The sequence below is a fragment of the Lampetra fluviatilis genome, chromosome 32 (assembly GCF_964198595.1).
Source record: "Lampetra fluviatilis chromosome 32, kcLamFluv1.1, whole genome shotgun sequence".
Taxonomy (NCBI): domain Eukaryota; kingdom Metazoa; phylum Chordata; class Hyperoartia; order Petromyzontiformes; family Petromyzontidae; genus Lampetra; species Lampetra fluviatilis.
In genome coordinates this window covers 354,892-425,728 of record NC_136306.1, presented here as the reverse complement: position 1 = coordinate 425,728, position 70,837 = coordinate 354,892, and the positions used below count along the sequence as shown (strand labels likewise).

The 70,837-nt window shown below is 49.0% G+C and overlaps 4 protein-coding genes across 6 annotated transcripts in view; all 4 read right to left on the bottom strand.

Annotated features, from left to right (window-relative positions):
- Positions 1–15,869: 15,869 nt before the first annotated feature.
- On the bottom strand, positions 15,870–41,218 carry LOC144943799 (uncharacterized). Of its 3 annotated transcripts, none has more exons than XM_078871643.1 (14): positions 41,187–41,218; positions 36,744–36,854; positions 35,804–35,927; positions 32,638–32,837; positions 29,420–29,676; positions 28,463–28,574; positions 23,614–23,883; positions 22,491–22,790; positions 20,736–20,847; positions 19,897–19,976; positions 19,661–19,690; positions 18,158–18,322; positions 17,595–17,717; positions 15,870–17,179 (listed from the first exon to the last, which is right to left on the bottom strand). In XM_078871643.1, the coding sequence occupies exons 2-14, from the start codon at positions 36,850–36,852 to the stop codon at positions 17,064–17,066; spliced, it is 1,998 nt and encodes a 665-aa protein (XP_078727769.1). In that variant the 5' UTR covers positions 36,853–36,854; positions 41,187–41,218; the 3' UTR covers positions 15,870–17,063. The 3 variants fall into 3 exon arrangements, with proteins under 3 accessions (XP_078727769.1, XP_078727767.1, XP_078727768.1); XM_078871641.1 differs by having other exon boundaries at positions 41,090–41,209; XM_078871642.1 differs by having other exon boundaries at positions 35,804–35,924; positions 41,090–41,209.
- Positions 41,219–50,632: 9,414 nt separating this feature from the next.
- Positions 50,633–54,678, bottom strand: LOC144943798 (uncharacterized). Its single transcript, XM_078871640.1, has 5 exons — positions 54,423–54,678; positions 53,977–54,123; positions 52,690–52,785; positions 52,336–52,401; positions 50,633–51,752 (listed from the first exon to the last, which is right to left on the bottom strand). The coding sequence occupies exons 2-5, from the start codon at positions 54,115–54,117 to the stop codon at positions 51,738–51,740; spliced, it is 318 nt and encodes a 105-aa protein (XP_078727766.1). The 5' UTR covers positions 54,118–54,123; positions 54,423–54,678; the 3' UTR covers positions 50,633–51,737.
- A 477-nt stretch (positions 54,679–55,155) lies between these two features.
- Positions 55,156–59,954, bottom strand: LOC144943790 (uncharacterized). The gene is made up of 4 exons (XM_078871632.1): positions 57,892–59,954; positions 57,402–57,663; positions 55,920–56,123; positions 55,156–55,362 (listed from the first exon to the last, which is right to left on the bottom strand). Exons 1-4 carry the CDS (start codon positions 59,952–59,954, stop codon positions 55,156–55,158), a joined length of 2,736 nt encoding a protein of 911 aa, XP_078727758.1.
- A 1,884-nt stretch (positions 59,955–61,838) lies between these two features.
- The window catches only part of LOC144943797 (nuclear mitotic apparatus protein 1-like), an 11,147-nt gene continuing 2,148 nt past the window's right edge, over positions 61,839–70,837 (bottom strand). Inside the window, exons 3-8 of the mRNA XM_078871639.1 lie at positions 70,834–70,837; positions 70,044–70,207; positions 68,306–68,420; positions 66,167–66,272; positions 63,507–63,647; positions 61,839–62,004 (exon numbers count right to left, since the gene is read on the bottom strand). The exon at positions 70,834–70,837 is cut by the window's right edge and continues 141 nt beyond it. Coding sequence (XP_078727765.1) covers positions 61,846–62,004; positions 63,507–63,647; positions 66,167–66,272; positions 68,306–68,420; positions 70,044–70,207; positions 70,834–70,837 — 689 coding nt within the window. The 3' untranslated portion in view covers positions 61,839–61,845. The remainder of the gene's footprint in view (positions 62,005–63,506; positions 63,648–66,166; positions 66,273–68,305; positions 68,421–70,043; positions 70,208–70,833) is intronic.

The following is a 70,837-nucleotide window of genomic DNA, read 5'->3' as shown; positions in this document are numbered from 1 at the left end:
TCATCCTCAGAGTCCTCACAGTCGATCATCCCCTCGGCGCAGGCCCCCCCTGCCACCTCTGCCGACCCCTCTGGAGCCAGGGTCCCGCTGGGCTCAATCCCAAGCCCGGGCAGCCCACTCCCCTCGGGTTTTTCGGTCCCCTCCTCGCCACCGCTCGGGGCGGCCGAAGGGGTGCTCCTCGGAGCCACAGCACCGCTCAGCACGTCAGCGGCGCCGGTGGCGCTCAGCGGCTTCTCCCCTTCTTCTTGCGTCGGGTGGTCGAGGCCGGGTCCGGCAGTCGCGCTGCCTCGGTTGCCTCCGCCAGGTGCGCGTCACCGCTGGCCTCCATGACCTCCTCCTCCGTATCCGCCGGGCAGCTGGTTTGCTCGGCTATGTTTTCTGTCCCGGCCGCCTCGGACTCCGCGCTCCCCTCCCCGCCACCCCTCAGGGCAGGCGAAGGGGGGCTCCCCGGAGCTGCAGCACCGCCCGGCACACCACTGGCGCCGGCGGTGGTCGGCGGCCCTTCTCCTCCCGTCGTCGGGGTGGGTGAGGCCGGGCTCGGCGATCGCGTTCCCGGCTTGGTCGCATCCGCCGGGGGCACGTCGCCAGTGGCCTCCATGGCCTCCCCCCCCCCCCCGTCTCCACTGGGCAGCTGGCTGGTTCGACGGTGTCGCCAGCTGTAGCTGCCCTCTTGAGCTGGCCGTTCTCACGCCTGCTCATCTTCCTCTTTTTCCTTGCGTTTCTAACGACGGTGAACCTTCCACCGTCGTCGTCGGTTTTCTTCTCAGGTGCCTACTCTCCGCACTCTGGCACAGAGTCGGCACCACCTTGCTGCTGCTACTGCTGTTGTTGCCGCTGCTCCTGCTGCGGCGGCGGCGGATGCTCCCGCTGCTGCTGCTGCTGCTGCTGCAATTGCGGCACCAGCGTTTTCTCCTCCTCCGTCGCTGCTCCGCCAGACCTCACCACTCCCTCTCTGGTCTTGGTGGAACAGTTTTTTCTTACATGCCCAACGCTGCCACACCCGTAGCAGCGCGGCACAGCTGTGGCCAGTTAGATCGTGTGGACGCGGCCACCAGCGGTACGCTTGATGGCCACGTCCAGCTCGGTGCGCCCACTCTTTAGCACGAGAAAAACCTGTCGTTGGCCCGACAGGACGTGCCTCATCTCCCTGTTCCGCGTCCTCATGAGCAGCAGCACGATGGGCGACACCACCACGCCGTAGCACTGCAGGTCAGCCCTCAGCTCCGCGTTCGTGAAGTACGGCGACGCGCCGGAGATAGTCACTCTCACTGCCGGCGTGGAGAGAGGGCTGCATTGGACGAGCAGCCCCCCCTCCCCCCCGACGTCGAGTCCCCTCTCCACAACGCGCGCCGCCACATCCACCGTGGCCACGTACACCACGTAGCCACGGTTCTCCTTTTGTATTACACGGATGGCTGCCGCCCCGATGTGTGCCGCCACCACACCAGCAACACTGTCGGGCGACGTCCCCGGCGGAGGGAAGCAGCGGAAGCCGTGCTCGTCCGTGAGTGCCTCGGTGCTGTCGTGCTGCGCCATGACGCTCGTATGGCAGCAGCACAACAGCAACAAAAATACAAACAAAAAATAAACCCGACACCAGTAATAGTAATGCTAATGTAATAATGGTCGTTGAAGCAACTTCTGGAATCCGGTCTTTAGTCATCTTTTATTACAACACTCATTCACGCTGCTGACAGACAGCGTGAGAGGGATAGAAAGAGAGAGACGCGCGCAGCCACGTGGCAGCCTGGACCCCCGCTCTCGCGTGGCCTCTTCCCTTCGTTCGTTCCAGTTCTGACCACGTGTTGTTCGTCTCCACCCCTATTTAATACCCGGGTCACGTGGTACATTTCCACCAATCCTGGTTAGCCTCTATGGAATCTTCCAGACTCCACCGTAGGCTCCCGGGACCATGCCCCTGACTCGTCTCCCCATTGGCTGTGGCTAAAGTCAACAGAACCAATCCTCTACTTACAGCTGTCACCTTTCCATTACGTCAGGGCCACGCCCCTAGGCTTCCCCCCATTGGCTATGGACCAGGACCGGCAGAGCCAATCATCGTGACGAGTTGTGATCCGTCAATGACCTGGATATATCCTCGCATTACATCACCCCCCCCCCCCCCCCCCGGTGTAAACAGTCAGCCGTCTCGGCTGGGAAAAGGGGTGACAGGCCGAATCCCTTTGAATAAATCTTAGGGCGTCTAAGACGCATTAACAAGGTAAGGGGGAGTAGGCGTCAACGCGCCGAGGAATTTAAAACATTAAAACAACAGACATACATTAGGGCGCCCCTGTAGCGCAGTAACGCCAGGGTGACAGACCGCAAGGCAAGCAGTATTAGCGAAATGGGAGAGACTTCGACCGCGTACGCGACGCCGGACCCTCTCCTCCCTTCGTTTGTGGTTGCCTCGCCGACTGTTCAGCAGGAGGTGGTTGCCGTGGAGAAAAAGAAGAATTTTCGGTTTCCGTTGTATCTGGGACAGGCCCGTTGGAGGTGGAATGTCCGGGGTCTCGTCGTCCTTCAAAACCTGTTCATCTGCGGGGGGTATAACACAGCCCCGCTGGGGATCAATCGGCGAGGCAAGTGGCACATTCGGCACGCCAGACCCCAGCAGGTCAACAAGTGGAGATGAAGGACCAGCACGCGGGTCAATGTAGGGCTTGAGCCGCGACGAATGGACATACCAACGACGTTGGCCGTACTGGATGCGAACACTCTGGGGATTCCGAATGTTCACCAGCCTCACAGGCCCCCGCCAAGGCTTGTGCAGTTTAGGGGACGTACCCACTGGCACCTGAGGGCAATGGAGCCATGCCATATCGCCCACCGACCAAGGCATGTCAGTTCGCGATCGACGCGCATACCTCTCGTTCTTTGCCTGTGTACGGGCCATCGCACATCTGGCAGCCTCTCGCGCCTCCGTAACCCGTTTAAGCGAGTCCCACACGTGGTCAGGCAAGGAAGGGGACAGTTGTTTCCCCGCTGCACCAAGTTGCACATCAATCGGGGGTACATTCTCACGGCCATACATCAGGAAAAATGGTGAATATCCTGTGGACGCGTGCGGAACCATGCGGTATGCCACCAGGACGCCCGGTATGTGCAAGTCCCAATCGGTTTGTTTTTCACTCACCATGTGACAAAGCATGGCCGAAAGGGTGCGGTTAAATCGTTCCACCATGCCATCCGTTTGCGGATGGTAAGGGGAAGTGCGGATTTTCTTTGTACCCAAAGCAGAGCACACGTCTTTGAGCAATTTGGAGGAGAAGTTACGTCCTTGATCTGTGAGCAGCCCTTCGGGTGCTCCTTTATCCATGACGTATCCATTCAAGAAAGCATCGGTGATGGATGAGGCCGTTTGGTCAGGCAAAGGCCAGGCCATAGGCCAGCGAGAAAAATATTCGACCCCGACCAAAAGGTATTTATTTTCCTAGCCGATGGAGGGAACAGGCCTAGGATATCCAGAGCAACCAGCTCATTAATACGAGATACCTCGATCGAATGTAGGGGCGGGATATAATTTTGACGAGGCGGTTTCCGCTTTGCACAATCAATGCATGACCGGATAAAGTTAGTGACATCTGCTGTCATGCCGGGCCAAAAGAAATCCTGCTGCATCGCAGCCAATGTTTTCTGCACGCCGAGGTGCATCAGCTTGTCGGCGTGCAGAGCGCGGACCAGATCGTGGCGAAGGGATGTCGGCACAACCAGGCATGAACAGTCAGACAATCCATCCGTACACATCAGTAATCCCGCCTGGCCCCAAAACAACTGCCATTTCCATCCCGCCAAATTAGATCTCGGATTCCCGATCAGCTCCCGCAGCGGAGCCAGAGAGGCATCAGCCTCCTGCTCGCGTAGCCACACCGAGTGCGGCAAATGCAGCGTATCGTCGGCGCCAACGTGTACATCCTGGCCTTCATCGTTCGACATCGCCCCCATGACCGGACAGGGCGAGGTAGGCAGCGCCGCACAGCGGTGCGTACCCGTCAGACAGGCGCAGGGAGGAGTCAGGGGCAACCTAGAGAGAGCGTCCGCGTTGCCATGGCGAGTACCCTTGCGGTACGTGATATTGAAGGAAAACTCCTGTAATGATTCCAACCACCGAGCCAATTGACCGGACGGTTGTTCCAATTTCAAAGAATATTGCAAGGCAGCGTGGTCAGTGCGCAAGAGGAATTTCCTTCCATACAGATACGGCCGGTACTAGCGAACAAAATGTACGATTGCTAGCAGTTCCCGTTGCTCACGCAATATCGCGTCTCGGCAGGGGACAGAACCCTGCTGCCATATGCCACCACTCGCTCGACCCCGTCTTTCCGTTGCGACAAAACGGCTCCTATGCCAATATGGCTAGCATCCGTGTCAAGGATGAACGGCTGGGCAAAGTCTGGGTAGTCGAGCGTCGGAGCGGTGGCCAGGTGATCCCGGAGAGATTGAAAAGAGCGCTCCTCTTCCGGGCCCCATTTAAATCTCTGATTTTCCCCGTCAGAACATGCAGCGGCTTAGCCAGCATCGGGAAATTCTTAACAAATCGGCGATAGTAGGATGCGAACCCTATAAACCGCCGTACGTCGCCCACTGAAGTGGGCGTGGGCCACTCTCGGACACACGCCGTTTTCTGAGGGTCCGTGGACACACCGTCAGAGCTGACGATGTGTCCCAAGTAGCGGACGGATCGTTGCAAAAGGTGGCTCTTTTTTGGTTTAAATTTTAGGTCAGCCGAGCACATCCTCTGAAAGACAGTCTCCAGTCATTGGAGGTGTTCTTCGAAGGTGCGGCTGAATACGATGATATTGTCCAAATATATGAGGCACGTTTCCCACTGCAGCCCCGCTAGCACCAGTTCCATCAGGCGTTGGAACATCGCCGGTGCTGCATTCAAGCCCATAGGTAGGCGGTTAAATATTCTTAGGTTTTTTCGGAAAAGTCACGTAGATAAAACAATAAAATTAATAAAAGTTAAATAAAATTTAATCACGACGTTTCGGAGGCAACACAAGCTTCCGTCATCAGGTGGAACCGTCACAGCACGATAGCTGTATCAAGTAAGAGAAATTCCAAGAAAACAGTCCTTGTGTAATGCGGGCATAAATGGGCGGGTCGGATGTGACGATCCGAGAGGGAGGAGTCAGGGTCACGTGGGGGGAGATGTTATAGCGGGGAGACAGGAAGACATCTGGGTCAGTCGGGGGAGTGAAGAGTGGAGACCACATTGGGTGGTCGCCGTGCCTCAGCCTGGTGGCTGAGTGGCTCATGACGGCGCCAGCCAGCGGGGTGGAAGAGAGAGTTGGGGATAGAGACAGAGAGTGGCGAGATCGCCACAGAGGCCACGCAGGGCAGAGGTTGGAGAGTGGCGAGATCGCCACAGAGGCCACGCAGGGCTGAGGTTGGGGAGTGGCGAGATCGCCACACACGCTAAGACTCGGCACCGCCAGCCAGCGGTGACCGAGCACGGAGGAACGGGGAGCAGCGGTGGAGCTGCTGTGAGAGCAGCCGGAGGGCTGCACCAGGGACCTGCAGCGGAGCTGCAGGAACGCGAGAGGCTACGGGAGCGAAGGCAGCTGTGGAGCTGCCAAGCGGGGGAGACTCTGAGCGAGGGCCGTGTGGGACAAGTGTAAGAACCCAAATAAAGGACAACGGAGACAGACCCAGGATCGAGTCCTTTATTACACTTGTATATATACTTTTTGAGGGTGGGAGGAGCCAAGGTAGGCCCTGGATATTATTAATGTGAGGTTCGGTGCGGCTGAAGCATCACGGATTTTATTTACTGTACTGAATCGGACTTGGATCCTACTTTAAGTTTTACCACACATATTTGGCAAATCTAGAATTAATCCCAGCAACGTAACAAAAGTGCTGTTTCATCTACATAACAAAGGCTCAGTCCCATTTACAGCAGCCGCCCTTTACATCAGCCGCACCTTAACAACTCTTAGAACCTCCCAGTTCAACCATTCTACACAACAAAGACTCATTTCTTGGCAGCGTTTTCAGCCGCACCACCTCTACATAACAAAAGGCTCAGTCCCATTTACACGCACCTTTACATCAGCCGCACCTAGTTTACACAACAAAGGCTCATTCCTAACAGCGTGCTTCAGCCTCACCGAACCTCACATTAATAATATCCAGGGCCTACCTTGGCTCCTCCCATCCTCAACCAGTACATATATATATACAAGGACTGTTTTCTTGGAATTTCTCTTACTTGATACAGCTATCGTGCTGTGACGGTTCCACCTGAAGACAGAAGCTTGTGTTGCCTCCGAAACGTCGTGATTTTATTTTATTTTTATTTTACTTTTATTAATTTACATTTTTTTATCTACGTGACTTTACCGAAAAAACCAAAAAATATGAATCATTGCAGTCACGAAAGCCTCAAATCTAGAATTAGGCGGTTAAACTCAAAGAGCCCATGTGGCGTGCGGAACGCCGTTTTCGGTCTGGACGCGTCATCGAGGGGAAGCTGCCAAAACCCAGATGACAGGTCGAGGGTAGAGAAAAAATTTGCCCCTGACAAAGCGTCCAACGAGTCGTCCATCCGTGGCAAGGGGTATGCGTCCGCCACGGATATGTTATTCAATCGGCGGAAGTCTACACAAAATGTCGTCCCACCATCCTTTTTCTTATCCAGCACCACCGGCACGCCCCAAGGACTGTTGGACGGCGAAATTATATCGGCCGCCAACATGTCGTCCACCGCGCCACGCACGTGTTCCCTTTCTGCAGGGCTCATGCGATGCGGGTGCATATAAATCGGTCCCGCCGCACCGGTGTGTTGATATGGTGCGACAAGAGCGAGGTATGGCCCAAATCCAAATCTTTTTTACTGAAAACGTCAGCGTACTCCGACAATAATGAATGCAAGGCGCTCCGCTGCATGGCCGACAAAGACGTATTATCCCTGCACAAATCTGCGATCCATCGATCGTCCGAACAATCAGATCGTGGCCCGCCAGCGGCCATTTTTGTGGGTTGTTCACCCTCAAAGCTGGTGAAATCGGTAGTGGCATGAGCCAACACCGAGCCAGCCGGGACGACGACCCGGTCCGGGCCCCCATTTAATACTTGTATAAACGGGGCCTGACCAGGCCGAACGATAGTTTGAGCCTCCACTCGGGAAAAGGATTTTGCCACAGAATTCGACGGGGACAACAGCACACCCGTTGCACCGTCCGCAGCTTCCAATCGCTTCCGGTAACGCAGCGGAATAAGCATTTGTGAGCCTGATGGTACTTCTACCGTGACAGCAACAATTGCATTAACAGCATTTCCTGGGGGCGAACGGCCCAGCAGGGACGGCAGGAACGACATTCTACGGCCCCCTGGCATTTCCAAGCAATTTTGGTCGACGAGTATTTTAACGGGCATGCGGCGAAGGAAATCGGTGCCCAATAGGCATGGGACGGCCAATGAACGTGAGATCAAAACTGGTTCCTCCGCGGTGATATTCCCTATAGCAATGCGCACATCTACTCGCCCCAAAATACCCATGCTACCCCCATTTGCAGCAACGCACCCGTCATTAGCCGGTCGGATCCACGACGTAGGAATGGACAGGAGATGAAAAATAACATCGGAAATGAGCAGACGCGCCTGTGTCCACCAAAATACGGACATCGATCCCATCGATGGTACCCCGTACCATCGAGGACCCCGACGCGGCTGCCACCACTCTACGGGCCAATTTCTTCCATTGTAACCGAGTGCAGCATCGACACAGGTGACCCACAATTCCCTTCCGGAGTGCAAACATGCGTGCAAGTGGATGGGTGATGTGTCAAGACCTGTCCGAAATGTGCCGACTTGCCCGAGGGTGCCGTGGATCCGCATCCGGTGGAGGAGATGGAAGTCGGCCCTACGGGAGCTGAGGAGATTGAAGTCGGCAGCGGCAATCCCGGGCGAAATGGCCTCGTCGGCCACACTTAAAACACGTGGCCGCCGCCGCCCGGCGGTCGTTTGCCCCGGTCCCCGCTCGTGGTCGTCCGGCTCCATCACGCTGCTCGCGTGGCCGGCGTTTCGGGACCCAGTGAGGAACAACAGCCATCACCTCGTCGTCGCTGGAGTCGTTGGAGCCGTGGACGACCTGACGTGGAGACCACCCCAACGGTGGCCCGTCTATCTCAGGATCCCCCGTCCATGCAGCCATCTGATCCCAGCTGAGGTTGAACTTGGCGTCCAAGCAGCGCGCCGCCCATCGAGACGTAAGCGGTTCCTGGCCGCACACCGGTAATGAGATGTTAAGTTCCTGGGCTAACTCAATCATTCTGGAAAGGATGAGAGGATCCAGGAGATTGGCTGACGAATCGGGGTAGGCGGCCATGGCAAGCGCTAACAGCGCCCCTCGGTAAGCCAAGGGCGATTCTTCCGCTCCTCGACGACGCTGCATAAATTTCCTGGTAGCCGCCATCGGCGGCTCGTAGAACTCCGCCATTTCCGTGAAAGCGTCACGCAGTGTCTTCTTCTTACTCGCCAGAATGGATCGGAAAACTGCCAAGGAGACATGATCCAACAGCGTGGGCAGAGCCTCCAGCGCCTCTGCCTCCGTCCATCGCACCGACCGAAAGGCTGACTCGAACCGCCATGTGAACACGCTACAGTCGCCCCCGGCGACAAATTCTTTCATTTGAGGAAGGCGATGGCCGCGGTGAATGTCCGAGGCCTCGAGCGTCTCCAATCCCGCTCCCCACGCAGTACGCGGCTCCGTCAAGATGGCGTCCGGCGGCCGCGTGGCAGCAGCCCCGCCCAAGATGGCGTCCGGCGGCCGCGTGGCAGCAGCCCCGCCCAAGATGGCGTCCGGCGGCTACGTTGCAGCAGCCCCGCCCAAGATGGAGGCCTCTCACTCCGTGGCAGGAGTAATGGCGGACGTCGTTTCCCGCTGAAAATCTTGATAATCGGCCCTTGGGTGAATTCCACACGGCCGACCGAGGGCCGCTGATGACGCGACCGCCGTTACAAGATTTAGCAGGATCGCATGGAGCGATTTTATCTGTTCCGCCAGCCGACGCCACCCCTCGTCCGCAGCCGGAGACGTTATTTTGCCGGCCTGTCGGCGATGAGCGGCGTCGGGGAGAGCAGCAGACGGAGGTAGAGGACCCGCAGCTCCCACCAGCTCGTCCTCGTCCGCCTCAACCTCTTCCTCCGACGGAGGGTCCGGTGGGTTTCTCTTCTTGAGGTGCTTGGACATTTTGTAAGAATCGTCCAAACGGTCTCAAGAGACACTTCTGTCACCAATGTAATAAAGGTCGTTGAAGCGACTTCTGAAATCCAGTCTTTATTCGTCTTTCATTACAACACTCCTTCACACTTATCTCGGCCTCGCTGTGCGCTGCGTTGCACCGCTAGTCGAGTAGATAACCTTGTGTTCAATAAACCCTCAGAGCCAGGATGAACGTCCAACTCCAATCGTCATTTATTGATTGTAACAAGGTAAAACTGGTGAGAAACACAGATACAGCACAATGAACAACACAGCATCAGAACATTGTCTTAGATAACAATAGATCCTGGACGGACCAGGCCCCTACATTACCACTGAACAACTAGACAAAGCACAAGCCGGTGTGTTGCATACAGGCACATCGTGTATTCATCCCACTGCACCCCAAATGTACAGCATTACACATAACACTAAACTGTGGATGAGATACTTCGTCATCTTTACTCTCAGGATCGCAACATAGGCACAAGTCTGACTCGACCTACTAAATCACAAGTAACATCCACAATAAGGAAAGTCGCAGGCTTCGTTACTAACTAGGCCTCGTATTTACTACAACAACTTAACGGCACCATAAAGGCATTTACATCACTATAACGGTCATTCCAACATTACAACAGCATTGCCAATATTATAGGAATATAAACAACTTACAGACAATGCTTCTTAAGCTCCCACAATGGACAAGTGCGGCTGTGGTCTCACTGAGATGCGATGCGAGCCGCCATCTTGACTTATCTGTGTAATGGCCGACGCCCGCGTGGTACAGTGGAAATCTAAAATCGTAACTTCCTGGTCACGTGACCAAAATTATCATCAAAAAACAGGAACTTCCTGTGAACGTACGCTCCACATCTGCCGTGAGGCAAGACAACACTGCTGACAGACAGCGTGAGAGGGATAGAAGGAGAGAGACGCGCACAGCCACGTGGCAGCCTGGACCCCCGCTCTCACGTGGCCTCTTCCCTTCGTTAGTTCCAGTTCTGACCACATGTTGTTCGTCTCCACCCCTATTTAATACTCGGGTCACGTGGTACATTTCCACCAATCCTGGTTAGCCTCTATGGAATCTTCCAGACTCCACCGTAGGCTCCCGGGACTACGTCCGTGACTCGTCTCCCCATTGGCTGTGGCTAAAGCCAGCATAACCAATCCTCTACTTACAGCTGTCACCTTTCCATTACGTCAGGCCCACGACCCTAGGCTTCCCCCCATTGGCTATGGACCAGGACCGGCAGAGCCAATCATCGTGACGAGTTGTGATCTGTCAACGACCCGGATATATCCTCACATTACACACACGTAACACAACATACACACACGATTATACACACGCAACTTAACATACACCCACGATTATACACACGCAACTCAACATACACACACGATTATACACACGCAACTCAACATACACACATGATTATACACACGCAACTCAACATACACAGACGGTTATACACACGCAATACAACATACACACGCGCGCTCACAACAAACGGCGTACTCAATATTCTTAATGTCAATGCGAATTTTATTGTCAGTAATAATTATGATTATACAATACGGAAACGTATACAAACACATTTCACTGCGTACTGCGTTCTTAATCCACTTGTGTGTGTGTGAATGCTTCAAATCTGTAACATTTTCCACAAATGCGTATACATGCACGTGTGTAAGAGACGTTTATCGAACATCATCATCACCCTGAAGTTACGTCAGATGACGCACGCGGAAGAGTGGCCATACGTGTGTAACGAGTGCAGAAAGGGCTTCTCGTAGAACTCCCACCTCATGACGCATCGGATGACGTACACTAGGGCGAGAAGCCGTGCCGGTGCGAGGTGTGCATGAAGAGCTTCGCTCAGATTTCCCACCTCAAGAGGCATCGCCTGACGCACACCGGGGAGAGGCCGCTCGTCTGCGAGGAGTGCAGCAGAAGTTTCTGCGGTGCCCTCAATCTGAAGAGGCATCGGGGCACGCACTACGGAGAGAGGCCGCACGCGTGCGAGGAGTGCGCGAGGGGATTTCCACGGATGTCGCATCTAAAGGTGCAACTTTCGGGCGCACACGGGCGACAGGCCGCACATGTGCAAAGAGTGTGGAGACGGCTTCTCTCGCCTCTCCCACTTGAAAACGCAATCCAGGAATATACAACAGAAGAACGACCGCACGAGTGTGGCGAGTGCAAGAAAGACTTCTCGCGAATTTGCACTCTGAAGAGGCACAAGATGACACACACTGGTGAGAGGCCCCTGGTGTGCGTAGAATTCAGAAAGGGCTTTTCTCAGATTTCCCACTTGAAGACTCACCTCAAAACACACCAGCGGCAAAATACTTGAGCGCGTGCACGCAGGCGAGCTCTTCGTGCACCGTCCTTGTTTGAAGACAAATCTTTCGTTTTCGAAAGGCGACTTGAAGCTTGCTCACAATGCGGAGGAGCCGTCACAATCACGCGCAGTGTGCGCCCGGTGTGCGCCTCGCGACTCCTGGGAGTGCCTTGCACCCAGTGCCGGATTAAGCTAGTGCGGGGCCTGTAGCATATGTATTAGAGGGGCCCTAAATGAAAAAAAACGTAAATATTCAAACACAATTTTTTTACTTGCATAGTAAAGTAATTGTATTTTTTAATTTGCTAATCTTAAACACCCAATTGATCATAAAAGTTGAAGGCAGTATAGTACTATAGTAATAGCGCAAGTGCAGAATCACTGAACCGGAATTGATAGCTTTAAATAATTTAGCGCGGGACCCTTGAAAGTGCAGGGCCCGTAGCATAAGCTGCTTGTGCTACTAGGATGATCCGACACTGCTTGCACCCGGCGCCGTCAGTGCCAGCTTTAAAGGGGGGGTCTCAGTTGGCTCACCGGGACGTTCAGAGCAAGGGCCAACGAAGTGAAGTGGTCCAGCCAGGGACGCATTGTGGCGCGCCCACTGGGCGAGGCCGAGGTTGTGGAAGAGGTCGCACGCTGCTCAGCGGAAAGCTCGCGCGTTGGTCGCTCCAATTGGTACCCGTCATCTTATCTCACACAGACTATTGTAATGTTAAGAAGGTGCTAATCAATTTGCAGCATGGTCCAAATGCGGCTGCTAGGGTGTTAACCAGAACACATTTGTCACATCGTATCATGCCCGCTTTGGCGTCCCTACACTGGCTTCCAGTTTCACATAGAATACAGTTTAACATCCTATTGTTAACTTACAAAGCAGTGAACCATCTTGCCCCAGCCTCCATCACTGACATGCTGCGCCCATATGTTCCCTCAAGGTCCCTAAGATCTGGGGGTGCAGATCTTCTCTGTATTCCCAGGTCGAGGTTTCGGTCTATGGGTGACCGAGATTTTTGCCGTGTAGCCCCCAAGCTATGGAACGCTCTTCCACGAAGTATCAGGATTTCTGAGTCTGTGGACATTTTATAAATGCGCCTTAAAACCGATGTATATACGCTTACGCTTCCATAACGTTTAGCTAATTTAGTTAATTATTCTTAAATCGTATTATTTTATGCTGAGTGTCTGCTGCTGCTGTGTCCTGTACAGCGCTTTGAGATCCTTGAGGAAAAGCACGATGTAGATGTAATTATTATTATTACTACTACTTGGATGTTTCGTCGTCGAGTGTGGAATTGAATAATGACAGTACGGTAGGCCAATAAAAGCGGACTCGTTTCATATCGTCGCATGCAACGGAATGATTGAACACGCTGGTGAACCACACACACGGGAACAGGGCTGTAATGCAAGCAAAGTCTTTTCATTAATAAAAGCCAGAATACCAGTCATTAATAAGCAACCGCGAACCGTGCAGTGCCCTAGCCACAGCCACCTTGCCCACAGCTCAGTTAGCGGCCATGCGTGGATACACTGACACCGCGAACTGGGTAACACATTATTTATTTCATTTATTGTCCGATTTTTTTTTTCCCATAAGAGAAGTGCTCTTTTGTGGAGTAATGGAGACGTCGCCAATTAACAACACAGTTGGCCTCGTGTTCCACGCAGTGCCGGATTAAGCTAGTGCGGGGCCTATGTTATAAAGGGGCCCTAAATAAAAAAACACTAATTTTAAAATACAAACTTTTAACTTGCATATTAAAGTAAATGTATTTTTCATTTGCTATATCGCCAGCAAATACGACAAATCGCTAACCTTAAACACCCAGTTGTTCATAAAAGTTGGTTCTTTCGGTAACATCACGTAGGTATAAAATTAAATAAATCACGACGTTTCGGGAGCAACACAAGCGTCCGTCATCAGGTGGGAAAACATGGTCTGCTGCAGAGGCAGATTGTTTTAAAAGGTTTGAAATGGTTTTAGCCCAAGGGTCATAAAGAAGTGGTCGGGGCTAGTGATGGTAATGTGAGAAATTAGCATGTAAATGTAAGATCGGAGAGCGGCCTCCTCGACGAGGGCACGGAAGTGGCTATGTTAATGTCAGAGATCTGTTCATAAGTCGAGTTGTTCGTAAGTCCAACTTTACTCCCGTCAATTCCAAACACGTTGTACGGCATGTACACTTAACACGGGGAATTGCTTTAAAAGTTGAATAATCTCCTGCAGATGTAGATTCCACTGGTTCTTCATGTTCTGTAGATGTCGATACCACCACCGCCATCTATTGCGCGGCGTTTGAACTTAGGACTCCCGGACAGGCAACTGGAATACGGACAGGTTGTTCGTATCTCTGAAAGTTAGTAATTCGAATGTTCGTAAGTCGAGGAGCCCCTCTATTTATCATTGCACTGCGAGGATCGAATGTCGCTGACGTCTCCTCGCGGCTGTTGCTCACCATTTCAGCACAGCAGCCCCCCAGGCAAAGGGAGACACAGAGGGACATGTCGAACGTACGTAGAGAGAACGGACTGAGACAGAAACACAGGTAGGCAGGCAGGGAGAGAAAGGGAAACAAAGAGACTTGTCATTTTGTTGATAAAAATATACAGTAAAACCTTGGATTGCGAGTAACTTGGTCTGCGAGTGTTTTGCAAGATGAGCAAATTTTTTCAATAAATATTAATTTGATAAATGAGCGAGGTCTTGCAATACGAGCAGTACGTATACGCTTTGTCTGCCTAGCGTCACGTGATCACAACTGATATACGAGTGCTTTGATATACGAGTGCTTTGGATTACAAACACGTGTCCGGAACAAATTATGCTCGCAATCCAAGGTTTTACTGTATTAAGAAATAACTAACCAGCCTAAAAAAAAATTCAGATGAATACCTGATTAAGAGGAGTTTAAGTACCTCGGGGCCTCTTTTGCGAGTGATGGTAAGCGGGAGCAGGCGATCGACCGGTGGATCGGTGTGGCATCCGCAGTGTTGTGGGCGCTGTACCGTTCCGTGGTAGTGAAGCCGGAGCATAGTTCACAAAAAAAGCTCGCGGTTTACAGGTCGATCTACATCCCCACCCTCACCTATGGTCATGAGGTTTCTCCGCAGAGTTGCCGGGCTTCCTCTCCGCAATCGGGTGAGGAGCTCGGTAATCCGGAAGAGCCTCAGAGTTGAGCCGCTGCTCCTCCGAATCGAGAGGAGCCAGTTGAGGTGGTTCGGGCACCTGGTAAGGATGCCCCCTGGTAGGCTCCCCCTGGAACTCTACCGGGCAGCACGTTCCACTGAGCGAAGACCCCGGAGCCGACCCAGGACACGCTGGTGGGACTATGTCGCTCGGCTGGCCTGGGAACGCTGGAGTCTGTCGCCAAGGGAAAGGGAGGTCTGGACCGCCCTACTCAATATGCTGCCACCGCGATCCTCACCAGGACAAGCGGACTGAGAAACGAACCTGATTAGGATTCATAATTAGTTTCTGATCATGTAATGCCAATGTTTTGATATACCCCTCCTGCAAATTAAGTTGTACACTCTGTTCTCCTATAACGCCACGTGTTGTTTTCATAATGCGAATCTGTTCTAACGCGATGAATGTATTAGGGATATTTATGTATATAACGCGGATGTGAATTGGATATCACGCGATTGAGTAAACAGAACTACGTCGCGCGAATAGGAATAAACGGTCGAACGGCTGCCTCGGCGTAGCATCACACAAGGCGGGATGCTGCTGGATGCTTCTAGATGCTACCCACGTGCCTCAGTCTTTGTTCAGCCTGTGTACACATCTCAAGTGTTATCGCTGTGCTTTACCCGTATTATTTATTTATTATAACGCGATTTTCCCATAACGCAGTGTTCTTCAGGAACGCAACACCTGCCGCGTTATCGGAGAGCAATGTTGAACTTCTTTCGCACTGAACGTAGCCAACTGTGCTCATCGGAGGTACGGGAAAAGTTGTCACGTGGGGGCAAATGATTAGGTTTATGAACAAAACCAGAGGAGAGTTGAAGAGCCCAAGCAAAAATGTGACAACAAATCATCAGCTGTGAGCTCTCCGCCAACGTAGATTGTGTTTCATAAAATTGACCGAATTGAATATTTGATTTTGGAGTAGTGAAGGTGCTGCTATTTTTGGAATCCATCACGCAAATTATACAGCTGATTAAATACATTTCCTAAATAACCAAATAAAACTGCTATCTCTTCAATCATAACACAAACACCGTGTATGCTGCATAAACATTTTTATTTTATGCAATGATAATATACGTACTGCAACTGTACGGTACAACAACAAAGAATGCACACTGTTGGAATTAGCTGCAAAAAACTTCACCTTCTGATCATTATTAGAAGGGAGCAACATCATAGGCAAAACAAACAGCTGTGTGTAGATCAAGAGGAATGCAACTAATTTGCATATCTATGCATATTTCATGCACAACGTTGCAATTGTATAATACAAAGGAAGCTAATTAAACTGGACACACAAAAGACACAGAGAACCAAACTATTGATTCCGGGATTGAAATGCGATGGCACCACGTCAGATGTGTTTGCAGTTGAAGCCATAACAAACAACGGCCATGCAACAACAATGTGCCTGCCCCTACGTGCAGCTGGAGTCTCGGCCACTCCACTCTCCGACTGGCTGGGCTCTGCTATTACCGGAAGATCCAGCAGGTGGCAGCACTTCCACGTGGCTTGGGCACAGATAGACGATTACTAATAAGTGTTTTTATTAATTTTACCAGGTAAAGGCCCACTGAACTATGTAGCTCTTTTACACAAGCGAACTGCCCACGGATCACAGCTCAACGAAGTGGCTGATCATGTGGAAATGTATAGCAGCCAAATACTCTAAACGCGTGTTTCTCAATGAAAATTAACCCGACCACGGGGAGAAAATTCAAACTCCAAATATACATGCGTCAGAATCGGGATCAAACCTACGACCTCCTGCATACCAGGCGAGGTAGTTAACATTTCGTCACAACATGCAGGCGTGTTCAGACTCCCATTGGCACAGAGAGAACGTGTAGGTGGCGGAGCATTGGCCTGCAGAGGATTAGGCTCTCCACTGCGGCACTGCCTACAGCTTATTACAAAGTAGCTCATGTCATATGACACATCACCGTGGTACGGCCATGCGGGAATGGAGGTGGGACAATAATGTGGCTGTACCGCTGCTTAGTAAAGGGGCCACGCAATGCCATTTGCGGTTTTGGAAAAATAAACAGATGCGCAAGTGAAACATATATTATAATTTTTTTAGAATGAGACAAAGCAGAATAACAATGGAATGAGAATGCAGGAAAGGTCCTCGATAGATTGATACACGGTTCGAAATTCATTACGCTGGACTGCAAATGAGTACGTGCGTACCGTTAAAATATATCTTAAGTCAAAGTCGCTGTAGATCAGACGGCACACAGACACGATGTGTACAGACCGTGCCGCGCGTGAAGCTCTCTCGCCCGCTCTCCCACCATCGTCACCAGGAGCCTGGGATGGCGACCCCACACTCGTACCAGTCCGCGTGGTATAGCCCGGACTCAGGCCCCAACACGCCTCGTGTCAGCCTCTGCTGCCTCTTGCTGCGATGGTACCCTGACAGAGCACAATGACGACGATGCGGGGACACCACACACACGCGCGCGTATACGTCACGTTACCGTCGTGTCGCAGGAATGTGAAGGGTGGCGAATGAGTCCGTGGAGTATGGAGGGATACATCATGACAGTGTGAGGTAGGTGAGTCGTGCCCAAGTAAGGCTACCCTGGGCCGAGTTATTGAACAGGAAATCGATAGAAATAATAGCGATTTCAATTCCATGATCAAGCTCGATCCCAAGCTTGACCACAACGATTCACACGCAACCGTTCATGGAATCGACGCTGTCCATTGGCTGATCATTGCTCCCCATTTGGCTGCGTTGGGCTCACGCGCGAACAATCCCTCCAGATTTAACGGGGCCCACTCTATTGCGCTCCGGCGCCTTGGCGAGGCCTCCCCATGCACTCACCGTCTATGCTTGCGAGGTTATCCAGTGGCTGCAATGGTCCCGTTTTCCCATCCCACGGGGAGTCCACAAACTCGCAGTGGTCCTCACCACGTCCGTCAGCATCTCCCAAGGCATAAAACGTGCCTGGGTCACGAAACACAGCACACGGGGGTTCATCATCATTATTATTATTGCCCTTAATGTGGCTGTCTAGCCCTGTGGTCAGATTGCATTCCTCCTAAGGTGGAAAAAAAAGTTTGCGTTCCGAGAGCTGTGTTCAGCGGGGAGGGTCTTGGCAACACTTGCAGTTCCTACGATCATGATTTGGGTTTGATCGAATGCCCTTACCATTCGGGCATCCCCAGTGGCAGCTGTCCCTGTGCAGCAAAAGGTGACTCAGCACCTGGACTGTAAGCGAGCTTTAGTCTGTCAGTCGGGGGGCAGCGGTAGCCGTGTATAATCCCGATTGAGTAATTGAATACAGACGGCAGCTGTGGTTGCAGTGCATAGGTCACTGCGATGGGGACTGCCTGATGGGACTGGGACTGCTATGGGGGCTGAGTGACCGAGTGATCCGTGGTTACCCCGGAGGTCTTCCCCCAGGTAGATCTTGTAGCGGAGGGAGTTGCACAGCGACACGCCCACGAGCTTGTTCTGCAGTGTGCGCTTCACGTAGCGCTTCCCGACGCAGGCGCTGGGTGCGCCGGGATCCGCATGGAATGCAAATGGGGTCCACACGGATGACACTCCTGCACGCGTACACAACGGATATAGCAAACAGGGGCCAGCATGTTTCATGCACAGTGATACACACAGCAGCAGCTGCAAAAGCAGCAGAAGCAAAGCCACGCTCTGCCTTGTTAAAACTCATTCGCCCCCCCCCCCCAACCACGGCAGAGTGGTTATATCTCACTCTGTAGTCGGTGATCTCAAGAGTGAAAATATCTCCACGTTCAAGCGAGTGTGTTGGAGGGGGGGGGGGGCGTCTTCCCTGGCCACGCCGAGGCTGCGGAGGGAATTGCACAATGCCACGGTGGCAATCGCGGCGTGTCGACATTTCAAATTATGGGCCAACAGGCAGCCAACCCCCAGCCTGTTTGGGATTTTAAGTCTTCTCACAGCTGTTCCTGTGTGAGCCCGTCGACACTGCCAAGTAGGCAACCTTTCTCAATCACAGCGGGCGGCTACCGACAAGCACGAGGCACAGGCTGCCTTCTGAACTGGAGACTGTCCAGCCAAAACTTAGACAATGCACACACACAAACTTGTTGAAGGATAATGACCTCACCAGCTTTCATTTCATTACGGCTAAAAACAATGTTTTGGGCCTTAAAATACAAAAAATGTCCAATGGCGCGCACACTGGCGTAACTATGCACATCCCAATAATATGTTTTGGTGAAATAACACAGGCCAAGCTGGGACGTGCCGAGCAGAGCAACCAACACGACCCCAACACAAAGATCAATAAAGGCCAGAGCCGTCCATAGGGGGGTGCGGAGCCAGGGGCAAACCACGCTGTGTGGGCTACCCCCCCCCCCCGCCCAAATCCCGCTGCCCCCTCACGCCTTCAAACTAAATGGGAACTATCACATTTGACACCGTGATGAGGCCCCCCAACGCGTGGGGCCCGGTGCGGTCGCCCCGAACCTCCGTACCCTAGGGACAGCTCTGCCGAATGCGCTCGTGATACGCACACAAACATGAAGCCCGTTAACTGTTATTTACATCAGAAGGTGATGTATGCTGAACTTCTTTCACACCATGCGTAGCCAACCGTGCTCATCGGAGGTCCACGATAACTCGACATAATCTACGTACAAATTGAACAACACGACGGAGAAGGCAGCGTCCACTCATGGCTTCTCCCGCCCCCATAGCGGAGGCACCAATTTGCGAGTCTGTTACCATCTCACTGGTATTTTTCCAGCAAAAAGTAATATGGACTAAAATAACTAATACCAAGACAGAGCCTGCACGGTGGAGTGCTCCGTGCTGCGAAGGTAAAGTGCAGTAGCAGCAGCACCGCTTCGTAACTAGATTAACGCAAATTTACACGAATGCTATTTTAAAAAACATCACCTTACCTGCAGATTTGTCAGTAACTTCCTTGCTCTCTGCAAATAAAAAATATATCACTTTGGTGGTATAGAGTTTAGCAAACGTGGGTTTAAGCGACAGAATATATTGATTGGCAAGGCTTTGCAATGTAGAGACTTGGCAGTCCACTCTGAGGCAAATAAACATCACGCTTTGTTAAATGATCCCTAAGGCTAAAGTCATTGAAGTGTGATGCAGTCAATTTTCCCGTCATGTTAATTACCTGATCCGGTGACAAACGTCACAATATTCGAGGAGGCCTCAGGCTTTGATTGGCTGTCGATTTTAACTTTGAAGAAGTATCTGAAATAAAATGCAGCGTTAAGAGTGAATTGAACGTTACCAACGTGCGGCATGCCATTGACCCAACACATCTGTTTTTCAAGGGAAAGCCGAGGAAAATGTACACCTGAAAGGACGTACGCAGTATACATTGAGCGAAATTGGATAAATATCACGTCTGCTTCACTGCCGTAAGTTTGCCGTTGTAATATCTGAACGGATTGTAACACCGCAGGATCGTGAGAGGTGGCGGCAGCTTGCGGAGGCCTTCGTCCAGCAGTGGATTGACCATAGCCGATGATGAGGATGTGATACACTTTCAGTAATGTGAAAGCGTGATTTTTTTTTTATTAAAGGCGTTGGTACTCGTAGAGTTTTGTTCCCTCGAATGGAGGCAGTTCCCGTGCACCTTGGCTCGAGTCCTCGTCGGGGTCCCTCGTGTTTGTCGCGGTACACGTCAATGTGAAGCGGCCAAATTCCAAACGTACCCGAGGAGGAAATTACTCCGTGTGTAATTTCAGAATCACAAAACGAGAAAGAAATGCGAGCATCTTGCGAGCTCATTCTAATCTGCGTGCACAGACGTCTTTTTTCCATTCAATGTGAAAACGTGAGGGAAATATATCTGCACGGTTCTATCCACCCTCGGTTGGCTGTGAATCATTACGACCAGTTGCGATGATGATAATGACTATACCAGCTGCAGTGGTAAACAGCGGAGTAAAGTTCCCTCTATATGTTCTAGAGTGCGCTGCTGCCATGTGGGCGTGGATTTTCTACTTCTCGTTGGGTTGGAGGTTCTCCACTGGGAGGAAACTGCTGTTGGTGAATCCCGCTGTCAGCCATCTGTGCTGGTTCATCCCTGATGAATTCGCTACTTGGACCACGTAACCTGTTCACACACACATACGGAGAAAACAAACCCCACCGTTAAACTCCGGTAACAAGTGGCCGATACTCGTTGTCGCATCCAAGCCTGGCGATGCCAGGTGAGTGCTTGGGTTTTTGTTTTTGCCGCGAGAAACACGAGGGACCCCAACCGAGGAGGACTCGAGCCAAGGAGCATGGGAATTGCCTCCATCCGAGGGAACAACACGTACCAATGTCTTAAAAAACACACATTTTTACGCTTACCCATTTCTGAAAGCCTATCACACCCTCATCATCGGCTATGGTCAAGCCACTGCTGGATGAAGGCCTCTCCAAGCTGCAGCCACCTCTCATGATCCTGCGATGTAACAATCTGTCCAGCACCTGACTTCATCATTCCGTCTCCACGGTGGGTGGCCTCTCGGATGAGTTGGCCACCACTCCGTTATTATTTTGGACTATCAGCCATCATCCCTGCTAATGGCGTGTACTGCCCAAACCCTCTAATCCACGTGTGGTGAGATGTCGTGGGTTCGATCCCGACCCTGACACCTGTATATTTGGAGTTTGCATTCTCTCTACCAGTGGTCGTGTGGATTTTTCTCCGGGTCCTCCGGTTTTTCCCTCCAAATCTAGAAACATGCATTTAGAGTATTTGGCTGCTATACATTTACACATGATAAGCCACTTCGTTGAGCTATCATTTGTGACCAGGCCCACTTCTGAAAAAAGAGCGACATAGCTCAGTGGGCCTTACCTGGTAAAATAAAATAAAAAGTTTAGTTTGGTTTATAGTAATTCCAAGCATACATCTCTCCATGCCTCTTAGCACACTCTCAGCTTTTGTTCCATAATTTTCATTCGTGATCGTGTTTCTGAACCACTTGTCGTGGCAGGCAGTACGCACTGAATACAAACTCTGCTCTCAAGGCACACCGCTGCGTTCCTTCTCATGCCGGAGTTCAGATTTCCAGAAGCACTCCAACTCTGCTTTCGGCCTGCTCTTTATTTCATCGTTATAATTCCGGCTCTGCTTTCAAACTGCCCTAGGGCTCACACACCCTGCTGTCTGTGTTCCTGCGGTGTCTCTCTGACAGGCGTCTAAAGTCGTCGAGTGAACATGTTACACGTGGCCGTTGTTTTGATAATATTTTTCCTGAAGCACTGTCACGAGATAGGAACCGTAGAGGCCCCATTTCGTGCATCCATGACCCAAAGTTGTGAGTGGAAGCCAGAAAGTGAGCAGGGTTTTGGAGCGAGGCCAACTCACGCCCGCTCGATCATAGGGCCATTCCTACCGCATGCCCCCCATCGTTCAATACAACATTTTTGACCAAACGTTCAGGTGGTGGTTTTCCATTGTATTCGGTACTATGAGCCAGACTTTACACCTTGGTCACAAAAACTCTCCCGCAGACACCAAAAGTATCCAGGCAGATGCGAAGGCAGCTCCACTGCGTTTCTCTGCCGTGCACGAGAGTGCCGCACGGCTGTGTGTGTGCAACGCTACAGCGGTTCCACACGTGCCCCACATTAATTCCTCAGACCTGGGTCTAACCACAGAGTTGTTTTGACTGTTCGTGATGGAGGTTGGCCGCGATGATGCCAGTGATGGCACAAAGATGCAGTTGCTGATAGTGAGGTGTGCAGCGGAGCGATTCTTACCGGTAGCACTGCCAGTGTCCGTCTCCCCAGGAGGCATCTCCTCGGGGCTCCATTCCAAGACCACGAAGGAGGGGCAGCCTTCAACAGCCACGACTATAGGCTCGATTGGCTGTGCTCCCATCGTGCCAGCAATCGTTACTTTTCCAGAGCTCTCTTCTATTTTTGTGTCCCTTAAATACCTAAAGGTTCTTGAAAGCTGAATGTTTTTCTTGGTTTCCAAATGGTTCTGGATCTGCTCGAGAGCATCGGAGATGGAACAGAGTGACCCCGCTTCCTTCTTCAGCAACTTCACACGTGGCTCTGCAATGAGAGCCACACGCAACGCTTTCATTGTCACGCACCGTCATGGCTACAGGCCAAGACACACCTGCACACCGTGAACATAGTATGCCTACCACAAAAGAGTGCTGATACCATCATTAGGGCTTGCACCCTCTCTTCAGCAGGGAATCGCATGGTATACGAGAGTAAAAGGTGCGTATTCGCACAAACAAAACGAGCAAGTAAATAATGAAACCTGGCTTCTATCAATCATCTGGATGAAGATGGTTCAATCAGCCAATCGGAAGGGGTGACCAGGTTTTAACTTAACATAAAAAAATTGTATCAGATCTGATCAGATTCTGAAGAGAATAATAATGAGTACCACACAGGAATGAATGCGGGGTGATGAGATGGACAAGACACAAGGACGATTTGCTCTCGGTCACTTGAACGTCAAGCCAACGTCACCACTGAGGTGGCCTCCTTGTATGGCGTTTGGCAGCCGCTCTCCCCCGACTCCCTCACCCAGTGGGAGTGAGTTGGTGACTTAAAAATGTCGATTTTCATTTATTAAGACTATGCAGCCAATATAACATATCAAACAGTGACATACATTGAAAAGCCCCTGAAAGTCGACTCAATATACCCTCCTGAAAAAGAGTCAAACCCAGGTCCTTCTTGCTGTGGAGCAAAAGTGTCACCACTGCACCACCCTGCCTCCTGCTACACCGCTTACAAGAGGAGAAGCAAATACGATCGCCTACGTGTTAAACTGACGATCACGTTTCAACATAACGGGCTCCCGTAATGCGCGACGTCGGACATGAGCGAATCGCGACAACGGCGATCGCAGCTCCACCTGAGGGGCGAGAGCGGTCCGCAGCGCCCTCCTCCGTCGCCCGTGGAGCCGTTCCGTAGCCCACCGCCACACCGTCTGATACACTGCCTTCGTCTCCGTCGATGAACTCCGACCCTGGCGCTAGCGCCACGGCCGGTGCCGTGCGCCGGATGAGGCCTCCCTCCGACTCCGAGTGGCTCGGCACGGTTTTATTTTCGCCGCCGACCGCTCGGCCGTCGAATCCGGCGACGAGCGTGCCTGCGCGCGTCAGCACGGGCTGCCGGGCTTCCGCTGCACACGGGACGCACGCGTGGATGATGAACATGAGCTCGCTGGGACGTGCACGAAGCGCACGCGAGAACAAACACAACGAGTGTTTACCGTGACGCAGGTGGCGAAAGCACGCAAAGTTGTTATATCGTTGGGGAACGATTCAAACAGGAAAATGCAGTTGCGATTATTTACCGTTGGGCTTAATTTGTAAAACCAACAAAATACTGTTTAAGTTTAAAGGTTGATTCCTAAAAATTTTCTTTCCACGTTGAAATTTTTTTTTTATCTCTTACCGCTCTCTAAATTTTACTAGATTTGTAAACTTCCAATTTCTCTCCTCCTACCGCTCTCATTGACATGATAATTTCTCTGCCCCCCCCCTCTCTTTATGGAAATGCCTCGTCACAGAGGCATTGTTTATCTGTGTGTCTGTGTGTGTTTCTCTCTGCGTGTGTGTGTCTCTGTGTGTCTCTCTGTCTCTCTCTCTCTCTGTATGTCTTTCTCCATGTCTGTGTTTGTCTCTCTCTCTCTGTATATGTGTCTCTCTCCGAGCTTGCATTCATTCACACCTGATGACGGTTGCATGTGTTGCAATCGAAACGTCGTATTCTATTATTTATTTTATTTCTACGTGACTTTACCGAAAGAACCAAAGAGTAATTCACACTAACATCTATTTTTTACAGAAGCTTCATAAATGTAAACCATTCATCGCATCATCATTTAAAGGATGGATTTGTCAATAATATGCAGACTCATATCTACTCAGCTGTCCGTTTAACATGTAGGCTTTTGCTACCAATATTATCCATAATAGAGGTTTTTGGGTTAGATCACATAAATATAAATGCGTCATTAAATCCGCCACCAGCGATACAATCAATTAGTAAGGTTTGTGATGTAAAAAAATCATGCCAATTAGTTACCAGTTAGAGAGTAAACTCACAACATTTACAATTCGAGTAACGTGACGTTTCGTCGGTAATTACAACCATCAGGTGACAGCCAAAATTGTGGCGCAATCCACCTCCTGTTTTGGTCTTAAATAGAGGGGGTGAATTTCATAAATATGACTCTCCAACTGTGTTGTTGAAATGTTATTAATCAAGTCAGTGGCGTGGGTGGCATTGGGTGGGGGGGGGCATGCTCAAGGAATGGAATGGGGCCTCCTGTTCAACCCCCAGCACCTGGGACCCTCTCACACCCCGTGGGCCCTGCTGCAGTTGCAAGGTACTGGTCAACGTTTCTCTTAAACGCTACCGTGAACAATGTTGGGTAGCAGCCGATAGTCATCTTTTGCAGGGATAACAACAATTACACGGCGTTTAGGCCCACTTTGTCGAAACCGTCCGTAGCCGCGATGCGTTAGAAAACGCGGAAATTCATCTGTTTCCATACTTTCATTGCATATGTTTGGGATCATGGCTCACATGTTGTGGCGTTGTTTTTTTTTCTACTGGGAGTCAAGGTCTGGAATGCAGTGAACCGATTCATCCCCGCAAGCAGCAGCAGTGTTCTCATTCATTTATTACCGTTACTCAGACACTTACCGGAGCTTCACGATTGGGAAAACATGTGGAAAAATACTTTGCTCAAATTGTTTTTTTTGCCCATAACCGAATTTGGCCTCATAAACTATTCGGTCAGCTCGAAGTGGTTCAAAGAGCTCTGGAAACTCCAGATGCAGCACGATGGGACAAAATATCCTCACACGCACTTATGACACCAATACGCTGGCAATATTTATCGACGCTGTAATGATTGACTATTGTCGCTGGTTTTGTATCCTTGGTGTCAGTTTACTGTCACTCTTTTCTATTTACAGATCGTTGTTAGGCATCCAGTCAGAGTTGTACATATTTTTAAACTTCTTTCGCAATGTATGTCGCCACACGAGCTAATCGGAGGTGCGATTCATTGATTGGTTTCATACTTTAAAGATATTGTTTTTATCCCCTCACATTTAACTTTGATTCTTGCAACTATTTTAATTTAAAAAAATACTCACTAGAAATGAACGCGCGTGGCAAGCGCTCAGTTAAACGGTGTGTTTGTCGTGCGAGAGGAAATTGAAAGTGAACCGAGGGACAAGAAAGCTTAGCAAGGGGCTTTGCGCGGCACAAAGTTCACCTCCCAAAGTTCACCGCCCCACAGCCCCTCCTTCATATTCCCTCCAACACGGCCCCTCCCCTCGGTCCCTATAGCCCCCGCGTTTAGCGCAGAACAGACACCACGAGTGCAATGATTTTACTGCGTGTCTGTCTGTCTCTGTGCGTGGCAGAGTGGGGAGCGGTAGTGTAGAGGTTAGCGCTACGCTACGCTATGAACCCGGTGACCCGAGTTCGATTCCCGCTCGTGGCCAACACCAGTGGTGATTATCTGAACCAGTCTTGGGCTTCCCCTAGGAAGACTCAGCCTCAAATGAGTACCTGGTACAGTGTGTTAAAACACTGGCATTGGGGAGACAAAGGCGGCCTGGCGTGGTGTTAGTCACCCACACCCTCGTGTACCATGTCGGCCTTCATAGGTGCTTGCTAACAACACTTGCCCTAACAGTCTGTTAAGGCTATACGGGGGATCTTTTCTCTTTGTGGAGAAGAGAAAATAGCATTATAAGAATTAGTTTCCTAAACCATCACCCAGTGGAAACTGCTGAACTCATGCCATTCGCTTTACTGGCACACGTAAGTATGTACAGATGCTGTTCAGAGAACCAGATTGAGGAGGACAGGACACCATACATGATTACGTAACATGTACGATTATGTAACATGATTACGTAACATACATGTGAGGAAGAATGATAAAGCCTTCATGCTGACATACCAACAAGGCTGGCATGTCTACACGCTGACACATGTTGATATACTGCGCTGACATGTCAACATGTTTACATACTTGATTACAAGTCAATGTATCATACCAAAATGCTTTCATACATGATCACATGTTAATGTGATGCCTCACCAACATGCCTCCATACATGGAAACATGTACTCATTTGAGGTTGAGCTCAAGACCACAGTCACTCTACCCAGGAGTGGTCGTCCTACCAAAATCTCTTCAAAAACAAACTGTAAAATCATCAAGGAAGTCGCAAAAAATCCCAGAGAAATCCAAGTACCTGCAGGCCACTCTGGCCTTGGCTCGTGTGAGTGTTCATGATGCATCCATCAGAAAAAGACTGAAGAAGGGTCTTCATGTAAGAATACGAAGGAGGAAACCACTGCTCTCCAAAAATAACATTGCTGCTCGTCTGATGTTCGCCAAAGAGCACATAGATTGACCGTGAGCTGAAGCTGAACCAAAAGTGGGTCTTGCAGCAAGACAATGATCCTAAACATACAAGAAGCTCTGCAAAAGAATGGCTGCAGAAGAAGAAATTCTGCGTTTTACAATGGGCCAGGTCAAAGTCCGGACCTAAACCCCATCGAAATGTTGTGGCAGGACCTGAAGCGAGCTGTCCATGCAAGGCAACCCTCAAATGTCACCGAGTTAAAGGAATTCTGTAAGCAGGAATGGGCCAACATTCCTCGAATCCGATGTGAGAGAAGACACTGACCAACGGTTACAGGTAAAGCTTAGTGGCAGTCATTGCTGCTCAACGGGGTGTCACCAGTTACTGAATCTAAAGGTTCACATACTTTTTTTCATAGGCGGTTATTGAATGTAGAATAATTTGAAGATAAATAAATGTTGAAAGAGTATCTTGTTTCTGTGTTATTTAATCAGAGCGAGGTGGCTCTCTGTGCGCGGCTCCAGTGGGGCCCCCAAACGAGGCCGCGCGGACAGAGCAGCGCGTCGGCTAAACGCAGAGGGGCAGCGGGAAACTCGTCGTTGATGCCGCCAGATTTAAACCAGGGCGAGAGGAGAGCACGTGGCTGGAGACGACCGTGCGAGGACATGAACGTGGTCGGGTTTCATGCACAATCGATGACCACATTTCGCGCAGCGTCCCACGGTTGACTCGCGCAACGCATCCTCGAAGTTCCGATTACGAGCTGCTTCGTCGCTGTACTTAGTCGTGATGTTATTGACTTTAGTCGTTTTGTGACCCAGGTCACTCTAGCAAATGAGACCATCTTTGCCTAAAACTTGAAACGTGATGCTCGATTTCTCTCGACATCGTTCCTTCACGGATCACCCACTGTGAGTTGCCCTCCCGGACGCGATGCCAGCAGCGCGATGTGGTGTCGTTTTAACCCTTCTTGCCCCTGATCACTGAACCACACTCGTGCATTTCACAACTGTACTGGATTTAAAAATAATAAAAATAAAAATTTTGCAACTATTACACTACTCTTATATACGTGATGTTATGTCGTAATCGGTGCTTAGTGTTGTTTGTTGCAAAGTGGATGTTACAGTGTTTGTTACATTTAGATGGTGAACTTGGCATGCCTGAACCATCCTCCACTAAGTGAAGGGTGCCTCTGTGTTGTGTGCACTGTGAAACCGTTTCATAGTGTCACAGTGATTCACACAAACAGTGTGAATCTCTGCGACAGTCTGTTTGTGTGCACTGTGACATTGTGAACCACAGTGGCAGTGTGACAATATGCATCAATGTGATAGTGTGACAGTGTGAATCACTCACAGATGATTGTGTGTCCATCCTCAGCCACACACAGCCTAATGGGAAGGCCTTTGTCGTCATAAACCACATTTCCGTCTTTTGTAAACAGGAGGTTTTGTTCCGTGTCAATCAGCTAATGCGTACATGTGAAGACACACATACACACACACACGCAGAGACTGTGTTAATACTATATATACAGGTCAAATGTCAACTCTTTGTAACAAAGACTGTATGGGAAAGTATGTTTTAATAGATATTTCAATTGACTTAACTTTTAGCAACCAAAAACATGCTAATCGCTTAATATATTTACATCTAACTCATACTGACTTCGACTGAAAACCAAGAAAAGCTTAAAAGAGCTATAAAATCACACAACACTAACTGGCTGCGGCCCAAACATCCAAAAGCTGCAACATTACCTGCTAATTACTCTATTGGGGTTACACACAGCAGCAGCAGCGGCAGCAACATCCTGTGGAAGAAAAAACTTGGCAGGAACCTCCTTAAAAAGACTTGAGCCTGATTAAGGCTTTACTGGGTAAATAGGCGCAAGTAATAAATAATAAGACAGTATCCATCCCAGGTACTCTCACATGATTCACACACAAGCTGGTGATATTTTCTCCACGCGCAGTGGTGCACGGAGCCTCGCTCGATGCTTTAATGGAAAGTTGGCGGCATGGGAAAACCCTTACAGCAGAAAGCAAAACCAGATGTGGAGGGAATGCAGAGTGAAACTAAGAGGCAGGGAGCCAAGGGCTCGGGCCAAGGAACTCGTGTGTGCCTTTTTAATTGCACGCAGAATGCCATGGCACACATCTCAGGCTCCTGGCACAAAGGTTTAAAAGCAGGAGCCCCCCCAAACCTTCTTAAAACACATCGACGTCGCATTTTCTCAAGGAGCATATTCGAGGTTGAAAGTCGAACAGACTAAACTTCCCGCTCGACGACAGATTTAAAGTGACGGCATACCCACAGGTGACCCGTCGAGCCGTCGGGCTGCGCGGGATTTGGACCGATGGTGGGAGCGGGAAATTCCATGAGCGGCGGTGGCCCAGGGTTGGCCCCGTGCGCCTCCGTGCGCCGTTGCGTTGGCGTCACTTTCTCATTCCTGCGACGCTGCTGGAGCCTTTCGCCGCGTCCGGGCAGCGCCTTTTTGTGAGTCCACTCCGAGGGACGCAGCCCACGTCTCTCGGTCTGCTGGTTTGCCGAGCTCATGGAATGGTCCTCTGAAATATATGCAGATCATATTACGTGCTCAGGGTGAGGGCTCATTTCCAACGAAATCGTAATCGTGACGGTTGAAGGCTCTAGAAGGGTCACGCTATATAAAGTAAATATATACACACGTAAATTCAAGGTATGATTAAGTATGACGTATTTATTTCATTAGTTGTTTTGTAATCGAGATGTACAATTTATATATAGATTAGAAAACAGTTTTTCCAACCTTTACATATTTACACGAACAATGAGCTATAGTTACTATAACAATGAACACTTGTGACGATAAACATTTACAATATATAACCACAATATTACTGTTTAACACGTAGACGTTCGCGACCAATATCATCCATAACAGAGGTTTTTGGGTTAGATCGCGTAAATATATAAATGTGTCGTTAAAACCCACCACCACCCGACACAGCCAACTAGTAAGGGTTGTCACGTAAACAGAACATTCCAATTCGTCACTAGTACAGCACACCGGTGTGTTGGAGAGCCAAGCCACATTTACAAACTGAGTACGACGTTTCGCCAGTCATTACAAATAGCTTCATCAGGCGACAGCCAGATTTGTGGAGAAGTCTTACTTTTTCGTTCCTTATATAGAGGCGTAGATGCCTACAAATGGCAGCATGCTTCAATAAGGATTACCGTTGGTAGGGCTATTATAATAATCACAATAGACTGGAAGGACAAGTTCAGAAGGGCTCGCATAATGCACATGCATAATGCACATGCCTAATGTAAGTTGACTCACTAATCCCCCCCCCCCCATATTGTGTAAGAGCGCAGAAGGGTGGTCAACACATCTACGCCTCTATATAAGTGTAATAACGGACTTCCCCACGCACTGCTTGGTCTCCGTCACTCTTTATTCGGGTTGACACCCACACCCCGCTGGTCCCGACAGCGGACCAGCTGCTCCTCGCGCGCGCCCCGCATGCGCGCTCTCGTCAGTCCTTCCGCACCCCCGCTCCGCACACCGCTGGCCGACGGTGTGCCGAAGCTCCTGCAGCCACGTGGCTGATGGTGCGGATTCCCTCCCGCCACCCAACGTGGTCCAGCTTCGTGACTCTACCAACTGACCTGGAGCCCTTCCGGGCTCCCAGCTATATCCCCTTCACCACGTGATCCTGTCTCCTCCCTCTCACCACGCCCTTCCGAACCTTCCAGATCCGGCCTCCCCATAGCGCCCTGCTGGCTCCGCCCCTAGGTTCCGCCCCCACTCACCTCGCTTCCGATTGGACCCGAGGTGAGCAGCGGACCTTCACATACGCCCCCATACTGGCTCCGCCCCCCAATACCCCGGGCCGTATGATTGGCCCAGAGCCCAGCAGCGAACCCCGCTTATGCTCACATTACATAAGGAACGAAACAGTAAGACTTCTCCACAAATCTGTCTGTCGCCTGATGAAGCTAGTTGTAATGACTGGCGAAACGTCGTACTCAGATTGTAAATGTTGTGGCTTGGCTCTCCAACACACCGGTGTGCTGTACTAGTGACGAATTGGCATATTCTGTTTACGTGACAACCCTTACTAGTTGGCTGTGTCAGGTGGTGGCGGGTTTTAACGACACAATTATATAATCTTGATTTGAAGCTTTCGTGACTGCAGGAATCAATACTCTTTGGTTCTTTCGGTAAAGTCACGTAGGTAGTAAAAATAATAGATCACGACGTTTCGATCGGCACGCAAGCAATCGTCTTCAGGTGGGAGAGGACTTATTTATTTATATACATTAATATATATTTACGCGATCTAACCCAAAAACCTATATTATGCACAATATTACTGTAACAGTAAATCACCACCAGCACCAGCAGTGCCGCCGCGGAACGCGCCGTGACACGTGGCCAACGATGGATGCCGCGCGGCCGGCAGTCGCCGGGCAGCTTAGGTCAGCACTCGCAGGGCTCGACCGATCTCGACCGAGTTCAATTGAACCAAGAAAACAAATGCAATGCTAACACTATCGTTTTATAGTAACTCTCGTTACTTTATAAAACGTAAACTTCACAAGATTTACGTTCGCTTCAAAACCAGGAATAGCAACTATTCATTTAAATTCAATAATAGTTTATTCTTTTTTTGGCTTCACAACTACACGTGTGCTCTCGACTGATATTATTTTCCTATATTCGCTTGTTACTTAACAACGGCTCGCAACAATTTACGATATATTTCCTTACTTGTGCCTTGCATATGTAGTGACTGTGAATGTCACTGTGTGGTGCCGGGCTTACGAAGCCACGGTGGATAATGTGTTGGCATTATGTGTAGCCCACTTACCAGCCCTAGCGGGGCTTGGGTGAGCGCTGGTCAGCACGGAGGCACCGCGTACAATGTGCGGTGTGGGCTCCCGGTGAGGAAGCGAGAAGGAGTGTCAGCCAGCCAGGGTTACGTTGGGGCATGATACGCTGGTTGACCTGCCGACACGTGGCCGGATGATATTGGAGGGGGGCCACCGGTGGACAGGGGCCGCTGGGCGGTCACGTGGTATAAAAGAGCTCTCGGGAGCATTCAGGAAAGAGCTCGAGAGATCTAGAAGGTGGGCGGGGCGAGGGGCGGAGTCAGCCCCAGCCCAGGCCGAAAAACGGGGACCCCGTGAGGGGCTCGGGGTTCTTCAGGTTGCTGGTGAAGAAGATCCACGTCGGGTTAAAGAAGCCTCTAACCACGCGGTCCGGGACCCAGCTTGTGGTCCAGGCTGGGATAGTGAACCGTGTCTAGTTCTGCCGTAGCGTGGCTAGATGTACATTCAACACCCAAGTGTAGGTTGTGTTATGTTATGTTGAGTTGGTGAAATAAATAGTGTTGCTCCCAAGACAACATATGCGACTCAGTTGGACTCACTACACATATTCCCCAGGTCTCTGGTAACAGATAAAGGGACTCTCAACCTGCACAATCGCATTAATACAGCAGTTATGATTTCTAGTCGTCACGTCCGTGTTCTCTTACCCTCGAGATGTGCTCGTGCGTACGTGCGTGTCATCACAGGCGTACACCACGGCCCGTCCTTCTCTCCTTCGGAAACACGTGCCGATATCTCGTAGTGCGTCCCTGGTGTCACATGGGTGATGATCACGCGCGGCGCCATCGCCGTTTGGTAGTACCATGGTGCAGCAGGCGTCATTTGCCGGTAGCGAACGGTGTAGAAGCTGTGAGAGTGGAAGAGGAAGGCAAACTTAACCGTCACAAAAATGTAATGTTGAGGTAATCATTCAACACACGTACAACAACACATTTGGTGGAACAACAAAAAAGATGTCAGCTATGATGCAGCCTTCACAATGAATGTGCCCTATTCCTCATATCCCTAAACCAGTGGTGAAAGCGTTTGGTTGTGAGGCGTAAACGTGCACCGGTGGAGACAAATAAACATTTCTCTCGTGAGGCGCTCACCCCGACACGGGCAGTGCCAAACTGTAATTGATCAGATAATTATTACATTTCTAACGTAAATACTTTTACCTAACGCTGTGAAAATTCCCAGCACAAACCGAATTGAGTTATCCTATTACAGTAAACCCTCGCTCTGCGCGCGTTCTGGATTCGCAAGTTTCACATATTCGCGAGCTACTAAATGTGTATTCATTCCCGATGCGCAATGCACCAGACGCCAGCATTCACGAGCGTGCGTAGTGCCAAACCACCCACACCGGGGAGGTGCGCGCAGAATGTGGTTACATTTGAAGCTGTCTGCGAAGATCAGGCACGTCCCCTCGGCTGCGCAATGTGCTCTCAGTCTCGCAGTAATCCCGCTTTGAACTGGCTATTGTGCATTTTTTACTTTATACAAACTTACAGTCGTCTCGTTTATACATTTTGGTATAAATTAGTAGTCGACTGTGAGGTCCATTAAAAAAACGCTAATCCAACCGGGGAAAGTGCTGCGGCTCGCGCTCCCCAGAGTGCTAAAATGATAACTGTGCGTTGCTATCAAACAACAGCATGTACTGATGAGTCATCCTTCTGAATTCATCACCATCACCACCACCACCTCCATCGTTGTCAAATCATCATCATCAAAGGCCAAAGCCGGTAACATCACCGCCACTCAACATCACTTCAGCAACTGCTGCACAGACAACACCTAGCCTCAAAGGTTTAGTGTCCTCTATAACAGAGGTTTTTGGGTTAAACATTTACCATTTCCCCCCATGTTCACTCATACCAGGAACGTAACCCGGTTCTTTTCCAATTGGAGCAACGTTTCTGCATTCGCGAGCGCTTTCAAGAACGTAACCCTTGCGGATAGAGAGAGAGTTTACTGTACTCATTCGAATGGTTTCTCAGGAAACCAAAAAAGGGTACAGCTGCAAAAAGGGGCTGGGGGCTGAAGATATGATAAATGTCCAGGGCTAAGGAAAGGGCGAAACACCCAGGTTGATCCATGAGCAGTATCTCTGCCAAGAGGAGATGAAGGTTTCTGCCTGTAAGTAATATCACTGCAGAAAACTGTTATGTGAGGATGGAAATAGGAACATTCCTTAACTGTTACAATTTTAAATTAAACACGTTAATTTGAATTGAGTATTTTAAAAAAATGTCCCCTTCACGCTAGCCTTATACACTTTGGAATATTAACAGATAATTAACAACTCACGAGACAATTTCAACCGAGAAGATGGGTATAAGCTGAGAAATCATTGGAAGGACGTTATTAACCAAGCAAAGTCGTAACTTGCTGTGGTGCTTCCATTCTTCCCTGCCGTTTGGCTGTTATTTCCGACTCTCTGAGTTGCATTGCCCCGTTAGGTACCTTTGCATTCACGAGCTGGGGTCTCACTAACATGGCCACCTCTGTTTTCTTAGCCTGGATGTATCGATGGTTCTGGCTGTGTGATGGACTGTGTGTCTCACTGGCGCGACCACCGTTGCGGTGGTTCTCTTGCGTGGACGCATTTGCCTCACAGCGCAGTTGGCAGCGCCGCAGCTTGTGTTACACATAGAAATGACATTAACTTACCAATCCTCCTAATCTCCCTGCCTAATCTCTCCCATCAACATAGTGCTAATCTCCCATTAATACTGCTGTTGTGCGCATATGCGGGGATGATACTCGTATGCAGCGACGGAAGCTCATTTCATGCTAATCTCTCTTTCCCTAATCTCCCTCATTAACACAGCTGACGTGCTTGCGTCCGGGGATGGAATTCTTTCCAGCTCAGACCCCGCTTGCGTTCCCATCGCCACATATATAACCTCTTGTTGTAACAGCTCTCTCGCTGGTTCAGCAGTTCCACGGCTGGATTATTTTTTCTGCCTGAGGACGACCGCTTGTGTTGCGATCGAAACTTCGTGATATATATTTTTTTTATTTGTATACCTACATGACTTTACCGAAAGAACTAAACAGTATGGATTCCTACAGTCATGAAAGCTTCAAATCAAGATTGAACTCACGATACTTGCGGCTTTTACGACCTTAAGATCTATGAGGAAGCTTAGAAGCTGTCAAGGATGGTATTCAACATTATTCTTACAACTGAACAACATGTGCAATGACTGAACACCCTTTGCAGAGTAATAATATTTGTTTAAATAAAAATTACATTTTTGACATCATAGCATCTGCTGAGGGGGAGGCTAAACAAATCGGGATGAAGATTTCCTTGGCCAAAGCCGGTAACGTCACCGCCACTCAACATCACTTCAGCAACTGCTGCACAGACAACACCTAGCCTCAAATGTTTAGTGTCCTCCATAAAAGAGGTTTTGGGTTAGATGGTTTAACAGGCTGACAGCCTGATGATGCTAGTTGTAATTACTGGTGAAACATCACACTCGAATTGTAAATGTTGTAGATTTACTCTCCAACACACCGGCTACATATATTGGATATCTGTATGTACAATATGTATGTTGAACTTCTTTCGCAATGTACGTAGCCAACCTGTGCGAATTGGACTACCTGTGAAAAAGGGCTCCATAGCTCATCGGATTTTTCCAGGATAAATCAATCAAAAGTATCCGATTTACAATGCTTTCTTGCCACATTCTAGTCCACACCTTCAAGTCGCACTATCTTGTCACTTAGCATCCCTGGCTTCCTCCGTATGCACCTGTGACCACACGAACATGACCGCTGCATGTATGACTGGCCGTGACTGTTGCCCGTTACCGCTTGCTCTTGTCCGCTCCCGCGGGCCCCGCCTCGTGCACGGGGTCTGACCATGTGACCACCACCAGGGTGGGCAGCACGCGCACCTTGAGGTCGCGGGGGGGCGCGAGCCCCGTAGCCTCTGCTGGCATGCGACATGTGACAACAACGCGATGTGACAATGCATCGTGACGATTGTGTGTGCGACACTCGTGGAGATACACAGTGCCACTTTAAAAACACAAATCAACACTTACCTATGAGATACAAATGACCACCAATTAACCAAACACGGTCTGTTCTATAACGCCGTGTGTTGTTTTCATAACGCGAATTGGAAATAAAGCGTTGAATGCATTAGGGAACACATTTTTTTTATAACGCGGATGCGAATTAGATATATCGTGATTGAGTGAACGGAACGACGTTGCGCGAGTAGGAATAAGCCGTTATACGGCTGCCTCAGCATAGCATCATCACACAAGGTTGGATGCTGCTGGATGCTTCTAGATGCAACCCACGCACCTCCGTTTTTGTTCAGCCTGCATACGCATCTCATGTGTTATCACGGACTGTTATTTACCCTATATCATGTATTATAATGCAATTTTTCCATTACACGGTGTTCTTCAGGAACGCAACTGCCGCATTACAGGAGAACAGACTGGATTATGGACCATATCGTAAACCACCGCAGTCTGCGCTTCTGCAATGCAGGAGGAATAGCAAAACTTTGCGAACTCTCTCCTGAAGCCCTCTCTTGTCGTGCTCAGCAAACCTCGACATTGCCATCTTGCTCCCGAACACATCGATTGCCGCCTGCCATTCGCAACCACAGAATACACACGAGCCTGCCTGAAGCAGCATTATTCTCTCCTTTCCTTCACCGATTGCGTTGGCTCGTCACTTGCAAGTGTTGTGCACGAAGACGAGATAAAAATTGGTTGTAGCAGCTTTCTACCTTGCTCGTCAACGTCCCGTTCCCCGCCATAGAAGCGAAGGAGCTGGCGAGCTCCGCTGGGCACGTGCAGCGTCACTCGCGGCGGCACACGGGCACCCGGCACGCGCATCTCTGGCAAAGCCCAAGAGGTGAGACGGGGAGGAGGGAGGCGATTTGAATTAAATTTGCTCTTGAGCAGCAACAGCAGCAGCACTGCCACACACAGATCGTCCTCCGGGAGGGACGGGCACTTTATAACAAAGAACAGAAACCTCACAAAACCATTTTGTCAATGAATCTGGGTGAAAATGCAATAACTCTAAAAGCTGTTTTTTTAGTTTTCTTTAAAAGTTCCTATTGTGCCAAATTTTGTATCATTATGTTGGCATGTTACCGCACGGTATATTTGACCATACAACACCTCCGATTAGCAGGGTTAGCTACGTACGGTGCGAAAGAAGTTCAACATACATACATATGTAGTGACATAGCGCTGACTGTTGTACAGCAGCTGCAACTGCAGGTGGACACTTAGCGCACACGCTGTTGAGCATATACAAGGGTGTGCCGGCAGGGTATAGGAACTGGGGCAAGGGTCACGGTAGACCTCGTGGGGAAGCCCCTGATGGGTCCGAGAAGGGAGGCACGGCTCGAGCGGAGCCAAGCCGCGCCGAGGGGAATATAATCAGCAGAGAGCGAGCGCTCCAGGCTGCCAGTTCTGGGAGTGGACTCGTCTCGTCGTCGCTGTCGTCACCGCCTTCGCCCGATCATTGCGCGGTCGGACAGTAGTTGGCTGTCTCGGTTGACGCCGTTGGTACAACACGGACAGGGTCTTGTCTGGGCCGGGTCGTGTGGCAGCGTGGTCATGAGAGAGGAAGGGCCGGAGTTGGTGGCGTGAACACAACAATAAAAGGGAAGGACAGTGCCTTCTGCGACTACCTCTTCTCTGATTGAGTATGTGCGCGATGCACGCCACCCACACACACACACAAACCTTGAGCAAAAGGAAGAAGAGACCTACGACACTACATTTGGTGTCAGAAGTGGGGTATTTAAAACCCACCTATCGTGTCGTCGGGATGAGGACAGCCAGATGGTCATCCCTCCGATAGCCCCGGGACCCGGGATCCCGGTTACAAAGCCCATGGGCTGCTGGGCAGCGGAGGAGCCGCCACGGATCGGCAGGACAGCTGCTAAGCAAAATCTGCGGGGTGAGCGGCTACTCATCCACGAAGGGAGAGCAGTTGGGAGTCGACGGCGGGAGTGGCTACGCGTCGACGGAGAGAGCGACTGTACGTTAACGGAGAGAGAGCAGCTGAGCGTCGACGGCAAGAGTGGCTACGCAAGACGGCGGGAGCGGCTGCGCATCAACGGCTAGAAAAGCTGACCGTTGACAGAGAGAGCGGCCGAGCGTCGACTGTGGGAGTGGCTACGCCAGGTGGCGGGAGCGGCTGCGCATCGCCGAAGAGAAAGGCTGCACATTGACGGAGAGAGAGCAGTTTCATGTCGACGGGGAGAGCGGGGGCTGTACGTCGACAGGTAGAGTGGCTGAGATTTTCCCGTGGTCACGCGCTGACCAAGCAGCATGGCGGAAGACCGCCATGTGGAGAGGGGCGCGGGGGACGGCACGGACAGCACGGAGGAGAGCGGGAAAAGCGGGAGCTTCCGTCGAAGCGAGAGCAAGTGGCTCCAGACGGGGGACCAAGCATGATGGGCACCATTTTGTCTCCGGAGGACCTCCCATGGCCAGCGGGCGCCATTTTGAGGCGAGCGCAGGAGCGCGCGAAGGAGGTGCGAAGAGTGACGGAGCTGCAAGAAGCTGCTCCTGATTTGGCTCGCACAAGATTCCTCCAGAGGGGGCAGATGGAGGACAAGACACCCTACATCTTCCAGACAGCGCTGCTGGCACTGGGACGAGAGGCAGACCCACTTTTGGATGAGGGGGTGCTCGACCTTCGAATGGCAGAGAGGCTGCGGGAGCTGGCAAGAAAACTGAGGGTTGCCCTGCCCTCTGCCATCGGCACTGAAATTTCATCCTCAATGGTGGCCAGGAAGATACAGGTCTTCGAGGAGAAAGAGCAGCAGGCAAGGTGGGAGGCCACGACATGAAGCCTGCAAAATATGGTGGTGGCCGTGGGGGGCCGGGGAACTCAAACAAAAACATCCCCACGGGAGGACCCACAGCAGGGGCAGCTCCCTCTGCCCTGGGGACCCACTCCCAAGTGCTTCATGTGTGGTCGGTCAGGCCACACTGCAGAGGAGTGTCGGGGGGACGAGTGATCACCTGCAAAGTCACCCGCGCTCGCTGGCCCACCGGCAGAGTCAACTCAAGCCCAGCCGGACCGGGTCTCTGAGACCTACCGAGACCGCCAAGTGCGAGGTCTTGGGGACTGGATCCAAGCAGGCGCTGCCGAGCGGTGAGGGGCCACGTCCTTTGCGCCGAGGACTCTGTCTCCATCATCTCTTGGCCCTCTGGGTTCCGGAGGAGCAGGACCTGCTGACGGGAATGACCGGCTCCATGGACCGGATCACGCGAGCTATGTCCCGGTATGAGGGGACTCTCCCTTGCACTGAGACAGGATCTGGGGTGTCGCCAATTCGCAGATGGGGGGCCTGTGGGAGAGTTGCCGATTCGCGGATGGGGGCGCTGAGCTGCAAAGTATGCCAATTCGCGAAATCGGGGGTGTCGCATTGGGGTGAGTATTGGTTTGTTATCGGGAGGCACCGGGGAGTAGTGAGATGTGTTGTTGATTGCGGGGGATGCCGCGGTTGTAATGGTATTGTGGGGAAGTTTTTTTTATTTTCTCGTTGATGTTCCTCGAGTTAAGGGAGTTGCCCTGCCTACCAACCGGTTGCTGCGGCTGTATTGACAGCCGGGATGGCTGTTTTGTTAACGAGGGGGGGGAGATGATGTCGTGACATTGCGCTGACTGTTGTACAGCAGCTGCAACTGCAGGTGGACACTTAGCGCACACGCCATTGAGCATATACACGGGTGTGCCAGCAGGGCGGAGGAACTGGGGCTAGGGTCACAGTAGACCTCATGGGGAAGCCCCTGGAACCCTCTGGTGGGTTCGAGAAGGGAGGCGCAGCTAGGGCAGAGCCAAGCCGCGAGAGCTCCAGGCTGCCGGGTCTGGGAGTGGACTCGTCTCGTCGTCGCTGTTGTCGTCACCGCCTTCGTCTCTGCCGCCTTCGCCCGATCATTGCGTGGACGGACTATAGTTGGCTGTCTCGGTCGACGCCGTCGGTGCAACGCGGACAGGGTCGTGTCTGGGCCAGGTCGTGCAGCAGCTTGGTCGTGAGAGAAGGGGGCCGGAGTTTGAGGCATGAGCAGAACAATAAAAGGGAAGGACGGTGCCTCCTGCGACTACCTGGTCTCTGACTGAGTGTGTGCGCAACGCACGCTACCCGCACACACACGCCTCGAGCAGAAGGAAGAAGAGAAGAAGAGACCTACGACACTACACTGGTCAGTAAGAGTTGAAGGTGGATAAGAGTTCAGAACAACAATGGGGTTTGCTCCACGGGATGTGGGATCACTACACACTGTAACAGGTGCTATAGGCTGCACAGTAACAGGTGCTAGAGGCTGCGCAGTAACAGGTGCTATAGGCTGCGCAGTAACAGGTGCTATAGGCTGCGCAATAACAGATGCTATAGGCTGCGCAATAACAGGTGCTATAGGCTGCACAGTAACAGGTGCTATAGGCTGCGCAGTAACAGGTGCTCGAGGCTGTGCAGTAACAGGTGCTATAGGCTCCTGGCATCGCAGTGAAATCCACTGCTGCTCTGCTCTCTGCTGCTCTGCTCTCTGCTCCCACATCTGTGATCTTCGCCTTCCATCAACCCGCAATGACCAGGGTGGTGAAGTATGGTCATGGAAGATAGCACACTGCACGTCTGCGTACACAAACTACAAGTACTGTACCTGTACAGTTCAACAAAAATACAACGATCACCTGTGTAGCCTTAACAGACTGTTGGGGCAAGTGCTGTTAGCGAGTAGCACTTATCAAGGCCAGAACAGCACACGAGGGGGTTTGTGACCAGCACCACGCCCAGCCGCCTTTGTCTTCACCAGTGGCGAAGTTTACACACCGCACCAGGTACCAATTTAAGCCTCAGTTGACCCGAGGGGATGCCCAGGTCCGGATCAGACAATCGCCAGTGGTATTGGAACAGCGCTCTAACCGCTCCGCCACCGCTCCCCACTCATCCGCACTCAGAGGCTCCTCCCAAGCCCCCCTCACGCCTCTCCCATATGCCCCCCACGCCTCTCCCAGGTGCCCCCCACGCCTCTCCCAGGTGCCCCCCACGCCTCTCCCAGGTGCCCCCCACGCCTCTCCCAGGTGCCCCCCACGCCTTACCGAAGCGGCCAGCGCTCACAGCGGCGAGCAGCGCGGCGCAAGCGAGCAGCCCGCGGCGGCTCTCCATGACTGAACGCGGAGGAGCGGCGCCTCTCACCTCGCTCCACTCCTCACTACACTCCTCCCTTGTTCCACTCCTCCCTCGCTCCGTGTCCGCGCTCTCACCACTTGGGCGGGGGAGGGTAGCCCAGGGCTGTTCCCCGCCCCGCCCCGACGGAGGGGGTTTGCATCCCTGGTCGACTCCGGCGCCCGCAGCTCTGACGGTCGCCTGCATCCACTGCATGGACGAGGACTTCTGCGAAACGTCGCCACCTCTCTGCACGGTCGTGCTGCGATTGTAACGACCCAGACAGAATCCGCGCGGATTTCACCCTCCACGTCTGACACCCCCCCTACCCCCAAACTCAGACGCATTCCTTCACTAGGCTGCCACTCCGTTATTAACATTGACCCTTGTTCTTCAAGTATGTACGTAGAACTTATTTTGCACCGTGCGTAGCTGTGGGGGCTGACGCCCACCTCCTCTCCCCCAACCTCCTCCTCGGCCACTTCCAGCTGGGCCCCCGCCAATCGGGTGATCGGCCCCCCCGCACCAGTTTCAGTTTTTCAGTTTCATGTATTAGGTATAACCTTGTGAGCCATGCTGCTCTTGACTCGGATACAACCGCAACAAAACAAAAACATGAACAAGAAACATCTTAAAGTGACTACACGCAACAGAAAAAATCCTGGAAAAAACAGCAAAGTGTTCCAGAAAAAACACCGCATTTCAAAGCTGTGTGCAAAAATCCCAGTGGGATGCAAGTCAAACAATAACAACCATAAGACAATGTAGATTAAAGTTATCAGGCCAACTCTGTACTACAACAAATAAACATGGCCAGACCAAACCGTCCTCAAAATCACCATAATAAAGCCACAAAAACAATGTAACAGTGATCATAGGAACTGTGATTCAAATCCAACAATAAACGATATACATAACATGTACGACCAAACCCCGCAGCCATCGCTGGCTGCATGAGTCACTCCATACCAGCAGGAGCATCAGTAGCAGAATAAACAATTCTCAATACACCTTTAAAAATCAGCACACCACAATCAAAACTCAAGATCATACTTTGCAGCGGTCATCCGGAATGCTACATTTGATTTCAGGCCATTCTGAATAGCAGTGGCAGCTAGGTGTGTACAACTCCTCTAGAGCAGTTTTCAGTGAAGATCTCACAGGTAGTGATCCAAGTTGCAGTTTATTGCCGATAGCATTCCAGACCCTAGGGGCATCAATTGAAAAGGCCCTTCCTCCAGTATTTGTACGACAATAAGGAATGTGAAGCTGGTAAATGAGCGAAGACCTTAGGTTACATTTGGTCTTCGAAACAGTGAGGATATCCAGCAGGTAGTCTGCTGATTTTTTGTAAGTACATCGTGAATAAATAAGATCTGATGCACAAGCCCGTCGATCATTAAGAGAAATTAAGTTTGACCCAATGTAGAGATCGCAGTGGTGGGTCCTATATGGCCAGTTCAATGCAAATCTTAAGGCCGAGTGATAAATTGAGTCAAGCATCTTCAGTAAAGTACTGGGGGCTGATTTATACACGATGTCACAGTAATGAAGTAGAGGCAGTACGGTAGCTTTAATCAATTCCAAGCGGAACATAGTGCTTGTGGCGATACAGAAAACCTAATTTTTATTTTGTATTTTTACCAATATAATCAATGTGATCTTGAAAATTCAGTTTTGAATAAAAGATGACCCCAAGATGCTTATAGATCGTGACTTGCTCTATTTGATGATTACCGTATTTTCCCGCATATAACCCGCGAGGTATACCACTTTTTACAAACAATACAAGACCCTGCGGGGTATATGGAGGTGCGGGCTATCCCAAAAAATATTTTACACGTGTGACACGTCATCACTCGTTTAATTTTTTCATGGTAGGACTATCCACTATGCAACACTTACCTTTGACGAAAGCACTGCTGAATAAACGACTCGTATTACAATTGCACATGTTATCACGTTCTAAATTATTCAAATTGTTTGTACGATGAAACGACAATGTTTGAAGTGGGCGCACTTTGTTTACCGGCGACGGGAGAGCTGGGGGGAGAGAGGTGGGGGGTGGGGGCGAGGCAACGGCGTTACCGTAGTGCCGTTATTGTCTGCGCAGTGTGCAATCTCCCAGTGCTAAAACTGTACTTACTTATCTACCAGTTATGTGTTACTTATTTATTGGATATTTACTTTTGTTACTTATTTACTGTTTTAAGTTCACTCGTTTCCGGTTAGTTTGTTTTCTTTGTGCCCGTTATGATTTTAATGTTAACAATTGATAGTGGAATGTATTACAAATGTAAACTTCGTTTTAATATGATGGAATTAAGCTGCAGTAACGACGTTAAAGATGTGGATGCATGCGGGGTATATGGAGGTGCGGGCTATCTGAAATTTGTTTTACACAAAACGCTATTTGTGTGGGGTATATGTGTCTGCAGGTTAAATGCGTATGCGGGCTATATGCGGGAAAACATGGTATTTAAGGAATATAATTGGGGGAAAATTACTTCCTGCTTTAGTCCTGGTGGTATTCAGGACCAGTTTAAGAACAACTAGCTGATGTTGTAGTTTGTTGAAATCACCCTGGAGCTTAGCAATCACGTCATCCGGAGAGCGGCCGGCAGTGATCAGTATCGTGTCATCTGCAAACAGATTTATGAATGATCCAGGTCAGTGCCCAAGTCATTGACATAAAGAGAGAACAAGAGGGGGCCGAGGATGGAACCCTGTGGAATCCCTTTTGTTATCTTAACACTGTTTGACCTCCAACCATCTGTGAATACAGTTTGGGTGCAAGAAGAGAGGTACATTTTTAACCATTCTACTGCGTATTTGGAGAAACGGAGGCAACTTGGTTTACTAAGCAGGGTGTTGTGGTCCACTGTATCAAAGGCTTTGGACAAGTCAAGAAAAAAACGGGCGCAGTACTGCTTATTATCAAGGCTACTGTAAATGTGATTCAGAGAGTCTAATGCAGCAGATGTAGTGCTGTATTTTTTTCGGAACCCAGATTGTTTTCGATGTAATAGATTGTTGTCGGACAGGACACTGCTAATTTGGTAGTTAAATCATTTTTCAAAAAATTTCATCAACGGGGACACAATTGAGATAGGTCGGTAGTTATTTGGATCATCTTTAGGGCCCCCTTTGTGAAGTGGACGAACATAGGAATGTTTCCATTCTAGAGGTACTAATGCTTCTTTGATGGACAGGTTGAAAATATGGGCTATAGGTTTGTATATTAGATGACCAACAGTTAGCAGAGCAAAGACGGGAATACTATCTGCTCCGATAGAGGAGGACCCTTTGAGGTAGGACAGTTGTTTCAGAACATTACTTTCGTGGACAGGCTGGAAACTAAATTCGTTTAATGTTTGGACAGGGGTGTAGGAAATTGCATGAGCAGGGGTGACTCCCAATACATTATTAAAAAGGTCACCAGCTTCAGAAAAATGAAGGTTAAAATTGTCGACTATTTTTGGGGGCTCTGAAAAATAGTCCCCATTTTGGTTAAGCACTTTGGGCAGATTATCTGTGTTGGATGCCTTTTCGATACATTTGATTGTATCCCAGAAGATTCTGGCATTTCCATGTGATTCCAGGAGAGTGGAGGAAAAGTAAGCATTTTTTGCATGTCGTATTTTTTTGACGCATCTATTCCTTAAAAGCCTGTATTCTAGCCAGTTATTGACCAATTTACTTTTCTGATCACATGTCCAAGTCTTGTCCCTAGTTTTCATGAGCTTAGTAATAAAAGGATCAAACCGTGGTGGGTGGTTGCCTTTAGTTTTAAATATAACCAACGGAGCACGTTTGTTAAGAATTTGGAGAAATGTGTACCTGAAGGTCTCCCAAGCCGTAGTCAGGTTGGGGATATCACAGACCTTGTCAATATCCGAGTGAAGCACATCATTAGTAAATGCCTGAATGCTGAAGTGTCTCATGGAGTGCTTTTCAACCAATTTAAAGGGGACTTTGGGTCTGGCTGATGATCTCACCCCAAATATGGAGTGATCACTAAGGTTATTACCCAAAACACCAGTAAGTGGGAAATTGTGAGCGGCATTAGTCAATAGGACGTCAAGCAGAGATGATTGTCTCCGAGGGACACGGCTAAGTGACTGGCTCTCCACCACCCGGAGTTATCCCACACACTCCCCACGTACACCACCCATAATTTGGAGGTGGCTGCGTGCACGCGCGTGCCCATGCAGGTGCGTGCCCATGCAGGTGCACGTCGCCCACCACGGCGAGCGCTAAAAATAGCCGTATGAATATGCGTACACAATGACACCCTACAGCCAACGCGCCGCGTGAAGCACGCTGTGCAAACACGCACACGAGCGCGAGCACGCGTAAACTATGACGGCGGACGGGTTCTGACTCACCCCTCCCTCGCCCTATTAATAGCGCGGCGCTGCTGAACGGACGCGGGCGCAGTTAAGGAGTTACTACCCGCATGCCTCACACACACGCTCGAATTACACACCACGCCGACACTCTCCCCACACACACACAGAAATCACGCTGCGCTGGTGCTCTGTGATAAAGTTTATACTGGTAGGAACGAAGTGGACCAGCCACCAATAGATTATTTCGTCCGTCCGTCCGACCGTCCGTCCGTGTAGCAATATCGCTCCCTACTGCAAACACTTGGCATGACCCTACAAAAACCTTTAGACTCAGTGATGCTTTCCTGGCTAAACAAGTGTAACATTCCCTTATAATTCCCTCAGATAGCTTTTAATTAAAACATTTAAATTAATGAGGCTTTCCTGGCTAAACACGTGTAACATTCCCTTATAATTCTCTGAGATAGCTTTTAATTAAAACTTTGAAATTAAATAAAAAACTCACAGCACCCTAAAGCCTACAGCTAGGCCTAAAGCCTAGAACTAGGCCTGAAACTCTCCCTTCGTATCGTACCCCCGCGTGTGTGAAAGGGAGTTAATGTTTAACAATGGTACATTCCCTCATGTTTTAAATAGAAACATTTAAATTTAAAGCTTTTACATTAATAATAAAAACATTTAAATTAAAAATTAACTCACGGCGGCGTAAAGCCTACAGCTAGGCCTAAAGCCTCGAACTAGGCCTAAAACTCTCCCTTCGTATCGTACCCCCGCGTGTGTGAAAGGGAGTTAATGTTTAACAATATTACATTCCCTCATGTTTTTAAATAGAAACATTTAAATTTAAAGCTTTTAAATAAATAATTAAAACATTTTAATTACAAATTAACTCACAGCGCCCTAAAGCCTACAGCTAGGCCTAAAGCCTAGAACTAGGCCTCAATCTCTCCCTTCGTATCGTCCGATTAGGTGTAGCAACATCGCCCCCTACTGCAAACACTTGGCAGGACCCTACAAAAACCTTTTGACTCAGTGGGGCTTTCCTGGCTAAACAAGTGTAATAATACATTGTTTATATTCTTTGGTTATTCGTTCCTACCAGCCCACCCCGCAGGGTCCCGTTTAATGTCGTCTATAGCAAGCCCTGTGCGACCCGGAATACTCAACGAGCAGCGCCTAGCCTATCCCTATTCAATCCCTGAGTGTACCCTCCCTCGACTTCTCACCTCGCAGATGCACTCACGGTGTCGCACGGATGCGGTGGGAGTCGGAGGCACGAGGGTACAAGAGGTCTCTGCCTGGGGTCGAGTCGTAGCAGCGCTCGCCAGCGTCCCTCAGACGCTGCGAGCGGCTGGGAGTTGGACCGGGCGGCTGAACGGCTGGAGAACCGCTCAACGTTTATTCCGCTCCCTCCTTTAATGCCCTCGGAATCCAAAGATCCAGGGTCACTGCACGACCGATCGGGTGCCTACCTTTCGATTTTAAACTGATGCCCTGCCCTTACCTGGAGTGGTCCCTCCAGAGCACCTTTACCCATTGTTTACGCACCCGTCCTCCCCACCCCAGCCACAACCGGTTTGGTCGGGGTGGCCGTCCCGCAGAATACACAGCTGCAGTCGGTCCAGGAATTTCCCTCCCACCTCCTCTTATGCGCTGCTCGCTGAGTGCTTGCCCTCAAGGCCCTATCTCCCTGCGCTGTGAGTGTCCCATTGCGGTTAGCCTGGTGAGCTTCGTCACGCCCATACAATTTTAAGCCAATTTACGGGGCCGCAATGCAATTTGGTCTGGGGGGGGGTCAGCCAATCTCCTGGCACTGGGAAACCATAAGACATCCCCGCTAGTGCCCCCTCGGGTAAAAATCCATGGTACCAGGTGACCCCCCCCCCCACGAGACCTACATGGGTGCGTGTGTTTAGTGGGGGTGTGCGTGCGTTCGTGTGGAGGGGTGCGAGGGGATGGCAGCGCCGGCGGAGTTGCTCCGTTGCAGTCGCACCACATAGCCAAACCGTGCTAATCGGCGGTGTGGGGGAAGGACTAACTAAACAGAAAAAGCAGTTCTAAAGAATTGAGTTTTCAATTCAGATTTTTAAAAATGCACAGCTCCAGTGTCTTCCCTAATATCGGAAGAGCGTTCCAGATGGCCGCAGAAGCACATCCGAAAGCGCGCGATGCAGTGACGGACCGTCTTTGTTCAAGGGCTAACCATAAGCTGCTGCAAGGATGACCGGAGTTCGCGTGATGGTTCATGCTCTTTGACGAGCTCAGCAAGGTGGCGTCGTTCATTTGTGGCATGTCTCTAGCAACGCGTCCTGCCGCGGCCAGACTACTTTTCTGAACAATTTGAACATCACCCGTCAGCAGCCGCTGCGTGCGTGCGATCTAGACTCCGTGCTCCCCTATCTGGCTAATTTCAAGCACGCATCTATCTGCGCGTGATTATCTGCACAATCAAGTTTTTGTAATGTGGTTTTCATTAATTGCCGTGTCCTATACATTGTCATAGAACAGTGGTTCATAACCTGGGGTGCACTCACCCTTGGGGGTACGAGATGCCCTTTATGGGGGTATGCAACATGACCAGATATCTTTAGAAGATAAATCATCGAAACACAAATTAAGCACGGGGACGCAAGTACAACTTACTTTGTTTCATCAAACCCTGCTTTTCTTATTAACATACAGTTTTGTAACGATTGAGAACCAAAGGGGTGCAAGACTGCAGTGATAGTTAAGGAAACCCCCGTTATAGAAGTGAACACGTCGATTCAACGCTTTAAGCACATTGGTGGCACTTGTTTGACCCGGGCAGTCCGCTGTTTGGCATGTGTATTGCGGAGGCAGGAATTGATGCGATGCTCCAACCAAGGGAACACGTTCGGTCATCGCATCTCAACGACGCTGCCGCCACCAATAACTACGATACTGTGGGGAAAACGACATTGTGCAAAACAAAGGTGCGGTTGCAAATGTTTGTAACATATGCACATCAGGTATTTATCCATGTGGAGTGACATAAATGGTGTCACTACTGTGTAGCGACAGTACCAAATGAAGAGTGGTACTGTATGCGTGGTGCTGCTCTATGGCACCAGTGTGAGCATGGCACGGAATGGCTCACGAGAGGGCACGGTCCGGGTGTCACCGAGGTCGGGTAAAGACATGATATCCTGTGAAAACCCGCGAGCACGTGACCGGACGAGGGGGCACGGGAACCCCCAGGAGGGGGTGAGCGGGCAACGTGATGTGGACCCAGACCCTCCGCGAAGGATCGAGAAGGGGGCGTGACCAGGGGCGGAGCCCAGTCACGCCACAGGAGATACAAGCCGAGTCCCGAGAGGGAGCGTGGCTGTTCAACACGGGAAAGAAGTCACCTTCTTCGATCCTCGCTCTTCGGTCGCCGCACACAACGACCCGACGATGTGTTGGCTGTTCTGGTGGATCAACTCTTGGAATGAAGCCGCCATCTACGATCCTCGGTCTCCGGTCTTCGCTCGTGGACCAGGCAGCCTGTTAGCTGTCCTGGTCGGACTATTTAGCTATCCCCTCGAGTGTTCGTTAAGAGCAGTGGTCATCACCCTATGCCGTTATCTTGTTAATGTGAAGAGTTACCTGTTGTGTTGGTTAATAAAACGTGTTGCCTCCAAGTTCAAGTGTGCGCCTCAATTGAACCCACTACATATGTAAGAAAAAAAGATTACACTTTTAAGTGAATACATATTTTCTAGTGTTGTATATTTATTTCCCACCACAAAAGCATGCAAACGTTTTATTTTGGAAATTATAACCAAAATTATACCCATATGCTACAGTATAAAAACACGCTGTTGGACAGCAACAAGTCAATCTTTCACCAACATAAAAAAACGCTTGATATGAATGTGAGAAGAATGTGGGAACTTACTCTTGTTTGAGGTCGAATTTCCTCGATGCTGTGAGAAGCGCCTAAAAGTGTAGTTTATCTCTTGGATACCTCTATGCATTGCACACTAGATCGGACAAAGCAAAGCGTGCTAACTCCTGTATCTAAATCATTTACAAATTATAATTTTAACATCAACAGCATCACACATCTGAAGGTTACAATGTTACATTTGAAAATGACTGAACAACTTGGTCAAACAGACATACGTCTGTAAAACGTTTTGCTATTGCAGTGAATGCCACCGATATGAAATGAAAGAATGGCTTGGGGGGAGGGGGCAAATATGGAAATGGTCAAGTGGCTTGGAGGGGCGTCTGGGTGAAAGACAAATTGTGGACGAACAGCCAAGCACAGGTATCTCTCAGATTAACCAACGTTCCCTTCATGACATTTTGCGTGAATGCAGACAAATTACGGACACTTTTCTATCCATGAAATGTCCACGTTAACGCAATTTCACTCCGGCCACGCGCCATGAGATCGTAAAACGAGAAGCACCCCGGGGAGGCTGCTTTGCCATCCATCCCTGACAGCGCCACGGTGTCCCTGCAGTATAACAATGCCTCCCCATCGCCTTGCCAGTTATTCCAACATTACACATCTTTTGGCAAGTTCCCTGAAAAGCTTTTTGTTTAAAATAATTCAGTTTTAATAATCACGTTTATTATATGTATTGTGAAAAGTGATAAAAGAGTATATTTTTAGGTTAGAAGTAGAGTGGAATGACTGTCAAGCACAAACATGCAAATACAGGCGTCTCTCACGTAACGTGCAACATGCGTTCCTGAAAAACAGCGCGCAAGTCGAATCGCGCTGTACGAAGCTGATATTCCCATAGACATACATGTTATAAGCGGGGGCGCGTTACCGAAGGAAACTGAAGTATAATTTAATTTAATTATTTTAGCCCTGGATTTACAAAAGAAACCATGTATAAATGTAATACTTAATATTACAAAGATTACTTAACAAGGAGTTTAATAACAAGATAACTAGGATGGAAAAGATTACTATTTTGAATCTTTATAATTGAAAAAAGAATTATTGAAAAAAAAAATTTACAATATTTTTTGTTTCTTGAGCGCGTAAACTGTGCAATGCATAGCGTAAGTGTGAAGTGTCCCTTAAAAGACGAATCGCATAACTGCGAATTTTCGCTATGGGGGGGGGGGGGTTGCATTACGCAAGGAATGCCTGTACAATAATGCCAAAAACTATAAATACATGAATGCCTCTGTGCAATTTGGATACATTAGCTGGTGTCGTGCAGATTTGACATTTTACATTGATATGATTTAATTATTTTGTTAAATAACTATACCGCTCCGCTTTATGCAAAGGACTTGGAATATATCTTAGCAATAACTCTAAAGTACACCTACATGACATTAGTGTTATAATAGTTTCATTTAGGGCAATGTTACGCGACTTGTGAATAGCAAAGTGATTACGGAGGCTAACACTGCGTAGCTGCTCAATTGTGTGTGCCGATGCTCATCGCGATGGCAGTATTAACCCCTCTGCCTGGAACGAATCATTGGTCCGAGAGAACCTGCCCGTGCTGATTTGATGACCACGGGCTCGTTAAGCTAAAAGGCAGTGTCCCAGGTGCAATGAGACGGTCTTTGGGAACAGACCCACTATTCCTTCACAACGTAAAATACAGTTACTTATATTACGCTGCTTACAATAATGACCAGCAGCGAATCACAAAAAGCCATCCATAAGAGGTTTTTGGGTTAGATCGCGTAAATATACAAAATGTGTCGTTAAAACCTGCCACCACCCGACACAGCCAACTAGTAAGGGTTGTCACGTAAACAGAACATGTCAATTCGTCACTAGTACAGCACACCAGTGGGTTGGAGAGCCAAGCCAGAACATGTAAAAACCGAGTACGACGTTTCGCTAGTAATTACAACTAGTTTCATCAGGCGACAACCAGATCTAGCTAGATCTAAACGTGCTCACGAATATTTACACGCAGTGCGAGAAGCGTGAAAGTCCTGCATAGCTTGGAGCTAACTTTCAAAAACCCTTGCTCAAGCAGGGTTTTTAAAAGTGCATGGCAGTGTCGTGAAGGGACAACGCAGGGCAGTGGTGAGATTACAAGGAACCATCGTCAAAAAAATATACAAATAATCTTCTGATGGAAGCCAACAAAATATCTACACAGAATTACAGCTCACAACCAAAAATGTACAAGGTACAGTGCACCGATAACAAGGAACGGCATCCTTCTGTCACTTTCACCACCGTCATCATCTTCTCATATCTGTGCTGATGATCGTAACGTGTAGATTAGGTTCAAGGTTTAGATGCCTGCGGGAGAGAGGAACAACATTTTACGTTGATAATTATTATGTGTCTTTACCAAGGAAAGCCTCACTGGCTCTCAAAACTCTTTTCAGGAGGGTCCTGCTAAGTTTTTTGCAGCTGCTGTGTGCAATCCGAATTGAGTTAACTGTTTTTCAGCATTGGGATGGTTGGCTAATGCCAGTTACAACACTGTTATTTTAGCTTTGTGGAAAAAACTAGAGAACCCATGCAGAACAGGGGGAGAGAACAAGGGTTTTCTCCAGGTTCTCTGGAGGAAAAACTATCATTCCTTTACAGTTATCACACAAGTGAGCATGTATGCCACCTGCCACTGTGGTGAGGATTTGGAATAATAATACTAATTTCGGAGACAGTTCATGTTATTTGAGCATACAGTTAATATTATGGGATATGTGCAAAGCCAATTCAACACAATGTTGATCCCGTGACTTATCTGGATGTGTCTACCGTGGTTACACGTTAACCAGAGTGCAGTCTTGTGGCGCTTGAGCTCGCTAGCTCGCTCGCTCGCTCGCGTGGATGTGCGGGCCAAGTGCCCGCGTGGGGTTTAGTTGCAATGTCGTACCTTGCTGGAAGGAGATTTCTTACGCGACATGGATCGGCGAAGGCGACGGATGATCGGCCAGGAACGCTGGACACAAATGGATACACGCTCATTCACATGCACTCGTATACGATTCTGCCTCTCAAGAGGTTTAGGGAGTCATGTGCAATAAGAAAAGCCACATCAAAATGAACCATCACCATACAAGCAGATGACACACAGCTCATGACACCATCCATGAAGTGATGCATTGGCAACAGATCTGAAACTAATATTTTCCAGTAGAGAAGGGAGAAAGAGGGAGAGGGGGTGGGAGTAGAAGCTGCATCGCTGCAAAGCGAGGGGGAGAGTGAGGTAGCCGCGCGCAACGCGTACTTGGGGATGGTCATCTCGACGCGGCGACGCCCGGGGCGGCGGCCTCTCGCGGGGGGTGGCCGGTACCACAAAGCACATGGAGGCCGACTTCTTACTCTGCGGGAAGCACAGGGGACAGCAGCGTGTCACCATCAGCGTGACGTAGGCTGTCGGGCAATACGCTCACGTTGGATCAACTTGCGAATGAGCAAGGAGGCGTAACGTTCACGGAAATTAACAAGCAGAATTATTATTATCCTCACTAAGTCCCAACACTCTTTTTCAGGATGGACCTGTTGCTGCTATGTAATCCCATTCGAGCAATATTTGGGAAATTTTTCAGCAATACGATTTGGCCAATACTATTTACATTGAATGTTTTCTTAACTCTGGGAGGAGACTGGAGAATCTGGAGGAAACAAATGCGGGATCAGGGGAGAAGGTACAAACAGCACGTAGAAATCGGCCTCGTTAGGAATTGAACCCAGGTCCTTCTTGCTGCGAGCACTGTACCACCTCCCTGCTATGCAAGAATCACCGAATAGCTCCAGCTGTTGATAATCTGCAAGAGTTGCATATTTTGGGCTCTTAACAATTCAGCCCCGGCATAATTAAACAAAATCGTATAACTTGGGGTTTGTATACGAATCATAAAAAAAACATGGTAATAAGTCAGATGGTGAAGTTTGTTTGACGTTTGTGATTAGGTGAGGTGTGATGGTACAGGGAACTGATGACGTGCCCAGATATTTATTCGTGGACGTTCTCTTGAGCATCAGAGCTTGAGACCACCAGTCACGTGATGTTCAGTGTCTTAAGTAAAATACTAACTTAAAGCTTTCGTGACTGCAGGAATTCATATTCTTTGGGTCTTTCGGTAAAGCCACGTAGATAGAAAAAAAAGAATAACAATATCACAACATTTCGACCGCAACACAAGCAATCGTCATCAGGTGAAAAAAATATATCGCGGGAGAGCTGCTGAGGGAGGAAACATATATTTTTTAAACATATTTTTTCTGCCTCAGCAACTCTCTCGCTATATATATTTTCACCTGATGACGCTTGCTTGTGTTGCAATCGAAACGTCGTGATATTGTTATTCCAATTATTATTTTTTTCTATCTACGTGGCTTTACCGAAAGACCCAAAAAATATAAAATACTAAGATGTGCGCATCTACCAATGCCCGCTCATGCTCCACGAATTGCACTGGCCACATGGCACATAGGGGGATAGCGCAAGGGATATGCGGTGGCTTAAATCGACACTGACCACGACAACCTCTGCACAGAGCTGCAACGTTACCTCCGGTGAGCATTCTGTGTTGTGGCCGATCCCAGATTTCCGTTTTCGCATGTCCGCATTTGCGTCGGCGAGCGCGGGGCGGAGGAACATGCGGCGTGCTGTCATTTCTGGTTTTGCCGTGCACAGATCCTCACCCGGCATGAATGTCTGTTACACACGTGTACACACACAGAGCCGAAAAATGTGTATGCATTTCCATCACGTACGTTCTAAACTGCACAAGATTGTCACTTTGTTGTAATCGATTACCACTGCACGTGTGCATTTTTCATGGTTGCCTCCTCCTTAGTGTGGGTTTTGTCACATGCAAATAAATTAAACAAAGAATTGGGTCTCCCCGAGGCTTTCCTAGGTAAAGGACTACGAGTATTAGTGTTGCGATAGCTATGGGCATCTGTGATATCTTGATGAGAATAACTGTCTAAAAGTGCTCCACTGCAACTCACCTCCACTTCCAGTGGGTAGCAGGATCGTAGGTGAGGCAGGGTTGCTTGGTTGCGCTTTTGCAATTCTTCCTGACGTAGCAAATGGTCGTTTCTGGTGTCGCTTTTATCAGAAAAGTCCACCTTGCAATTGACCAGTGGCTGGTTTTCCTGCAAACCCTCCGTGTAGCAAGCGCTAGTCCCCAGCGCCGCTCTGGGCTGCCGCCGAGGCAGAGCGTGCGCGCCAAGTCCCTGGCGCTCAAGTTCATCCCATTCGGCATCTGGGTCTGGCTCATCTACGCAGCTCATGTAATACGATGCATTTCCTGGAAAACAACAACGCAAGGATAATTGATGCAAACGCTGCTGTGCAATGTGTGCATTTCACAATCAATGTTATTATTCCGCTTGATTACCCAGGAAAGCCTTGCTGCGTCTCAAGACTCATTTTCAGGAGGGTCCTGTCAGGTTTTTGCAGCAGGGGTGGCGTTGCTTTGCGCAATCTCCATTGAGTTATTTGCGGTAAAAAATCTAAAGTTTAGAAAATTTGAACCGTGCCATCAGCACACAATGGCCTGCTCATTTCGAACGACGTGACGGAATCTTAAACGTCCGCTATGAAGCAGACGGCGCACATTTTATGGTTAATACTCCCGTGGTTATAACCAAGGCGGCCTGCCAGATTCGAACCGCAAACCTCTGTAACAAGAGGCCAACACGCTACCGCTGGGCCGCGTCACCGGCCCCGCTACTGCGATCACGAGCTTCTCACGTGCAGGTTCCCACCGGGGTGCGTGTGGATGACCTGAAGGAGAGCGCATGACAGCTCACCCTTGCGACGCCGCGTCATCGGCGGGGCCTGCAACTGCTCCAGGTTGCGGCCATCGGTTCCGTGTGGACCGAGGGGCCGGTAGCCGGGGAGGCTCCGCAGGCTGGCGTCGGACAAGCGCCCAGACCTCAGGTCCTGTACAAACAGCAGCGGTGTCCCCACCGGTTACTCGACGCAAGCTTCACACAACTCAACAGTATCGTGCTGCCAGTTTACAAGTTTGTTTGGTTTAGTGTTAGATTAAAAAAAACAGGACCGTTATTTCGATTGAAAATGACATATATAACACGTACATTTTCACAAACCAATATTACGGTTCATAATAGATTTTTGGCTTAGGGCCACGTAATAATCTGGCCCAATTTTTGGTGCAAGGGACCACCCAATATAGTCAAATTAATTTTGCAACGAACGAGCGTCTAATGTTCAAAATTGGTATTGTTTCAGCTCACCGGTGAGTTGAACAACAATCCTCACAACCAGATTTGCAGGAAAAGTTATTCAACTTACCGGTGAGTCGAAACAATAATACCTGCTGCGATAAACCCTTATACACGTAACAATTTTAATTATTTGGCTGTGTCAAGTGGCAGAGGGTTTTACATCAAAAGTTTGGCCACATCATGATGTGCACTAACCTAAAATTAACTATGAATCGTCCGCTCTACGTTGTAATTTCTCAGTTCCAGTACCTCAAGCTGCAGGGAATTCTGGGAAGTGAAGGTGCCGAGCGTCACAAACGAAGCGGAGGATGCTGGGAATCCCAGCGACCAGTTGGAAGACTGCACGGGTATAGGTCTGTCCCCGTGGGAGCGCAACTCGTAGGCTGTGGTGGTGCTGCTGCGCATCGTGGACACACTGCTGGACACGCTGTCACGCCGACACGACTCCACCTTCTGCAGCACAGGGGGAGGGCTCGTGACGCAGGCCGGTACGACGGGGAGTGTTTTGTGTAGAGATCGTATTTTGGAGTGCCGTGACTGCCGTGCAGGTTCACAGCAGGAGACAATGTTGTTGCTCTCTATAATCGCAAGAGCGATTTGGAGGTAATTTTCTAATTTGAACGATGCGGCATGCAATGGCCTACTCGTTTTTTAATGACTTCACGAGATCTTTACTGCCCACTATAGCAGATGTCACATACTTATAGTGAATACGCCGGCAATAATAACCAAGGCGGCTGCTGAATTCGAACCGTGGACCCCTGCAACAAGCCGGGAATGCACTGCACTGGCTAAGTCACCGCCCCGGTAGCTCTCTTTAGCGATGCACTAGGCAGATGTATCAATGCAACATGAATACACACCATAGATCTCTATTAAACAGCCAATCACTCAAAGTCTCAGCAAATAGAAAATTGGCACATAAAATTATTATACATCATTGGAACCTCCTTTGCCAGTAGCAAAATATTTTTTTTGCTACTGGCAAAGGAGGTTCCAATGGTGTAAATGCTTACCCGAGCTCTCATACTCTGATGGTGCATTGTCTTTGAGGTGTGCGCCTTTTGGCGTCATTTGGTCCAACACCATGTGAGACTCGGCTCTAAGAAAAGCTGTCTCGGGTGTGGACCAATCAATTTCAAGGACAGTGCATACATGATCAGAGTTGTGTTTTTTGTTTGCATTCCGACCGCAGGTATTGTGGTCAACGCAAACATGACTCCTCGTAAAAAAAGGTGTCAGTTTTGTTGCCAGATAAAAGGGTAAAAAAACTATTATTATTATGCATCATATACGAAACATAATCCTGAAATGTAAAAAAGTAAACCGTTAAGTCTGAATTAAAACCAGTAATGTTTTAACCAACATTAAACCACATCGGCAAGCATGGACTAACAATGTAAATGCAGTGAGGGCACTGGTGGTAGAGGCTGAAAGAATAATGTAAAATGTAATATCACATCGCTCATGAAAATTGCATCTCACAACTCTTAGGAACCACAGACAAGCGGGAAGACAGCCATGTGGCGAGCTGCCGCTACCAACAATTGCCCAAGCTCTGAAGCCCTCTATAAAATAAGATTTTTTTAGCCAATGAATGAGTGTTTATCGATGTGGGAGGAAACCGGAGAAAACCCACACCTGCGAGGGGGAAACACTCTCGCCAATACAAATGGGTATGGCCGCTTGAAGCCCAGTGCTTCACAAAAAGCCGTGGTGCAGCGTAGTCACCACCGAGAAGGGCAGTGGGGGGGGTGTGACGTGCGTGCGTGATGTGCGTGGTGTGCAAGAGCGGCCGCGTGCCTTGTTAAGCGTGATGTCGATGACGTGCATGGTGCGGCGCCGTGCGGACGACGTGCGCGGCTTCTTCTTGGCCGAGTCGATGACGAGATCCTCGAGGGAGTTGAGGCTCCAGTCCAGAGCCGGAGCCTGCCCTCTCGCGAGGGAAGGCCTCGTCTGCAACGGTGTGAAGTAGAGGGTTTCCTGGGAGTGCCTGTTGCGCGGGCATACACACACGGCAACATGCACACAACGCGCACAGCACGAAGCACAATGAAGGTTGGCCCTTTGTCGCTGAACGTAAAGGACAAGGTCCCATTCTAGCGGAGAATCGACACAAAGGCTTCACGTGTACTTCGCTCCGTGAGAAACTGCCAATGGGGCAAATTTAAAAATATATTTAAATATTTGTGGGCACTCGGATATGTACGATTTTGCATACCGTGAACTTCTCTTGCGCGCCGAGCGTGTGACCATGCTGTGACGTCTTCCGTCTTCACTTGGAGTTCGTTCCAGATTTTCTTTTGACAAAATCTTTGCATTTTCCACCCCTGTATTAAAATGATCTTCAATTTCACTCACGTTAGCTTGCAGGGTGGCACATTCTTCTTTTGTAAAAATTTGATTACTTGGAGCCATGTCTCTCTCAGTAACAATGTCTGAAGGGGCCACGTCAGTTGGAACCTCATACTGCATCGTGGTGTCCAAGTTTTCCTCCATTGTAGCTGCCATAATGTCCTCATCTTCCCTGAAGTTTTCCTTTTCTTTCTCCCAAGCGTTCTTCTCCAATTCCAGATGTCCCTTCTCTTGATCGACAGAGGAGTTAACGTTTTCCCTTCTTATCTCTGACTTAGCAGTCTTGCGATCCTCGGTGGCTCCGGGGCTGGACATTTCCTGAATTTCCGTGTCGGTTTCTAGATCCTGCAGAGCTTTCAGATCAGCATTCACCTTCCCTGGGGGAGCTGTGTCCTCCGTCTCCTTATTCTGCGTGGCAGCTTGCCGCAGTTTAGATGGCACTGCGTCATACATTTCTTGCTCCAATAGAACGCTATGACGTTCTATGCCGCTTGAAAGCGCGCCAGCCGCTCGTCTTTGCGTTAAGGTATTGCTCTCCTGTTTTGCTTTGCAGACATCACGTTCCTGCTTTGCGGTAGCACTCTCTAAATCTACAAGTCCTTTTACTTGTTTGGGCCCAGTTTTCTCTTGTTCTAACACGATACAATCAGTCTCTATTAAAGTCTTCAAATTGCTTTTATTTTCAACCATCGCCTTTTGATGCAAAAAATCAGTTCCCTCCAAGGCAAATTTTGCCATCGTTTGATCAAGCAAACTCTTCTGTTTTTTTATCACGGCCATTTCTCTATCCAAGTTCGACTTGACTCGCTCGTTCTCGGCCTTCTCTTTGTCAAGCGCAACTCTCTTTCGTGCCCAACTCATCTCTTCCTCATCCTTTTCAACCATCGCCTTTTGATGCAAAAAATCAGTTCCCTCCAAGGCAAATTTTGCCATCGTTTCATCAAGCAAACTCTTCTGTTTTTTTATCACGGCCATTTCTCTATCCAAGTTCGACTTGACTCGCTCGTTCTCGGCCTTCTCTTTGTCAAGCGCAACTCTCTTTCGTGCCCAACTCATCTCTTCCTCATCCACGGTCGCCCTTAGCTCAGCCATGTCATGTTCGAGCCTTCTCTGCTCAGTGCGCAAACGGGCGTTCTCTTGCTCCACTTTATACATCGTTTCACTTTGAGCGGCCCGCTCTTGCTCGGACCTAACCTTGAGGTTGCCCCTGTGCTGATCTAAAGACTCTCTTTCTTGCTGTAACGCTACCCTCTGCTGTTCTAAAAAAGCCTGCTCTTGCACCAAACGTTCGCTCTCTGTGGTCCATTTGGCTCTCTCCTGGTGCAGAGCTGCAAGCTCTCGTTTCAGGGTGACTCTCTCTTGTTCTAATGGAGCCACTAAAACGACTCTTTCTCGTTCCCAGATAGCTTTCATCTCCTCTAAAGTTGCTTTCATTCTATCCAGCGCGACTTTCTCTCGCTCCAGAGAAACCTTCTCATCTTCCAATAAATCCCTATCTTGCTGCAACTTCACTTTCTCCTGATTTTGTAATAATGTATTCTCTTGTACTTTGAATTTCATTTCTTCCAGCGCAGTCCTTTCTTCATTCAGAGTGGCTCGGAGCACGACCTCCTCGAGCTGCAGTGCTGCTTTTAAGCTGTCCGCTTCCATACGCACGCTCACGCTTGCCTGCTCCAGCTCACACAGTCTGTTTCTCTCATGCTCCAGCGATGCCGTCAGGGTGGTACGTTTCTGCTCCAGCACGGCCACCTCTTGTTGAAGGGAATCTCTGAATACGATTTGCTCATGGTCCAAGTTGGCTTGAACGAGGCGGACAGTCTCTGCTGGGGTGAATGCCTTTTGATTTTGTACATTGGCGTCGGAATCCTCTTGCTCAGGTGGGGAACAATCCTCTTCCATAAAGTCTTTCACTGCAGCAGCTTCTTGCATTGGTGCGAGCACGGCCACTTTTGTAACAGCTTTCAACAACACACCTCTCGCCGTCTCCAAGTCAGCCTGGTCTCCATCCAAGACATCGTTTGATTCATCCAGCGACACCAGACTTTCCCTCCGAGACAAAGACCGCTCCCCATCCCAAGTGGTCTCCTCTATATTTGTTTTGTCTTTTTCTTGGCATAGTGTGTCCCTTTCACGATGCCCCATACCATGCTTCCCAACAGATTTAAAATAATTATCTTGTGCAGGCTCTGTCCTCTGTTGTTGCAGAACTGCTTGTGCTACAATGCCATTGTCTGCCATGCCGATGTGAGTTTCTTCGCATGCAATACCTTTGTCCAGCCCTAAGATGGCTTTTAAAGTGGTCATCCCTTCCTCAAGGGCACAAATTAAGCTGCCCTTTTCATTGCCAGGCATAACCTCTATTTTTTCCAAGGAAGTAACAACGCAGACAAGGGCAGCCCTTGCTTGTTCTCGGACATCCACCTCTTGCTGCATCGTAATTCTCTCCCGCTGGAGTGAAGCAGTATCTTTTTGATTTGCTATACATTGGATTATTTTTTCCCTTTCATTCTCCAACAGGACCCTTTCTTGCTCCACCCTTACCTTCATAACTGATGTTTCTTCCTCCAGTGATGCTTTCAAATAAATCATTTCTTTGGTAAAGCTGGCCTTGCTTTGGTCTTGAATCACCCTCTCTTTCACCAGCTTGTCCTGCTCTTGCTCTACGCAATTCCATTTTTGTTTGAGAATAATCATGTCCTGCTCTAGTTTGCGTTTTTCCTGGTCCAGTCTCGATTTTTGTTGTCCTAAATTAATATTAATTTCATCCTCCATTGCTTTCAGAGCAGCTTTTTCCAGATTTAATGTATTTTTTTCCTGATCTAATATGACTCTTTGCTGCTCCATTGAGGCTTCTGTTGTCAACATGTGAGCCATTAAAGTGGACCTGTTCCCCTCTCCCATGGCTATCACAGCCATTCGCTCTTTTTCCAAAGCAGCCCTCTCTCGTTCGAGGATGTCCCTCTCTTTGCTTAGAGCCACCCTTTCCTGTTGTAATAAAGTTCTTCCTTGCTCCAAAGTGTCCCTGTGACCAGTGTTTTTCAATTCAAAGTTCTCCTGCACGTCACGCGCGATTCCCATCTCTCTGCGGGACGATGTGCTGCTCCCTTCCAACGAATTTTGTTTCAAGGTGCTGGACCGTGCCCGAGTGGCCTCCACACCTTTGTCTTGAGAGACTCCGGTTTGCTTACTTTCATGACCATCCAATTCTTCCCTGAATGTGACATTGCCTTGATCCACCATGGAACCTTCCAGCTCCATTGTGGATTCATTTGGCATAAAATATTTCCTGTCTTTCACTATGAGTGTGCCGCTATCTTGGTCTGATACATTATTAAAGTCAGCAGGTTGTTCCTCCCGTGAAGATGTGGGTGTGTCATGGCTGTGCGTTGTATCTGTTTGCGCCTTGGCGAAAGGTGGCAGCCCAATGTCAGCTCTCTTCCGTGCTTTCTGACACATGTGCCATTCTTCCATCTGGAATACACACACAATCGCACATAAACTTCACAATAAAAGCAGTCAATTAACATAAAGTGATAACATCTGTGGCAGGCTAGGTGCACCGAGTCCACATGGGGGTGGTGAAGACTTGATAACAGATTGCGAGAAATAGGCGTTGTGAATTACCAGGCAGCAGTGACTTACAGATAAGTCAATTTTAATCCGCACTTCTCCACATTAATTCGTCCCGAGTCTCAATGATCTACTGATTGTGATCTTCGCTTCTTCATCTCTGCCGACGGGTGGCCACTGCCAACTACCAGGTGGCATCAGCCACAACCCATCCCCACAACGGCTACTCTGGATACTGCTGGTACCAAACTCAATTTTGAGTGAGCACAATGAATGCGTAAGCCACCTGTAGGACCTCCGACATGACCTCCCCGGGCGGCAGGTTACGCTGCTCCTTCAGAGAGGCTTCCTTCTCTGCCAGCGCTCCCAGCTTGCCCTGCAGGATCCGCACAGTCTCCTCCAGCGAGGCCTGTGCACATCGTGTGAGCGGTGACGTGGCCGAGCGGTAGAAAATTCGCTGCTTGCTGCAGGGGTTTGCGGTTCACATCCGTCAGGTCATCCTAGTTATCACTGCGGGTGTGTTGCCCGTACAAACACTACGCGCTGTCCACTTAAAAGTAGACATTAAAGATCCCTTGTCATAATTCTAAACGAGTAGGCCATTATGTGCCGGTGTCATGGTACAAATTTTCCCAAGTTGAAATGAACCAATTGGGATAATACATAGCAACATCACCCTCTACTGTAAAAACGTTGCAGGACCTTCCTGAAGAAAAGTCTTCAGACTCAGGGAGGCTTTCCAGGGTAAACAATCATAAGTCATACTTGGATTCTGGACTATAACTAGGAGTAAAAATAAAAACTAGGATTAAGAATATTTGAGTTCACCCACGTTAAATCCTAAACAATCATTAAGATCTTGATTTGAAGCTTTCGTGACTGCAGGAATCCATACTATTTGGTTCTTTCAGTAAAGTCACGTAGGTATAAAATAAAATAAATCACGACGTTTCGGGCGCAACACAAGCGTCCGTCATCAGGTGGGAAAGCATGATCTGCTGCTGAGGCAGACTGTTTAAAAACCTTTTAAAACATTATGCGTCAGCAGATCATGCTTTCCCACCTGATGATGGACGCTTGTGTTGCACTCGAAAAGTCGTGATTTATTTTATTTTATACCTACGTGACTTTACCGAAAGAACCAAAGAGTAATAATTAATATTCATAATACTGGCTGCGAAAACCTGTGTAACGTAAACCTAGGCTTGCACTTGGCCATCAGCATGTTCCAAAAGCTTCAAAAATTAAGATTCATCAGCATGTTCTTGACATCACATGTACGACGCTTCAATTCTAAGAGAGTGGCAATTACATTTCTAGTCGATTAATCAACTTAATGGCCCCAGCTCCAAACACAATAATCACCATGAATCAACGGGGCAGTTACTCAAGTGGGGCTAAGAGGGAGTGGATCATGCTGATGGCTGCCTTACACCAGGCTTCAGACAAAAGCAAATCTAGCCTTACCTTGGCTAGCCATCAGCATGTTCCAGAAATCATGAGCAAGTATCACAGCGTTTCCGCAGCAGTTCTGCTTTATATGTGTGTTAAACCTGGGCAAAATTGAGGGGGATTTGTTTGCATCACCATGCACATTTGTTTTACTTTATTTCACGAGGTAAGGCCCACTAAGCTGTATAACACTTATTCAAAACCGTCCTGGCCACAAATGATAGCTCAATAAATTGGCTTATAATATCGAAATGTATAGCAGCCATATAATCTAAACGCGTCTTTCTAAATGTGGAGGGGAAAAACCAAGGGACCCAGAGACAAATCCATGCGACCACGGAGAGACCACGCAAATTCCAAATATACAGGCGTCAGGGTTGGGATCGAACCCACGACCCCTGTATACCAAGCAAGGTAGTTAACATCTCGCCACTGTGGTACATATGACAGTGCAAGTACCTTGCTGTTGAGCGCCTCTCCCAGGGCCTCTTCGAGCCAATGGATGCGCACCTCTGCTTCTGTGTGCCTCTGCTCCGCACTGCGGCTCGATTCCTCCAACAGCGAGCGACATTCCACCAGGTGTGTGCAGCTCTCGCGAACCTGCACACTCGTGCAGCAGAAGTGCACGCGGCTCAGCAACCCCGCCGGCTTCCAGCATTCAACCACCAATCAGCAGTGACACCACCGCCGGATGGCAAGTTACCATTCTGGGATGTTTTAATAAAAAGAGACCAGATGGCTTAATGGGACACTGTCTACAGGAAAGCCACCCATATGGATGCCTACCTAAAACCGGGCTCCCACCACCATCCATCCCAGAAGAATTCCCTCATCAAAACTCTACACCATAGAGCTCGATGTATTTCCGACCGTCATCACAGAGCCAGTGAACTGGAACACGTACAAAAAGCTCTCAAGATGAATGGATATTCAGACTACACAATCCGTAAAGCTATCACCCCAACCATTGGGAAAGAACCATCTAAGGACCCAATCAACACCATCACCTTGCCATACATAGCAGGGGTCACTAAAGAGATTTACAAATTCATAAGCAAACACAAGATCCAGGTTCGATTTAACACAGTACATCAAATTCGTGATCTGATCCCATCTGTGAAGGATGTGATCCCGGACATGCAATACCACGGCGTCTACAAACTAAGCTGTGTCTGCGGCAGTAGTTACATTTGGGAAACCAAGCGACATGTCTCGGACCGTGCTCGTGAACATAAGGAAGATCTGAAACATGGTAGGACCAATACCTCGGCCGTGGCTTACCATTGTTTTAATGCGGTGGGCTCACACGAAATTAATTTCTCGAAGACGAAGGTACTTTTCAAGCCCACTAACTATCAACAAAGATTCGTTCATGAAGCCATCCATATATAGAGACAGACACAATTTCAACCGAGAAGATGGGTACAAACTGAGCAAGTATTGGAAGGACGTTATCAACCAGTTTAAATCATAATTGGCTATGATGTTCCCATCCTACCACCTTCTGATGTTAGTTGTGCTTTACGCCCATTTCAAACTTGCGCTTTCAGTCACTTCGCGCGCTGACCCCTTGGTTGTGGCTCTGCGATCTTCCATTAACATGCTAATCTCTCTTTAACATGTAAATTTTCATCTGGCAGCCCTTTGATTGGTGGAAAACGAGCCACCGCCGGGCTCGCTGCCGAACACTTACATTATCATTGGCTGCTGACATTTGGGCTACGCCCATTTCAAACCCTTATCAACAGTTTCCCTTGGAAGCTAACCTCCTTTTTCCTGAAGACGACCGCTTGTGTTGCGATCGAAACGTCATAGTTTTCTGTAATTTTTTTATTATTTTCTTTGAACCTATCTATGTGACTTTAACGAAAGACCCAAGAATATGAATTCCTGCAGTCAAGGAAGCTTTAAGTTAAGAATAATCTTTACAACCAAAATTTTGCTATTAAATACATTTTATTTGACACGACGTCAAACATCGCCAGAACAAAATCCAGGAAGTCAGAATTGTTCTCAAACTTACCGGTGAGCTGAAACGATAATAATTGGCGCGTTGCACGCTTATACACGGAATTCAGTGATCCCTCGTTTATCGCGGTTAATGGGGACCGAAACCCCTCGCGATAGGTGAAAATCCGCGAAGTAGGATTGGCCCCCTAGGAATTTCCGTATATGTGTGTGTGGGTACCAGAATGTTTAAAATATGTATATTTATACTTTATATATATATTTTACTTAAATCTATTTAATTATAAAACCTTAATATTATACATTCAATCTCTCTCTCTCTCTCTCATACGATACGTATTATGGTGTTCTACACTCACCAATCACAGTAGTATCTTGAGACTTGACTCCAGTAATGACGACGACGACGATGACAATGACTACGATGACAGACCTGTGCAGTTCGATGAATGTGATGATGAATGATGATGACGATGGTGTTACTGCACAGGTATAATGAGGCCTTTAAATCAGTTCGAAAAATCCGCGATGCACTGAGGCCGCGAAACTTGAACTGCGAAGTGGCGAGGGATTACTGTAATTGGTTTGGCTGTATTGGGTGCAGTAGGGTCTCAAGGACACAGATTGGGTCAGATCAGCAGTCAAGAAGCTCTCCAGCGACATTTGTTTTTTACTCATTTTGGCTAGGGTTAGCTTTTTGGCTTACCAAAATTGTGACTGAGACAAGTGCGCAGTGCGGGAAAAAGGCGTGGACAGAAGTGATAAATAAAATAATGGGTGGGCCACACGCGGACTCATCGCTCACCTCTTGCTGTGCGGCCCGGTTTCTAACAGACCACGGACCGGTACCAGTCTGCGGCTCGGGAATTGGATACCCCTGGGTTAGATCATTACCTGGCCTAATCCAGGCCCAGTAATTAATACTGGCTGTGTTAACCACTGTGTTAAATTATAGTTCATGTCACCTGAACTCTGGCGATGTTTCCTAGGAAAAAGCCAACTTGGACTGGTCCCAACAAGTTACAATACAACAAACGCAGTGACACAGTCCCATACAAGCAACTTCCTCCTTGCATCACACATCCCTAACAAGGTCTCAATGTGCGTGTGTCTACATTTTGGTTTCTTTCACTGCTGGAATGAACACTCACCTTGGAAGACAGCTCACTGTTCTCCTCGGCAAGTTGAGTCAGTCTTTTTCCCATAAACTCATTCTCCTTCTTCAACTCCTGGCATTGTTTCACAGTCACAGACAACCTGCGTTCATTCAGATGGGCAGAAAGGCAGTTCATGAATTGGACTACTTTTCATGTGCACATGCAATACATAATGTAAGTCTCTAATATATTGTGCGTGGCAAGTTGTGGCAGGGTGTGGGATAGAGGTGTGCTAGAGATGTATGAGCTAAAGGGTGATGATGGATGTCTCGGTTTAAATTCAGATGCAGCCATAGATCAAATTAGGTATTCAGTGCAGCCCTAGTTTTTTGGCAAGACTGTCAATGGAATGTTTTAGGCAAAGACTTTTTTTATAAATAATATATTTTACATACCAGCACAATTATTGTACACAAGGTAAAATGTATCCATGTGGGGAATATCAGCAAAGGAACATGGAGAATGAAGTTAAAATAGGAAAAATGGTGTCTCCTGCTTAATGAAAGGAGCAGTGCTTATCTCTTGTTTATATCCAGGAACCAGCGCTCGAAAGTGAGTGGGCAGCGAGGTGGCCCAGTGGTAGTGGGATCGCCACTTGACAGAGTTTTACTAATGCCGTACTAATCATGTAACATGTGCCATCTCCTTCATATTCAAAATGGGCAAGCCATTATGCGCTGGTGTCATGGTGCAAATTTGTCAAATTCAAATATTACCTGCAAATTACTCTTTTGGGTTTAAACAGAACATTACTCCCGACTGGCAAAACACAGAACATCGCTCCCTACTGTCAAAACACAGAACATCGCTCGCTCCGACTGGGAAAAATATATCTCCTGTGATAGCCCTACGCAAAAGGAATGGCGCGAATACGAAATTATTATCATCTTTAAAAATTATTATCAGTGCTCACAGTATTTAACCCAATCATAATCTGAATATTTATTTATCCTGGAGAAATCCGATGAGCTATGAAGCTCTTTTTCACAGATGTCCAGTAGGGGCGAGTCAGAAAGTTACAAACAAAACAAAAACGATAGGAGTGCAAAGTATAAGAAAGATAAGCAAATCTCTAAAATAATTCCATAAAATAGACAAAATGTAAAAGTTCAAATTGCATAAGTACACCAATACCCAAGCTTAGGCAAGGCAGAAAAACAGCAAAAACAGTCTAAGACCACACCAAGACAACATGCAGTCCCTCAATAAAATTGCACATTAAAGTTAGAAATCACATTTGAAAATGCAGTTATATGCAGCACTAATCTTCTGCTTCAGGGTATTTTTGAATGACGATTCACAGTGTTAAGAAAAAACACAAGGTTGTTCCAAAAAATGTATTGTCAGCCTCCCACTCACTGCGCCAGGCAATAACTGGTCCAGCGCATACGTAGTGAGTCCAACTGAGTCGCAGACGTTATCTTGGGAGCAACACTATTTATTCACATACAATACGTAACATAACACAACCTACACTCGGGTCTCGAATACCAATCTAACCACGCTACGGCAGAACTAGACATGGTTCGCTATCCCGGTCCGGACCACAAGCTGGGTCCCTGACCGCGTGGCTAGAGGCTTCTTCTCTCCGACGTGAATCTTCGAACACCAACACTTGCTCCTCACGGAGCTCTCATTATATGCCCCCGGGGCTGGGGCTGGCTCCGCCCTTAGCCCCGCCCACCTTCCAGACTTCGAGCTCCCTCTCGAATGTTCCCGAGAGCTCTTCAGTACCACGTGACCGCCCCTCGGCCCCCGTCCACCGGTGCCCCCACTCCAGTATCGTCCGGTCAGGTGACAACAGGTCAGCCAGAGTATCATGCCCCAGGGTAACCCTGGCTGGCTGATGCTCCCTCTCGCTCCCTCACTGGGAGCCGGCACCGCACACTGCTCGCGGTGCCTCCATGCTAACCAGCGCTCACCCAACCATCGCTAGTGTTGGTACTACAGCCCGCAACCCGGGCTGCCCGCAATGACCACATTACCGGCCGTGACTTCGCAAGTCCCAGCACCACATAGTGACAAGTAGTCACAACACATAGAAGACGCATTGCTGGGGAAGCACGCAGGCGATCCGAGTGGGTGCACAGGGAGGATTAGATGGCAGCAGCACGGCCTGCTCCAATTGGCTACCTCTGTGTTTTCTCGTGTAACTCGGCCAGCTCGCTGGGGAGGGGTGAGGGAGGGCGCATCTGCGTGAGCTGCACCAGACGCTCCACTCGCCCACGGAGCTCTGCCACCTCTTGCTCTGAAGCACAACACACACCACACGTTCATGGACACAGCGTCATTTGCTGGCACGTCATTATTATTATTGCATTTGTATTATGCAGGAAAGCCTCGTTGAGTCTCAAGTCTTTTTCTTTTCAAGAGGTGCCTGCCACATTTTCACAGTAGGGCAATGCAACTCTGTGTAATCCCAATTGAGTAAATTTCAGATAATTTTTCACCATTGGGATATGTGGCCAATACCAGTTAAATAGTATTTTGGTTATTTTTGCTCGTCATGAATAAAAAAATGCATCATGGAAGCAAGAATGCATTCCTGTATGTGAAGTACCGTTGATGACTCTTGGACACCGTTGGTGAGGCACACGTATTTATTCCGTACAAGTAGTCACAACTGTGGACATACAATACTAGAGGGGGTATCGGCCCCCTCACCCGGCTAGCTGGGAATACACTGCTAGCTATCTCTGACCTACCTCCTAGTCCTCCACTAACGGGCTAGGGGAGGCTGTCTGGCCCGACACTGGTAAGTCGGGCTACGGTACCCGGAGTCCCAGAGCACTAGCTCTGGTTCTCGGGACCACGCCGCTGGCTCGGTCCTGCGCGGCCCTGACAAGGGCGGCGTCCCAGGGGAGTCCAGGGCTCTAGCTAGACGATCTTCGGTCTTCACTGGTTTAGCTTTAACATTCTGCCCCGAGCCCTCTGACACATTCCCCTTTATACTCCACCCCCGCTGAGGGGTGGGGCCCCGGGCTGCCTGGTGCGGACGTCGTTGAGAGCACCCCCCCCGTGCACTCACGTAGCCCCGCCCACTGTGTTTGTTTCCCATAAGCTGCCATGCATAACGGCTCTCTCTCTAACACCCCTACATATGCATTAACTAATTTATACAAGAATTACAAATATCCACAAAAACATTATCGAAATTTCCAAATTATACATTTAACAAATTACAAATTCAACTATCAACACCCAGAGGCAGATTTTATCATGTTTTTATCACCAAGTCAAAATAATATTTAGCATTCATTATTAATTATTCCCATCGTATACATTATTTATTATATGATTGTTTGGACAACTTTGCATTCAAGAACACCATGCTGCAGTGACATGTCACAGCGGGTAGTACATTAACCGCGGTTGGAATCCAGTCTGCCACCCTGGTTATTACTGTGGGTGAATTAGCTATAAAATGTGCCATCTGCTTCACAGTTGGCGTTAAATATAATTCTGAATCTCCAAATGCGTCAAAATTATCTGCTATTTATGCCATTGTGATTAAGCACAGCAACATCGCCTCTACTGTTAAACTACTGCAGCCTATATTATTGGTTCTTTCGGTAAAGTTACGTAGAAGGGAAATAATAAAATTAAAACAAGAAAATTATAACAATAATTGTATTGTTTTATTTTTATTATTTTATTATTTCCCTTCTACGTGACTTTACCGAAAGAACCAATAACATGAATCCCTGCAGTCATGAAAGCTTTAAATCGAAAGATACTGCAGCCTATGTCTGTGAAACACAGCACCCTTCATAAAAGCCCTGGGCTAAAAAGTCCGAATACCAAATGTGCGATATTATTCATTATTATTAAGAACGAGACAGAAATGTTTGGCGCAAGCAGGAGGCCTCACCGCTTTGCTTGAGAAGCTGGGACTTGCTGGAGAGTTCGCCTTCCAGCTTCTCCTGCTGCTCCCACTCCTGACGAAGCTGCTGCTTCAGCCTGCGCACCTCCACGGCCGGCTGGTCAAAGAAACTCAGCATGGGAGATGAGGGGGAGCCCGGAGAGCTGAGCAAGCTGGAGGAAGACACAGGCAAACACGATTGCTTACGCCACGTGCAGAAAAATGCACATTTTCTATTTGTTGGCACTCATTTCCATTGTTTTATTATTAAGCATTTTACCCTCTAAAGCTTCACGGAGTCTCAAAACTCTTTTTCAGGAGGGTCCTTCAAAGTTTTAATAACAGGGGGCAATGTTGCAACGTTGAATCCAATTTAACTTGCAGGTAATTTTTCAGCGTTGCGATGTACGTCCAATTCCAAATACATTGCATGCCTATTTAGCTGTGGGAGCAAACCGGATAACCCAGAAGAAACCCTTGCAAAACTAAAAAAGAACATAAACTCCACACAGAGAGGCGCCCAAGTCAGGAATCAAACATAGGTTTCTTGCTGTGAAGCAGATGCGCGACCACTGCGCCACCCTGCCACCCGTTTGCTCAAACATTGTGCATGCCAACGTGCATCCCGTGTGTGTACGTGTCTGTATTCGGTAGCACCCCACCCCCCAAATGTTTTCCACTCCCCTTCTTACATGCATGTATATATACAGCGTACAGCACAAGCAGCCGTAGCAATGCGTGGTCACACGAGCGTATTATGATGCGCACGCGTGTGCGCGTATGGCTCGCGTGCACACACTTGT

What these genes read in the sequence shown, in the direction of transcription:
- LOC144943799 (XM_078871641.1), bottom strand. Translation starts at nt 41,156, where the DNA reads ATGGAGAGCCGCCGCGGGCTGCTCGCTTGCGCCGCGCTGCTCGCCGCT. An exon ending in GCTCGACGGGTCACCTGTGG is followed by an intron (nt 28,575 to 29,419) that starts GTATGCCGTCAC and finishes TGTACGCATTAG; the next exon opens with CTGATTGACACGGAACAAAA. An exon ending in GGATGGACACACAATCATCT is followed by an intron (nt 23,884 to 28,462) that starts GTGAGTGATTCA and finishes TCCCGTGTGCAG; the next exon opens with CGGAAGCCCGGCAGCCCGTG.
- LOC144943798 (XM_078871640.1), bottom strand. Translation starts at nt 54,117, where the DNA reads ATGCCGGGTGAGGATCTGTGCACGGCAAAACCAGAAATGACAGCACGC. An exon ending in ACACAGAATGCTCACCGGAG is followed by an intron (nt 52,786 to 53,976) that starts GTAACGTTGCAG and finishes TGCTTCCCGCAG; the next exon opens with AGTAAGAAGTCGGCCTCCAT. An exon ending in GTCGAGATGACCATCCCCAA is followed by an intron (nt 52,402 to 52,689) that starts GTACGCGTTGCG and finishes ATTTGTGTCCAG; the next exon opens with CGTTCCTGGCCGATCATCCG.
- LOC144943790 (XM_078871632.1), bottom strand. Translation starts at nt 59,954, where the DNA reads ATGCAAGAAGCTGCTGCAGTGAAAGACTTTATGGAAGAGGATTGTTCC. An exon ending in CCCCACTGCCCTTCTCGGTG is followed by an intron (nt 56,124 to 57,401) that starts GTGACTACGCTG and finishes CCTGTGCTGCAG; the next exon opens with AAGGTGGAGTCGTGTCGGCG. An exon ending in AGAATTCCCTGCAGCTTGAG is followed by an intron (nt 55,363 to 55,919) that starts GTACTGGAACTG and finishes CTGTTTGTACAG; the next exon opens with GACCTGAGGTCTGGGCGCTT.